Here is a 72,089-nt window from a genome sequence, read left to right as displayed (position 1 = left end):
ATTTGCAAAGCATTAGTACAAATCGATAGAAACAGGTGAGCAAGCAAATAGACTCATGAGCAGAGACATAAGCAGCTTATAGAAAAGAAAAAATAGTGACCGATAATCATATTAAAAAGATCGATCGCATTCATCATTAGAGAAATGCACATACAACCATTGACAATTTTGACTATTCAGATTGGCATTTTACGAAATTTGCTAATACCCTGTAGTGGTTCGATTGTGAGTAAAGGAGCGCTCCATGCAGAGCTGGGAGGCTGTGAATTTGTGCAACTTCTTGGAGGGAGATGTGGCCATATCTATCAATCGAGGTTTAAAATGCACACGCCCTTTGATCCAGAACCCTCCACTAGGAATGTTCCTTATGGATAAATATAAACAATCCAAGGTACTTTTTGCAAGGATTGTTTGTGAGAGCAATAAGAGACTAAATTTATTTCTTTTTTATAGTTCATGTTGAAGAAGCCAATGCGTTTCATAAAATTAAACAAAATTGTAAAAGCGTCTTGTGCTGGAAAATGTGGAACCTGACACACACATTGGTCACAAAATTAATACTTTGATACTAAGAAAATAACTATAGAGGCAAGGAAGTGGCATTTGAATTCCCAGAAAAATGAAAACTGTACTTAAAATTCTTAAGAATATCCCCTCATCACTGCCTTTATGAGTTAGAAACTCTCTACTTTGGGCACAGATCGCTTCCCACCCCTCCTGGAACACTCTGGCTCTTTCATTTCATAGACACACCCGCTTGTTTTTGCTGTTCCCTCCGCTTCAGTGCCCTTCCTGACTCTCCCTATCATCTTCCCATTTCTGTTCATTGAAATCTTGCTCTGTTCTTCAAAGAACAGCTCATATGCCACTGATCTCTCATGCCAATCTTCAAGCCTTCACAGAACTTGACAGGTAGTTCTCTCGTTGTGCTCATTAAATTCTGCCTCAGACTACAGTTAACTGATTGACAGTGGTTGACAAAACTGTCCATGTCCTTCCAGAATTCTCCATATTATCCAGCACAGCCATGCACATAGTGGGTGCTGAATTAATGAAAAATCATTCTTCTCCACCCTGAACTGAGGAAAGGAGGAAAAGCAATAGGAATGAGGAGATTGGTGCAGACAGTTTGGTGACAGAAGCAAGGCCAGATAGGTTACATGTACAGTGGTGATCTGGTAAATCACCCCCTCTCAGGGAGAGTGGAAGCCCTGACTTATAGCATTGGCCAATTTCTTGAGTGTAAATACACTCATGGCGGCTGATTTCACATTACCAGTGTGAAGTCACAGAACTCAGAGTTGGGAAGAGATGCACACAAGCTCTTGTAGGGTAGGAAGACAAATCCTCTACCCTCTGGGTCCTTCTGGCTGGGCTATGAATTAAGTTGACATGAGACAGAATAATAGGAGAACATCAAACAAAGCTTTATAACATGTATACATGGAAGACACTCAGGAAAACTGAGCAGCTCGCCAAAATGGCAGAGGCTCTTATCTTAAATACTGTCTTCAGCTAAAGACAAAGGAGGATGTTGCGGGTAGGAGGAGTCAGTTATGGGAGATTACCAGAAAAGGACAGTAAAAAAAGAGTAAGGTTATTATGCAGATTCAAGTCCTCTCCTTCCACATTGATAAGAGTTTCTACAGATAAGGTCATCGCCCCTTCTTCCTGGCACAGAGAGGGAGACACTTGTACAAATGGAGATTTCCTATACAAATGTAAATGTCTCTTACAAAGGGGAACTTCTACTTTTCAGAGCTTCTCCCCAGTCCACAGTTTCTAAGTAACCAGCCCAAAATAATCTTTATGCCAAAGAGACATGTTTTGGGGTGGCCAATTCTGATCTCCCACACTCTCTTGAGCCAAGCTGATCCAGAGCTTCAATGTTTTGGTCCCCCAATTAAAAGTTACATCATCATTTGTATAGCGAAACACATCCTACATAGCAATGAATTTTAACTTTCAAAGCAAATAATAAAGTAACTTTATTTTTATATATTTTACATCTTCCTATATAATTTAAATGATTGTAATTTTGTCAGTTCTGTTAAAAACAAGACAACAGGCCCCAAATGGAGTCAACAGTATGCTAAGCCCCACATCACCAAACTGAGACTTAATCGCAGTTTCAGCTCTCACAGAGATGGAATCTTAAACCAGTCAGTCAGGGATCGCCCGGTCAGCACTAGGCAGGTCATCTGCCTGAGAGACCCCTACCATCCCCTAAAGGAAGTGACCTTGCAATAACCAACCCGCTTTTTTCCTAGTATGACTTCCTTGTTCCTGCTACCTTCTGCCCATAAAAGTCTGTCATTTTGTACAGCTCCTCAGAGCTCCTTTCTATCTGCTAGATTGGATGCTTCCTGATTTTCATGAATTGTTGAATAAAGCCAGTAAGATCTTTAAAATTTACTCAGTTGAATTTTGTTTTTTAACATTCCCCTCCTCCTGGGTTTGAGGTGGCTGGGAAACAAGATGGGGAAGGGGATGGAGAGGAGGACATCCAGAGTGGGCTTGTAAGGTGATCATTTCTGTGTCATTTTCTGGCTGATGCTGAATTGTGTGTCTAATGTTAACAGAGATGAAACGGGAAAGAGACTGCACTGTAGCCATTTTTCTTATTATTATTTTTACTACAAACTGCTTTCTACCACCCTTCCAATAAGTAGATTTTCTTAATCCCACTCATGCTACCTACAATGGCCATTCTCTTATGGACAGATTCATGTTCTTACATATTGTTGTTCATAAAATCTTCAGGGTGGAATAATAGCAGGATGCCAGCTCATTCTGTTTGAGCATTGTATACTCAGAATCAATATTTGAATCTTTAAAGTTTGCTGTTTTCAGGGCTCCATGTTCAAGGCATCCACTAAGAATGACTGTAAAATACACAAAATTTCTGTAATAATTTCCTCGAGTGTGATCTCGGCATCCAGAAGTAATGCTGTGACAGATCCACAGTATTTGGTAAACCGATTGAAAACCAAGAGCTTATGGAAGTGCTTCTTAATCTAGCAGGGGCTCTGTCAGCTTGTGAGCGTATCCACATTTGGGTCTTTGAGGGAAAAAATACAGTCAGAAATGAGGTCAAGCTGGGATTTTCAAGCTAAGTTAGCAGCTCTAAATGAAGGCATGTGAATCTTCGCCTTTCAGTTGTGTGAAAAATCAGCCAGGGGCTGAACTTTGTTGTTAGATTGGCCTCAACAAGCAAGACAGGCCGGCTGGGGTAGGAGAGAGGGGCGGAGGAAAGGAAAGAAAACGTGGCTTCCTGAGGTTTTATGAGGGCTCATGAGCCCTAGGAAGCAGGGACACAGCAAGCAACTAAACAAATGCAAATGAAATGCAGCTTTTCAGAGGGAATTTGTTAAGTTACTTCGTTAGCTCTGAGGCCAAGGGCAGTCCAGAGCTCGTGCAAAGTAGATCTGAGGGTTTCCTTTTGTTTGCTTCGTGGTCTTCAGGGCGGTGGGACTAAAGGGGTGAAAAGGCGGACACCACAGCCGTGTCCTTGAAAGGGAGCAGAACCTGAGCTCTCTCAAGCCCTCTCGGCTTGAGTACCAGCTTTTGTCTCCTAAGGGCCATTGCTCGGCTCCCCGAGAGTCCAGTAATGCAGCACTTGATTAAGACCTCATTAAAAGTCCACCGACACTCATCACGACTGGGGCCGTCACCACCGCCCCGCGAGGTGGAGGGAGGATGGAACCAGCCCGGAAGCATAAAATCTGGCTTTGAATGCCCTTTCTGCCATTTCACAGCTTTGTTTTCTTGGGTAAATTTTTTAATCTCTTGGGACGCCACTTTTCTCATCTCTAAATAACTCCAGTGCTGCTGTGAGCAAGTACTTTGAAAGGTTTAGTCATTTTGTGCATCTTCATTCTTACCATCCACACCTTTCCTGTCTTCATCTGGTTGTGACAGGCCCTTTAGGACCAGGCAAGGGCATTTATTTCTTGCATCACAGCACTGTGAATCGTCCTAGACAGGAAAGGCCTCTGAGAAATACGGCCAGAGTATAGGGGAAAACAAGAGCCTCTGGCCTCTCAGGGGTGCCAATACAATCCACTTGGCCCCTAGAAAGGAGAAAGAGCAGGCAGCTTAAAGTGTCTCTAGACTGTGGATCAGACACTGCCCAAGGGGCATTCACGGACAACAGTGAGAGTCAAGGGCTCCCTTTTGCCCAAATTCAAGCTCCTGGCATCAGATTTAGGAACTAAGCACAGCACCAAATCCCAAAATGTGTTCCATAGAACACTCATTGTCCCAGGTGTTTGGCATTCTACCCTGGGGATGGGGTGGGGAATTCTGGGCTGTTTTCCCCGAAGGAGTCCAGGAATCTGCAAGACCACCTTCGTATCCATATGGCTCCGCATCAACCTCAGCCAGTGCCTTAACACCCACATGTTTTGTTCTGTCTGGACTTAGTCCTGTTAAAAAACAAAATTCAACTGAGTACATTTTAAACATCTTACTGGCTATATTCAACTATTCATGAATAGGAGAACATCCACTCTAGCATAGAAAGGAGCTCCGAGAAGCTGTACAAAATGACAGACTTTAATAGCCAGAAGGGAGCAGGAACAAGGAAGTGACACCAGGAAAAAAGCAGGTTGGTTATGGCAAGGTCGCTTCCTTTAGGGGATGGCAGGGGTCTATCAGGCAGGTGACCTGACCAGTGCTGACCAGGCGGTTCCCGGTTGACTAGGTTAAGATTTCATTTCTGCGAGACCCGAAACTGTAATTAAGTCTCTGTTTGGTGACTTGGGGCTTAGGATGAGTGCCTCCATTTTGGGCTTGTTGTCTTGTTTTTAATTCTCAAAGACCTTCTCTTTGAGGCTTGCAGTTTCCTAGGTCACACCTTGAGAAGTCAGAAAGTGGCCTCTTCTGCTCTGGGACTCTCCTTCAGCTCTGAAGATTCGGTAAGAATCTCCATTCCCAGACATCACCTCTAACCTCCAGGAGCCTCTCATTCTTCCTTTCTCACCTGTGGTTGAGATCTTTCCTTGTTGTGGGCAGGGGAAAGAGTTTTCCTTCATCTCCAGTTCTTCCCATGCTCTGCTCGATGGTATAAACTTCACGTCTGATTCCTCCACTCAAAGCCAAGTTTCTGAAAAATCAAAGCTTTTTTCTCTCTTCCAGAAGAGCCATGGCTTTTAATTCTGGGTTTTGGCTATAGATTTATAAAGATCTGCTTCAGAGCTCAAAAGCAAATCAATGGGTCCTTTGTTCTCTCTGATTCTTCCCTACCCAGAGAACAGTACTTATAGAGAGTCCCCCTGACTGTTTGGTGGTGATGATAGGATAGTGTCTGCAGAAAGAGGACTAGAGGTAAATGGTGTTGGCATTCCTTTTTTATAGGGGGGAGTTTTTTTAATTGAGATATAATTGGCATTGTATAAGTTTGAGATGTACAACATGTTGGTTTGATATATTTATACATTACAACATGATTACTACAGTAGCATTAGCTAACACCTTTATCATGCCACGTAATTGTCATTTCTTTTTTGTGTTGAGAACAGTTAAGATCTAGTCTCTTAGCAACTTTGAAGTTTATAATACAGTATTGTTGTCTATGATCACTATGTTGTGCATTAGATCTCCAGAACTTATTTATCTATTAGTTGCAAATTTATACCCTTAAGCAACATCTCCTCAATTCCCCCACTCCCCCAGCCCTGGGTAACCACCATTCCACTCTATTTTTTCAAGTTCAGTTCTTTTTAGATTCCACATTATAAGAGACATCATACAGTATTTGTCGTTCTCTGTCTGATTTATCTCACTTAGCGTAATGCACTCAAGGTCCATCCATGATGTCACAAGTGGCAGGATATCCTTCTTTCTCATGGCTGAATCATATTGCATTATGTATGTGTATATATACATCTTCTATATCCATTCATCTGTTGACAGACACTTAGGTTGTTTCCATATCTTGGCTATTGTGAATAAGGCTGCAGTGAATATGGGTGTGCAGACATCCCTTCAAGATAGCGATTCTATTTCTTTCAGATATATACCCTGGAGTGGAACTGCTGGATCATATAGTAGTTCAATTTTTTATATTTTGAGTAACTACCATACTGTTTTCCATAGTGGCTGCACCAATTTACATTTCCCACCACCAGTGTATAAGGGTTCCCTTTTCTCCGTACCCTTGATGTTGGCATTCTTAAAGGCCAATAAATCAACCCTATTCATTCTTCTCCTCCCAAGTGCAGAATTAATAATAAAGATATGGAAATCATATGGAGATAAATATTAGCTTGACTAATAAAAATTGGATTGGATGACACGGCCTAGATACACAGACAAATGGGCTTGCTAATTCTTTGCCTCTGAATTCAATAAGTTGCCCCCCCGGGTCACTGGCCCAGCTTGAAGCCCAGAGGCCTTCCCTGTAATGTTACTTCATGGAGAAGCAAAGGAGCTTGCATTCTGTGGAGAGGCTAGTTCCAAAAGAGATTCAGCAGCCCTGGTGTCTTCTCAACACTCATCAATTAAGTCAGTCATTCTTCCTCCCTTGGGAAAAAGAGAATGAGAGAGGGAAGAAAGAGTGGGAATTTTCATTGAAACGCGAAGAATCAAAAGCAAGAGCTCTAAATATATAGGATTCTTATGTAGGACTCTAGATACATAGATAGATAGAAAGAGAGAGAGAGAGGGAGAGTTGGAAAACTACCCAGTTTAATACCAAAGCATTGTTTGCAAATATCATCATAGCAAAGTTCTGAATTCAATTTGCTAATAATTTATTTCAATATTTTTGCATCTATCTTCATAGATGAAATTGTTCTCCACTTGTGTTCTTTGTACAATCCTTTTTAGGTTGTACTCAAGGCATTGTGGTATGGTGGTGTGTGGTATGACTTCCATTTGCCCCTCCAGAGCCACCTCCACCTTTCTCCACCTGCTCTCTGCCCTAGGAGGCTGACTCGCATGGGCCATATCAATGGATTCCATTGACCTATGGCTTCAATTGCGTTTGGCCATTGAGGAACCCAGGAAGGAAACCGGAGATAGAAGGAGAATGAGGTGAGGGTGTCTATTCTCCCAGTCCCTTCCCTGCAAGGTTAAGGGAAGCTGTCTGGGTCCCAGGAGCAAAGATCACAGCTCCTGTCAGGCCCTCCTACTGGTTCTGATAATCATCCTTTCCCCATCCCTTCGAGCCAAGGGTTGGTAATGGGACTGCACTACCCATCTGGCTTTTCTACACCCTTCGCACACCTTTATTGAACTCTCTTCAAATTACCTAACATGAGTGTGACATCTGTTTCCTGCTGGGAAGCTGACTGACACATGTGGTTAGGCTAACTTAGTAAAATGAACTGGAAAACCTTCTATTTTTATCTCTGCTCTGGAACACATTAAATATTGTAAGAATTTTCTAGTCTTTGAAGGTCAAAGAACTAATCTTTAGTGCCCTCTTGGCCTAGTAATTTAGGGATGGGATAGTTCTTTGACAAATGTTTAAAATTTTTCTCACGGTTATTGCTTTTTTTAGGTTTCTTCTTATGTCAGTTTGGTAACTGATATTTTCTAGAAGATCATCCATTTCCCTTAAAATTTTAAATGTACTAGCATGGAATTGTTTACAGAATCCTCTTTTGCTGTTTTAATCCACTCAAAATCTATGGTCACCTTCCCTGTGTCACTTCTAATGTTGTGTAATTGTTTTTCCCTATTGTTTTAGTTAAGTTTACTCCAGTTGTGTAGTGTGTGAGATTAATTTTCTAAAAAGAGTTAATTAGTTTATTTATTTAAAAAATACTCAAATGGGCTGCAACCCACAAGATTGATGTAGTGATGTACCAATGAGTTGGGCTCTAGAGTCTGAAACACACGTCTACAGAGAAACTTGTGCATATGAGCACCAGCTGGCATGAGAAAGAATATTCAGAGAAGCACTGATAATAATTGGAAAAAAAAAATAAACCCAATAACTGGAAACAAAACTAACTACTGACAGAAGAATGGCTAATAAGCTGTGGCACATTCACACAATGGAATATTATTCAGAATGCCGACGAGTGAGGCGCAGCTATTCAAATCCACCTCAGTGAGCCTCAACGACACGATGTTGAGCAAACTGCAGAAGACTCCTTGCAGTCTGACTCCATGTTCACAGTTATGAAGGGATTATACGTATTTGGAAAAACTGTTAAGATAAGCAAGAGAATAATAAGCAGAATTCAGGAAAATGGTTATTTGGAGGACAGAAATGAGGGAAATCAGAGGAGACAGCAGGGAGCTTCAAGAAATTTGGCAATGTTCTATTTCTTAGCAAAGCATTCACAGGTCTCCATTTTATTATTTTGCACCATAACTCAAATATGCTCTTCATGTATTTTGGGATGTTCACATAGTTCATTTAAAAAGTATGATAAGTTTTTACAACTGTTCCACGGATATTTGATGAATAGTCTCCTTCTGAAGGAGAGAAAGTTTTCTCTTTCAAATTTCTCTCTTTTAACTTTTGGCTATCTAATTTGTGTGTAGCATTTTTTAAAGGCTTTACCTTATGATGATGAATTTCTCATTGTGGTTTTAACTATTCCTGCTTTATGTATTTGATTGCAATGTTATTTGGCGCATAAAATTTTATGATGTCATATCTTTATTGTACAGCGATCCTTTTATCAATTAAAAAAAAAAGCACTCCTTTCTCCATTATTGCTCTTTGACCTGAATTCAGCTTTGTCTGCTATTAATATTCTACCTCAGCTTTACCCCATTTACGTTGCCTCATCTCTTATTTTAACCTTCATGTGTCACTGTTTCCTTTGCAATTTCTTTTTTCCTGTCTCTTATCATATAATGTTTTCCGTTTTCTTTACTTACAAATTTTTCAGATGTTACACAAACTTTTATTATTCTACTGGTGGTAACGTCTGAATAAAAATAATTTTCTACATATTATTTAACATTATTCAAATTTTAAAAAGAACTTATTTTTCCCTATTTACTAACATTGGAAATGACTCCTTCTTTAGGAAGATGAGAAATGCAATTTGCTTCTACTTCTGCTCCTTCCCTCCAGATCCACACATCTCAGTGTGTGTTGATTATAAACCCATGTTTTAGATAATCATTTTTCTATTAAACATGATTTTTGAATTGTGTAGCCTCTCATTAAAAAATTATTTTTTACACTTTTGCAGTCTTATAACAATATCAATGAGAATTGTTTATATTTTACTGGTATCCTTCATTTATAACACTTCTTCCCTCTTCCAAAATTCCTTATTTTTATTCAACCTCCTGTTGAATTATAGAAATAGTTGTTTGACAGTATTTTTAGAAAATGTATAGGGAAGGTATTCTTGGTGAGTATGTGACCTCACATTCATTGGAATTTTTGGTTCATGAGCATTTTCCTTTAAAATTTTCTGGACAATCTTCTGTGGTCATCTGACACAATGTTTCTGAGACGGCTGATGACAAACACATTTTTTTTTTCATTCATAAGTAAAGAGAACATTTTTTCTTTAATTAATATAGACTATTTTTCTCAACTTTAAAATTTAAAGTTTTCAATAAAATATGTCTGGGTATTGTTCTCTTTTTGATAATTCTGTCTGCTACTCAATGAACACTTCCCCATCTGAACACACTAGTCTTTCCTCCTTCACTGAAGCAAATTTCTTTCTCTCATTTCTTTGGCCATTGCTTGTCATCTATTTGCTCTGTTCCTTTCCTATGGATTTTCTCTTTATATACATAGAGAAGCAGTGCAGCATAGTGGTATAAGCATGAGGTCTGGAATCAGAACAATTTGAATTAGAATCCTAGATTTGCCACTTATTAGCCACATGGCCTTAGGCCAGTTTATTGATTTATCTAAACCTCAGTTTCTTCATCTAAAAATAGGGGCAATGATACTACTTACTTAATGGGTTATTGGGAGAATTAAATGAGATAACACATGTAACAAGGTTAGCAGAATGCCTAACCTTTGCTGAAGTGCTTAAGAAATGTTGGTCATCATTGTTATTATTGTGCTTTCTGGATTACGGATTTTTGTCAAATTTATTTTGTTCTTATGCAATTGTTCCATGAGGCACAATAATTTTTGTTCTACTTGGCCACTCAGAAACTCTATTCTACTTTCTCATGTTTGAGAACATCCACATCGTTTTAGTCTGTGCTCCCCTGGGGATAAGTCAGAAATTCACTTTCCCAGACTCCCTGGTAGCTAGGACACAGACACGTGACCCAAGCTTCACCAATAATATTTGTTTATAAGAGACTTTGGGATTCCATGATGCAAAGGCTCAGGCACCATTGAAAGCCATTTCTGGTGTAGATAGTAGATGCAGAGGCTACGTTGGTTTTGGAGGTTGTATCCAATGTCTGGCTTTAAGAAACAAGTTGAGGTCTCTATGCTCAGTAGGGGCAGTAATAGTGTCTCCACAGACACTGCGCTTGTGAGTTTAAATTGGTAGGTGTTACTTACTCTGTAGCCTTATTCTCTGACCCTCTTGGAGAATGGGGGAGATAGCTGATTGTTATGGGCTGATTCGTGTAGCCCCCAAAATTCATATGTTGAAGCCCTAACCCTCAGAATGTGACTGCATTTGGAGACAGGGCCTCTAGAGGGGTAATTCAGTTAAAATAAGGCCATTAGGTTAGGCCTAATCTAATATGACTGGTAGCCTTGTAAAAGGGGAGATTAGGTCTTTCCTCACAGAGGAAAGACCATGTGAGGACACAATGAGAAGGCAGCCATCTGCAAGCCAAAGAGACAAGCCTCGGAAGAAACCAACCCTGCTGACATCCTGATCTTGGACTTCCAGCCTCCAGAACTGTGAGAAAATAAACCTCTATTGTTTAATCTCGCCAGTCTGTGGTATTTTATTATGGTAGCCCGAGCAAATTAACACACTGATATTGTTCAATATTTTTATTTCCTGCTTGGATTTGTTAAAATGGGCTTGGTTGTTTGAAACTAAGAACACTAATCCAGCACATTATGTAATTGTAGAAATGGTTTCCACTTCTGATATGGCTGAGTAAGTTCCTATTGGACCAATCCTCCTGCAGATTACAACTATAAACTTTAGACACAATTAAACAAACAAAAATTTAAAAATTAAAAGCCAAATTTCCAACTACTTAAAGGTACTGGAGAGAGACCAAAAGCAGGCATATTCTGGAAGGGAATTGACAGATGGGAACAGCACTGGATGTTTCCCACTTTCACAACTTCTAGCCTGAAGGCAGTCCCCAGTCTTCACCATGTGGGATGGCTAATGCTTTAATGGAAAAATTGCCGTATTTTTGGCTCAAAGAACTGGAAGAAAGGGTTTGAGGAAACCACAAGCACTGGAAAGTGAGGAGGGAAACTTAGTAAGGACAGAGCCAGAGAAGGAAGCCCCAAATTTTGTATATGTGCTTGGATCATATTTCTGGCTAATTCCCAAGCTTCACATGAATGGGACAGACTCCAAGCAGCTTTGCTAAGCATAAAATAACAAGTAAAGTTTGAGCTGCTGCCCAAGAGACATAATTTGCAGTTTTAGTCCTACCAAATTAATTGCCTGCTAAAACAAACAAACAAACAAAAATCAATCCTCTTCAGAGGAATATATTGAAAAAAAATCTAGAGTCCCTACAACACAGCATTTAAAATGTCCAGGATACATTTCAAAATAATGTAACACACACAAAAAAGCAAGAAAATGTGATCCATTCTCAAGAGACAAAACAATCAATAGATTTTCCTCCAAGATGACCCAGATGTTTGAGTTAGGATTTTAAACCATCATTATAACTATATTTTAGGAAATAAATGAAAATATACTCACAATGAATGAAGAGGTGGTAGTTTTCAGTAGAAAAATGACAAAAATAATAACAGATCCCGATGGAAATTTTAAAACTAAAAAATATATTTGAAGTAATTATATAAATACGTATATAAGGGTACAGAGACATACACGGGAAATAAGAAATAAAATAAGAAAGGAAAGTGAGCAGTAGCTTCCACAAGGAAAAGGTTCTCTTTCAGTCTAGATTGTCTGTTACCCAGAACCTAGGAGAGAGCACGTTAGCCCATGACCCTTTAAAGGCTGCCAGATATTTCATGAGGGTGAACAGAAGATATGGGATAGGTCTACCGAATCTATTGGCGAGAATTGTCACCACAGTTGCCTTATTTAGCCAAATAGAACTTTTTTTTAAGTTGACCTTCTACTATCACTGTCATTTCATTTAAAAAGAGAAACTTACATATAAAAAGTATATAATTTCAGAATATATGACAATCCTTCCCAAAAAAGGGACAATTGGCAATCTTACATTGACATATCAAAAAGGGAGGAGTGGTAGAGAGGAGGACATATTTGAAAATACTGATGCAATAAAACTACAAAACTCAAAATGTTATTTAATGGTACTGCATCATATGTAATTGTTTTCTTGATACAATCTTTCAATTTGAGATCTATATTTTACATTATCACTATCATCGTCCTGTGTTTTGATACTTCATTTTTATTTTAATCTAGTTAAAATATGAAAATCCAGTTTCACACGGATTTGTTTAAATGAGACAAAATTCCTAATGTCGTTTCACTTAATTTAGAATATTCTGAGTTAACTGAGAATTGTCAGGAAGAAAAACTCAACTTCTTCTTGGTCCTTTTTACCTATGAGCTGGGAAGGAAGCAGGTGACAGCAGGAATAATTCAGATGGTAAGGGCTGCAAGAATCAGGCTAAAGATGCTCCCCATTCAGTGGCTTCACATCTATGGTCCAGTGTAGCTCAGAGCCCTGGACGCCAATATGAAGCCAAAGGAGTTGATTGCATGGGTGAGAATTTTGATATGGGTCAGCTGTGGGAAAATATTTAGTCCCCACTGATCTAGTGTCCTGAGGAAAGACGACACACAGGTTCTCACTTAGTCAGTGAGATATCTGAAACCCAAGCTGCCTGCATCCTGGAATTCAGTCGGGCCATCAGGCCCGACTGATGAACTAGAGGCCAAGAGCTCCCTGCCCAATAGTGCTTCAACGTTTCCTCAGGGTCATCCACGTGATCCTTCAATCTTGCCTGTCTCCCAGGCCTGAAACTGAGGTCACAATTTTCCAGCATGACCTAGGCCCACTTGTCTGCTCAAGGAGCCTACATGTAAAATTTGTATTGCACTAAACCTTCTGAAATGGGTGATTATTTAATTTGGGAAAAATATATGCAAACTCTCCTGGACCTGCCCTGTAGCATTTATCTATTATCTTATCATTTTCATGTCTTCTAAGACTGATGATTTCCAGCACAAATCAAAGTGTTTACTGCCATCATGTTTTAAATTTGACAGTGGTTTCATCCTCATGCAATCTCACATTGCTCCCATTACTCACATTTTATAGATACAATATCATCATGAATCTTATTAAAACACCAATTGGATGATTTTTTTTCCTAAGGTTCTTTTCATTTCATGGGGTGATTTTGTTGCAAAAAAGAACACTGCTTTATACCATATTGCTTCTTTTCTTGAACAGCTATATCTTTTCAAATGACTGTGATTTATGTGTTTTTTTCCCCAACCTTTCAAAGGGTGTTGATCTAGTATTTGGAGTAGAGGTGGATTTTTTTCAGGAATTTCCTTTTTAATATTTTGCTCTTCTGGGAGGAAGCAACTATTTAAATTTACTCTGGTGTCACTTTGTCAGATCAGACACCCAGCAGCATGAAGAAATAAGAGAGTTTTATCCCTTAGTTGTAGAATTCCTTTCTCATATTTGTTGTGGTAATTGGCAGTCATCTGGCCAACAATCCTGAACTCCTGCTAACCTATCTGTTTTTCAGGACCCATTTGTGGTAGCACCCTTGCTGTTTGCTGGCCGGGACTGTCTGCACAAAGTGCAGGCCAGGAGTGAGCACCACAGAGCATTTCCCAGTATGTGATCTCCAACACCAGATGCTTTTCCGTGACCACAGGGCCCTTTCCCAGCCCTCTCTGATTTAAATGAGAAGGTATTAAAGGATGTTCGCACTCATTTCTGAAATGACCTATTCTTTTTCACAAGTAAACATATATTTGTTTAACATTCTCTTAGACAACTGGATACTGAGCAAACGTGCTTTGAGGTTCCTAGTATGTGGTTGCATACTACGCAGATACAAATTTTTCTTTATTTTTAAGTAAATTTGATAATCCAAAAAAAATGAGACTTAAGAATGCATATGAAGAATTAAATATGTGTGATCAAGCCACCATCTTTACTCAATTATAATCTCTAGCACACATACGATTTTGTCTGACCAGCACCCTTTCCTTAGGAAACCACTTCTTTATTCTTTATTCATGTGGTTTAATGGGCTAACCCCATTCCCACTCCTGCAGAAGTGAACACATGACCCAGGCCTGGCCAATCAGTTTTCCAGTCTCCACCCACATTGGTCCAGAGGTGAGCACTTGAACCAGGCTTGGCCAATCGGAGTCTCCGCAGAACGTGGCTTTGTAGGAGCTATCAGAAAGAGTGTTCCCCTTTCCGGTTGTAAGGACCATATGAGCTGGTAGCTGCTGGAGGCCATCTTGCAGCCATGTGGAAGGAACGATCTGAGAAAGTTGCCAAGCAGAGGCCTGAATTTCCAGGAGATGAGGAGAGACAGAATCCTGATGATGCTGTTGAAGCTCTGTTATATATGTGCCTGTGTTGAAAAAACTTCAGTCTTTCCTCTGTGTCTCCTTTATTCTCACAGCACTACCACACTCACAACACTTCTGACAGCAGATGTGTGGGGGTTTCACCCACCAAGCAATTCTCTGCGACATCAGCTGGGTGTCCGACAATTGAACTCAATCTGACACTATCTACCTGGGGATAGGTCAGATCCCACAGGTTAAGGACTTGGCCCCATGAGACCACCCCCACTTCAGATGCCGTTCGCAAGTAGTAGGTTCCCAGATCCCCCACAACTTCTGTCCAACTTGGCTGTAAATCAGAGGTTCCCGTGACCCCATCCTTGGATTCAATTAATTTGCTAGAGTGGTTCACAGAACTCAGGGAAACATTTACTTATGTTTACCAGTTTATTAAAGGAGATGATAAAGGATTCAGATGAGCAGCCAGATGGAGAGACACATAGGACAAAGTCTGGGAGGGTCCCGAGCGCAGGAGCTTCTGTCCCTGTGGAGTTGGGGTGTGTCACCCTCCCAATACGTGGATGTGTTCACCAACCTGGAAGCTCTCCAAACCCCATACTCTTGGGATTTTATGGAGTCTTCCTCATGTAAGCATGATCAATTGTTATCTCCATTTCCGGCCCCTTCCCTTCTCTGGAGAATAGGGGGTCGAGCTGAAAACTCCAAGCTTCTAATCACGGCGTGGTCTTTCTGGTGACCAGCCCCCATCCAGGAGCCATCCAGGAGTCCCCCCAGAGTCACCTCAATAGAACAAAAGATGCTCTTATCACTTAGTAATTTACAAGAGTTTTAGAAGTTCTGTGCTAGGAACCTGGGGCAAAGACCAATATATATTTTCTATTATCTCGCAGTGTCTGATGCCAGATCTGCTTTCTTGGACTTTCCAGACACAAATGCTAATAGATTCCCTATCTCATTTAAGCTACTTTGAGCTAGATGTCTGACACTCGTAGCCAAAGTAGTTCTGACCGTTATATAATCTAACCTACCTACGTCTGATTTCTCTTATCATCACTAACAATTTTAAAGAAATAACCTTTTCTTATCTCACCTGATTTATGTGAACTATATGCCCTACTCCCTATCCCCTACTCTAGCTGTCAATCACTCACTATGAATAGATCACAAGATGATGAGATGCGGGGGGCTGAATGAAATTAATATTTACTGAGCACACGTTATGTGTCATGCCCCCATCACTTGTCCTCCCTCTCTCCCTCCTCCGCCACTGAATTTACCTCGTTGGAATGAGGATGCAGTGAAGTCACATTAACACCGCAGGGTGTGGGACACTACATGGTCACCTTTAGGCTTCCTGAAAATCCCTACTTTTTATAGCGTTTTTTTCTTTATTTTAATACCCATTTTTTAATTTTTTTGCATTTTAAAACTTTCAAAATTGGGATATGTCTACAATCGAGTATACATTTAATGCACAGATTTTTTTCTTTTGAGTAGTTTTTATTAAATCAGTGACACTTCACACATTAGAGGCATGTGAGAATTAAGTAAGCAAAGTAATAAATCTCCTTCTACTTAAGCCAGACCATGCCATTTATTTATTCCTTAAAGAGAGTTAGTCCGTTGGATGGGTTTCTCAGCTTGCAGTCAACTCAGGCTGGACACAGGAGCCTTTGGATAGAATGGGGAGTGACGGTAGCAGATTTGCCACCCTAAAGTACATCGCTTTGGCATAGTGATTATTTTGAGCGGGAGGCACTTGCAAAACAGCAAATGCAGGGAGAAGCTTTCTGAGAACTTCCCTTATCTGCCTCAAGACAGAGCCTCTGAAAAGAGCTCGATTGTCCTGAAGCCCCTCCCCAGCAGTGTCATCACCAGGGGGACTGCTCCATCTCAAGAGAGGAGGCTAGAAGTCAACCTGCACCCAGACACACTTTGTCATAAACCATCACACCTCCCATCTATTCTCCTAACGGCCCATTCATGTTCCTAAAAGTCATTTACTGTCCCCTAAGAAGCCTGCAGCCAGCCTGGGTGGCCTAGTGGTTAAGATTCAGCGCTCTCACCACCGTGGCCCGGGTTCGTGTGCCAATCAGGGAACCACACCGCACCCATTTGTCGGTTGTCATACTGTGGCGGCTACATGTTGCATGAAAGCTATGCCACCGGTATTTTAAATACCAGTGGAGTCACGCATGGTAGATAGGTATCAACAGAGCTTCCAGACTAAGACAGACTAGAAAGAAGGACCTGGCCACCCACTTCCGAAAAAATCAGCTATGAAAACTCTATGAACAGCAGTGGAGCACTGTCTGATAGAGCACTGGAAGGGGAGAGGATGGCGCAGAAAACCCAGGCAGGGTTCCGCTCTGCTGTCCACAGGGGTGCTAGGAACTACTTGTCGGCACTAACAACCACAAGAGGCCTAGATCCTCCTCCCCTTCCCTTTCCCTATTAAGATGGTATTTAAGTCTGAATTCCAAGCCACTTTGGGGAGTTACCCATTTCTCCCTGGGTATCTCCCATGCATACACGAGGAATACATGTTAATAAACTTCCGTTTGCTTTTCTTTTGTTAATCTGGCTTTTATTTCAGGAGTCTCAGCTAAGAATTCTGAAGGATAGAAAGAAAATTATTTTTCCTCCCCTACAAGAGTGATACATCCTCTAGCCAGGGCATTGCCAAAAGAAGTCTTCAGTCACCACTATTGCACAAAGTTCTCCTGGAAGCGCCAGGATACTGAGAACTCAGAACAGGGAGGAGGCAGAGGGGTCCAAGAGGCAGAGAAACACTCTAGAATGGCAGAGAAAAACAGAAGACGATGTATCTACTAGATGAGCATGACTCAAGGCCAGCCCTGCACCCTGTTTCCTTTGTGCTCTCTGCCTGATATTCCCATAGAAAAAGGGGGAAGAACTTGACGTACAGCACCGGAAACTTCTTTCATATAAAATGTTGGCTATCATTCACAGATTCAGGCTTTTAAAAAGGGATAAAACACTAAATCCAATCAATTACTGTACAGTGATCATTTTTGTTGCTCTCTAGTTTTATTCTGTAACATGTCAATGACTGAGAGGTGCTCTTGTTTGTCGAGCATAGTCCACACATAACATCTTGGCCTTGTATCACTACTCAATCTGAAATAACATACAATATTACTTTAAAATAATGTCCTTGCATTTATCTCGTTTGAACCTCACTGTTCTGTTGAGCGATAAGGAGGGAAAATTTGATTATCTCCTTTCTCAGCTGACTTGCCCAGAGTAGACCCTAAATAACTATTTATCGAACAGGTAAAAATGAGGAACCTATGACTCAGAGATTGTGTGTGCGTGTGCGTGTGCGTGTGCGTGTGTGTGTGTGACTTGCCCTGGGCCACATTGAGCATCAAAAGCAGAATCCAAGTTTTCTGGTATCCAGCCAGAACATTTTGCCGGCAAATAATAGTCTTTCCTGAGCCTCCGGCTGCCAGTCCCCCCGGCAAAGGATGAAAGTGAGCTCCAGATCCGACCAGGGTCGATTCCAAAGTGCAAGTTTCAGGAATCAAATGGAGGAGCAAGTAAGTTCTTTCAAAGCTCTGGGTCCTTGAGGCCAAGTGACATCTTGAGTAGAGTCTGTGCCATAGATGATGGCTCTCAGTCAGATCTCCAGGCAGATAAGAGGGAGGGCAGGAGAAGTCTCCACTCCGGAGAGCTGGATCTCTTGATCTCCTGGGAGAAAATACTTTTAATTTTCATCAGCGTAAGATGATGTCCCAAACCAGAAGGGGTTTGCCTAATGCATCATGCTCCCTGGCCACACAATGGGACCCCTGACAAGCAGAACATTGGGGAGTGAGAGAAATGGACACTGTAGATGCTCATGAATTGCAAATTCTTCTTCGTTAAAAGATGCTGTCTTACTTGGGACCATCTGCTTGATATAACAGGGCCCAGGTCCTCCGGCTAGAAACATCTGCTGCTTTAATAACTTTACCTCTTAATTAAAGCACAAGCAAAAGGAGGCCAAACATAGCGATGACCCTGGATACGTCAGACGTTAGCCATACGGACTAGAGAACACATCTGCCTTGCTTTGGCATGAATGGGAACACATAGGTGTGCAGTTCACCCAATGTGTGTGTTCCCTACTGAGATCAAACAAATTTGGGCAAATGAATCCCCTTTCCTCATTGACTTTGTGTATCATTTCAAAGACACTTTGTCTTCAAATTTAATTGATCTTGCGCTGGTAGGATCTCTTGACCAGTTGTCTTTAAGCTGCTCTGCCCTGCAGCATCTTGGTCAAGTAGTTAATGATCTATAAATAAACACTATAATACACTAGGGAAGATGCTATTTAAAGGAACCCTGTGCTAATCCTTTTGTACTACAAAGAATTCTTTTGTAATGCAAATAGTCACCCTTTAATTGATCTGTTTTGTAAGTTCAGATTTTCATATCAATTTCACATGCCTCATCAAAGAAACAATGTGTGGAAACACTCCAGTGTTACACAGGAAAGAGCGAAATAAATGGTAGGTGACACTATTATCTCTCACTGTGTGATGAACCTACATTATTTTGAGCTTAGGTCCAATTGTAAGCAGGCCACAGAGATTCTGGGTATGTCTGTCTACCCCACCCCATTAGTCTGCAATCTCTCTAAGAGCCTAGACACTTACATTTCTTTTATTTTGTTTCTCATATGGTTGTCTTGTACTGAGTTCTATACCTGAGTAGTGGATGCTGCCAATGTGATTAGGTGAGAAACAGGACCCTTCATTTGTTCATCATTCATTCACTCAATAAATACTTATTCAGCATCATTTTGTGCACTGGGAATGCAGCCATAAGCAAGACAAGGTAATGTCTTTATGGAGCTTTGTTCAAGCGGAGTAGAGAGACGTTAATATATAAATAAATACAGAGCACTCAATAAAATAGTAATAAACGATGTCTATGAAGAAGAATAAAGCAGATGGAGAAACTATTTTAAATAGGCTTGGTCACAGAATACCTCTCTTAGGAAATGACACTTAGGATGATGCTGAGAAGAATGCCAGAGCATGCCATGGAATATTCTGTAGAAGGAACAGCAAGTGGGGTGGCCCTGAGGTAGAGCAGTGTTCAGTAGGGGAAAGGAAGATGGCCATTAGGGACGGAACAGAAAGACTAAAAGGAGTGGCGGTGGGGAGTGAGGCTTAAGGGGCATGTAGGGGCCAGATCACGGAGAGTCTTGCCTATGTGGTAAAGACTTAGTCCCAAGAGGTGTTTGTACAAGGGAAAGGATGAACGTCATGTTCCAATGGACTGTAAAAGGGAGGACTCATTATATTCTGTTCAGCTCTTTCTTCTCTGAGGAAAAGAATGAAGTAGAATGATTATGAACCCACCAGAGCATTATGAGCCTCTAAAAATTCACTAAAGCTTCTAAAGTGTCAGTGAGGACCCTGAGGGTCCAACATCCACATTTGATAGTTGAACCTGAATAAATTCTGGTATTCTATTCTCAAGGAAATGTCTAGCAACCAAAAGTAATTAAAAAGTCATTCAGGGGGCCGGCCCGGTGGCGCAAGCGGTTAAGTGCGCGCGCTCCGCTGCGGCGGCCCGGGGTTCGCTGGTTCGGATCCCGGGCGCGCACCGACGCACTGCTTGGTAAGCCATGCTGTGGCGGCATCCCATATAAAGTGGAGGAAGATGGGCACAGATGTTAGCCCAGGGCCGTCTTCCCCAGCAAAAAAAGAGGAGGATTGGCGGATGTTAGCTCAGGGCTGATCTCCTCACAAAAAAAAAAAAAAAAAAAAAAAAAAAAAAAAAAAAAGTCATTCAAATATTTATTTGAAGATCTGTAAGAGGGACTAAATGTACGATTGACAAAAGACTGCTTAAAATCCCTCTCTTCTCCGATTTGCTCACACTCCACCACTGCCTTATTATAGTTTTTCCTCTCCTGGTTCTCTCAGCTTTCTCCCCACAATCTCACAGACACCCTGAATTTGCAGGCTCAACTCTCTCCTCCTTCACCCAACACCCCACACTGCCTCCCAACTAGGAGTCACTCTTGCCCCCTAGAAGGTACTTCCACCCCCACCTGCCAGCTGTGTCATGGCTGTGATGGCCAGAGACCCTGAAGCTCCACACCCCCCATCCTCCTTTTGCAGCACTCCCTGGAGAGTTTAGCTCTTCTCCCATGTCAACTGCCTTCTCATGAGACTACCTTGTAGAGAGTTTCTGGAACAGAAAATTATTTGTTTTGTTACACAAGTGAGAAAAGAGCTGGCTCAGCATGGGGAAGCGGCCTGTCTGAGGAGTAAAACTAAGATGCCTGTGTGCTTTGAAAGCAGCACTTTTTCCTGGATGGAAGAAAAACACCATACATGCAAGATTCTATGCTAGGCACTTACATGTGCACCGTCTCATTCTGTCTCCACAGAGGACACAGCTCAGGCTCAGAAAGGATGACTTTAACCACCCAGTGACACCTGGCTACCATGTTCAGAGCCTGGATTTGAAGCCATGTCTACTGAAGTCTAATCAAGTTCTCTCTCATCCATGCTTCTGATTTCAAACCCAGTTCTCCCTCAACTAAGACAAAAGAATGGGACTTACCTTCCTCAGTCTATAAACAGAAGAATAGTGAAAAACTAGTCACTATTTTTTTCCCTTGAGGGCAGAATTTGAGCAGATAGAGTTGATTTCTATTATCTGCTTTGTGAATCATCTATGTCTCGTTGTTTATCTGTTAGTTTAGGGTTTATTTGTTTCTTTGAATAGGCAATTCAGGCACTGTACAATATTCACAAGGTGTGAAAGGGCTAAAGTGAAAAGTAGGCATCCCTCTTCACTCCACAGTTATAGAGTATCAAAGAGATATTTGTGCACCATGTTCACAGCAGCATTATTCACAATAGCTAAAATGTGGAAGAAACCCAAGTGTCCATCAATGGATGAACTGATCAGCAAAATGTGGTATATACATATAATGGAATATTATTCAGCCTTCAAAAGGAAAGAAATTCTGACACATGCTACAACACAGATGAACCCTGAGGACACAATGGTAAGTGAAATAAGCCAGTCACAAAAAGACAAATACTGTATGATTCCACTTATATAAGGTACTTAGAGTAATGAAATTTATAGAGACAGAAAGTAGAATGGTGGTTTCCAGGGGTTGGGGGAAGGGAAAAATTGGGAGTTATTGATTACTAAACATGGAGTTTCAGTTTTACAAGATCAAAAGAGTTATGGAGATGGATGGTAGTGATGGTTGCCCATTATGAACCTATTTAATACTGAACTGTACAATTAAAAATGGTTAAGATGGTAAATATTATGTTATGTGTATTTTACCACAATAAAAAATTGGGAAAAGAACACTATAAAAGATCATTGTTTAGACAAATGCAATAACAATGTAATGTAAGGTTGATAATATATGTAAAAATAAAATGTATAACAACAATAGCACAAAAGTCGGGAGGGAAGACATTGGGAGAAACTACAAGGACAGAAGGAAGAGTAGCAGTCATTTTGTGGCATTCTCATACTTTCTCCCAGTATTCAATCAAACACTAATCAGGTGCAGCAGTGAAGGAATTTTGCAGATGTAATTAATGTCCTTAATCAGTTGGCTTTAAGTAAAAGCGATTATCCTGGTGAGCCTGAATTAATCAGTGGAAGCCCTTTAAAAGAAGGCTTAGGTTGTCCCTGAACCAGACACCAAACAACTGTTGAATCTACAAATTGCTCTCCCTTTGTTGGATTTTCCCTTCTTGATGGTCTATAGACAACAGCTTCGGCCCATGTCTGTGGGGTTCTAGGATGCTCATGATCTTCTCCTCTTGACTGTCTAACTCATGGATTTCAGACTTGCTTAGCCAGCCCCCACAATCATCTAAGCCAATTCCTTGTGATATGTCTATCTATCTATCATCTATCTGTCCAGCTATCTATCTAAATCTATCCATATGTATATGTATCTCCTACTGGTTCTGCTTCTCTGGTTGAACTCTGAATGATACAAATGGAACCCTAAAAAATACTCAATTAATCCAAAAAACTTTTTCTTAAAAGACCAGATGGTAAATATTTTAGGCTTACGGACCATACAGTTTCTGTACCAATTACTCACCTCTGACATTGTAGTGAGAAAGGAGCCATATATAACACATAAACAAATAAATGAACTTGTGTCCCAATAAGAATTTATTTGCAAAACACATGACTGGCCCACAGGCTATAGTTTGTCAACCTCTGCTCTACATAGACTGATCTGGAAAAGAAGAGAGAAGACACAAATAACCAGTATCAGGAATGAGAAGGGTAAGACCTTGCATTATATTCTGCAGATAATAAAAGAAAAATGAGGGAATTTATAAACAAATTTATAAATTTGATAAATTATATAATTTAGATGAAATGGGCAAATTCCTTGAAAGACACTCACTACCAAAACTCATTCAAGAAGAAATAGAAAATCTTGATAGCCCTATAAATATTTTAAGAAATTGAATTCGTAGTTAAAAACTTTCTCACAAAGACATAGCATTACTCTGATACCAAAACCAGCAAAGACATTACAAGAAATTAAAACTATACACCAGTATTACTCATGAACATAGATCTAAAAAATCTAAATAATACTTTAGCAAATTGAATCCAACAATATAAATCATGACCAAGTTGGGTTTATCCCAAGAATTCAGGGTTGGTTTAATATTTGAAAATTACTCAAAATCTTTCATATTAACAGACTAAAAATGAAAAACCATATGATCATCTTGATAGTCGCCAAAAGAGCATTTGATAAAATCCAACATTGATTCTTGCTTTACAAACAAAACAAACAGATAAAACTGTTAGCAAAGTGGGAAGAGAAGGAAGTTTCATCGACATTGAAGCATACTATTGTAAGGCTCTTATACTATACATGAAGGGTATAATATCCATTGAAGTTGCAATATTATAAGTTGAAGATGTATATTACGAACTCTAAAGCACTAAAATAAAAAACAAAGAGCTATGGCTTACGAGCCAACAAAGGAAATGAAATCTTATGATGGTTTTTGACGTGTCAACTTGGCTATTTTGGCAATCTCAAGTTCCCCCAGCTCAGTCTGAAGCCTGTCGCCTGTGCTTCATGAGGGGCACCTTGCAATCACAGCGTGGCCTTCCCGCCTCTCATTCCAGGCGAATTGTCAGCAAAAATATCCCATAACTCAACAATTCTTCCTCTCGCAAACCCTGTTTTATTCTCTCCACTACAGACATCTGGAACTTTCTCCCACCCAAAGGGCAGAGTATGTAAGAGACTATGGGAGAAAAGAGCAATGTCAATAAAAAAAAATGAGGTTTTATAGCAGCAAACTTTTCTTTCATAGAGTCAGAAGTGACAGTGACTCTCTGGAGAAGTCCAGCAAATAGAGGTCAATTTAAGGTAGTTAATTTAGTCCAGAACACATGGATTAAAATCAGAGACTTGATACCGAGATTTACACTAATTTATTTAGTTTGTATTAGACAAGTATTTATAAGATTATGTTGTTGCATGCACACTTATAGGGAATCTTTCCTTCTCCTTTTTCCCTAATTAAAAAAAAAGTTTCCAGTGCTTTTAAATGAGAAAAATCATCACTGGAGCTGCTCCATTTCCTTGGTCATGGGGCCGTCTTTGTGGGATTTGTATTCTAAGACATTTTCTTCAACAAGTAGAATGAGATTTTGCGTCCACCATCCATCATTCCTCTCCCAACCATGTCCCTTCCCACTCCACCACCCCACCCTCCAGAATTTTGGCAGGAGAATGGTATTGGTACTCCTCAATTCGCATTGATACCAGATGATAGAAATATGCACAGGATATGGAATGGACAAAACATTTTCTATAGTGAATTAAGTATAAAAGTTATGCCTAATTATGTGTCCTGCAGGTGTCAGCTAGCTGCAAGGGTGAGGCAGAGCTGGTAGGAATGAGGAAGAGAATTAGAGGACTTAAATGAAAGAATTTAGGACAAAGACAAATTGGGCCTAATAAAAACGATAATAACAATAAAACCAAACAGATATTAGGCACTTATTATTTGCCAGCATTATGTCACTTGGTACTCAACTCTGTGAGGTAAATACTGTTATCATCTTGGAAAGGTTGGACAACGCGTCTAAGTTACACAGTTAGTAAGTGAGAGAGCTGGGATTTGAACGCAGGATGCCTGATTCTGAACCCCAGTTTCTTACCTCCGCCTCACATAGGCCTGCCTTCTGAGTCTACATGGCTTTTAATGGCAAGTTAAATCAGTGCCTAAAATTGGTCAATTCAAGAATGAAAAAAACAAGTCCACCCCATTGTTTGACATCCTGGAGACAACCACGGGATGGAATTTATGAAGATTAGGTATTCTTTTTCCCCTAACTCAGAGAAATCACTAAAAGCCACTTTCATTTCATTCCCCAGACAGATCTCAGAATGCTCCACTTCTGAGGGGACGAGATGAGCCCCAGGGCGAGGCTTTAGCGCCAAACCTTGCCAAGGATCGATGCTCTTTACTTTGCTCATCCGAGACCTCATCTGAAACAGCACGATGGTTAAGAAGGCTTGGGTAGGAGTGATTCCAAGGTGCACAGCAGACACCCATTCAAAGCCTCTTGGCCTGTTGATAAGCATGTCTCTTTTAACTGCAAAGTAAGTGCAGTGGGACCAACAAGCCCCAGGACAGATGGAAGAGGTTCCAAACACTCTCAGATGCTTCATGGTCAGTTACAAGTCACCAAAGCCAGGATCCTGAACTCTGGGAGACTCCTGCCCTGGGGTCGAGATATAGAAACTGTAATTTGGTTCATTGCAGCCAAAAAACAACTTTGTGGTTAGTGTACAAATATAGCTAGAGATAGAAAAAACATGAAAATGAATTCTACTCAAAATCTTTAGTTTGTAAGCTTTAACTAAGGTAAGACAAACAAGGAAGAAAAGGGTCCCTCCATTCTATTACCCCAGCAGGGGCTCCCTCTGCTGGAAATCTATTTTGAAACCCATAAATTGTAATCGACTCCTTCTTGAATTACCTATCTGGTAGTGGAACAAGAAAAGTACCCATAATTTGAACTTTCGAGACTGACATCATTTGTCTACACAGGTAATGAAAGCGTTTTCCAATACTTTTGGAGCTAAGACACTGATTCGGCAAAGTAAAAGACTCCTCATCTGCTCTAGTATGAATAGAATGAACGTAGAAAGATGTTAGAAATCTTAGGAAAATGCTCCTAGAGAATGCTTTTATTGCTGTTGTTGTTATTCGTAATTTGGCAGAGCAATAAAATTATCCTGGGAAATACCCACTGGAACCCAAAGGAGAAAAAAGAGTGAAGGGAATGATTCTTTACTCAACAGCCTGATGGGCAATTAGGAAATGTTTCTTGGCTGCAATCCAACTGAGATGTGGACTCATCATATATTTCTCAGAGATTTAGGTCCTAACTAATGGTGTAGGTGCTTCAGTGTGATTGCCATACCTCTCCAGCTCCTAAACCTACATGCTTGGCCAATACAAATCAGCATGTCGATGATTTCATATTCTAAACCTGTGATGCAGTAATAAAGCTTTGGTATTTTAAAATCTTATATTGCCTTCTTTTTAGCTCCATTTGGAAATAAAAAAAAAAAAAGAACCAATATAAATTCCAAACAACATCCATTTGAAATTCTAAACATGCAGTGTTAAATTTTGGAATGCACAGATTTGATTGTGAATAATAGAAACTAAAAGGCATTATCAATCTGTCAAATCAATCCGTCAATCAATGGAGAATTGTTTTGCAATTCCCAGCAGTCACTTGTACAGAAGTGCATAGGACATGAAAACTGCCAGATGTATAGAAAATGGTCTTCCCACATAATAGCCAACAAAGGAAACTGACATGTTCTCTGTATCAATAGAGACTGAGTTCATACCACATTTCCCCCCACACGCACATGCACACACATCCTAACAACACTTACACAATCTAACCAGCAGAGCGAGCGTGAACATCAAAGTGAGGAATCACGATTCAATCTAACATTCACGAGTACCTTCCGTGAACTCCGTGGGAAAGTTGTAAGCAGGAGCAATGTCTAAAAGGGAAGAGGGTAAGATGCTGAAGGCATGGTATAAAAATACTGGGTGAGCTTTGAATGCTGAGAGAACGGTAATAGTAAAATAATTTATGATACAGTTACAAGATTACAAAAATGATTATTAGTGTTAAAACTTATTTCCAAAGTATACATATGGTCAAAAAAGTAACAATTTGAATTATAAAAACCCAGTTCACATTAATAAAAAATGAGAAATGGTCCATAGTGGAATTCCATGGTCTGAATATTTGTGTCCCCTCAAAAATTCATATGTTGAAATCTTAACCCCCAAGGTGATGATGTTAGGAGGTGAGGCCTTTGGGAGCTGCTTAGGTCATGAGGGTGGAGCCCTCATGAATGGGATTAGTGCCCTTATAAAAGAGACCCCACAGGGCTGGCCCCGTGGCTTAGCAGTTAAGTGTGCGTGCTCCACTACTGGCGGCCCAGGTTCGGATCCCGGGCACACACGGACACACCACTTCTCCGGCCATGCTGAGGCCGTGTCCCACATACAACAACTAGAAGGGTGTGCAACTATGACATACAACTATCTACTGGGGCTTTGGGGAAAAAAAAAGGAGAAAGATTGGCAATAGATGTTAGCTCAGAGCCGGTCTTCCTCAGCAAAAGGAGGAGAATTAGCACGGATGTTAGCTCAGGGCTGATCTTCCTCACACACACACACACACACACACACACACACACACACACACAATAAAGTGTACTATTCAATAGATTAAAAAAAAAAGAGAGAGACCCCCACAGAGCTCCCTTGCCCCTTCTGCCATGAGGGGACACAGCTAGAAGGTGTGTTCATGAACCAGAAAGCAAGTTCTCACCAGACACCCCAACTGCTGGCACCTTGATCTTGAATTTGCTGGCCTCCGGGACTGTGAGAAATAAGTTTCTGTTGTTTATATGCCACTCAGTTTATGGCAACTTTTTATAGCAGCCAGAACAAAGGCAGGGGGAAAAAAGAGAAGAAGCAAGGAAAGAATAAAAGTATATACGACACATTTTTATTTCACTGAAGTCTGAAAATTAAATTAATATAGGTTCAAGAATTTTTTAAAAATCTCCAAATCCAATAAGTGATAAAAATATAAGATATAAGTATTCCAAAACACTGCAGGAGAGGTCATAGTAAAGGATACACAATCCTTGCCAAAAGAGGGCATTAAAAAGATGCTTAATGTTCAAAGTAAATGAAAGGCATATTGAAGATATGTAAAAAATAAAGAAAAATGAAGTGGTATGCTATATTCATACAAAATAAAATCCACTACAAAAAACACTGATTAGGCCAAATAGTGCCATACAGTGCCAATAGTTAGATTCTAAAGGGTATAATTCAGGCAGAGATATAATCATAATAATTCTTTATGCAACAAATATCATAGTGTCAATATTAATAACTGAAGAAATTATTAGAGATCAAAGGCCAAACTGTCAAAAAAAAATAATAAACTGAATGAAAGCAGGAAAGGGAAAGCAAGAAAAATGATAGTCCTGGTGAACTAGAAAAAATATGTGAAGTTGATAAATGTAATATTTTTTAAGAAAATAAGAGAGATAAATCATGACCAAGGCTAATTAAGAAAAAGAAAACACAAATACGCAAAATTAGGAACAAAAAAGTTGAGATGGAGGATTTAAAATAATTTTTAGAAAAGCCTGTATAACTTTATGAAAATAAATTTTAAAATCTGAAGAAAATGCACCATTTCCTAGAAAATATATAAATTATCAAAATAAATTAAGAGTTCCGATTCTTAAATAGGAAACAAATCATGGAACAGAAATTTGAGAAAGGTACCAGAGTGCTCTTCTGTAGTTGACAGATGACGATGCAGGAGCCAGAGGTTTCACTGCTGAGTTCTGTCACGTCTTCAAAAAAGCCGTAATACCCATACTACTCGAGTCCCTTAAACACATACATAAAAGACAGAGTAGTCTCCATTCACGTGACAGCATAACCCGAAGATTAAAATCTATCAAAGGAGCACACAAAAAAACTTAAAACTTAATCTAATTTCTAGATATAAACAGCAAATAAGCCTTAATAAAATGCTAGCAAAAATAATCCAACAATATGTCAAAAGAATAGTGCCCCATAAAAAGGTGGCTTTTATTCCATTAACAAATGGATGATTCAATATTAAGAAAACTATTGATAGGATTCACCATAGCAAGCAGTTAAAAGTAGAAAAAATAAACAGTCTTCTAGATAAAGACTGAAAAACATTTGGTAACATTTAATATAAATTCTTGTTAAAATTCCTGTTGAGAATCATGAAATATGTACTTATTGAAATAAATCATTTTTAAATAACTTAATTATAAGCACTAGCATTTCCATTAAATTCAGAAAAAAACAATGAATATCACGACTATTATTTGGCATGCTCTGGAAGTTCTAGATAATCAATAAAGCAATAAAAAATTGACAAGGATAAATATGGGAAAGGAAGAAGAGGCACATTATCTCTTTTTTCTGGTTTCCCCTATGCAGTGATTATCTATGTGAAAAGCCAAGATAATCAATTGGAGAAATACTGAAAATAATAAGGCGATTCAGTAAGGGAACCAAGTATAAAACTGATTTAGAAAAATCAGTAGGTTTCCAACATGCCCACAATAACCAACAATAAAATGCAATGGAATAAAAGCAATTCACAAACGCCATAAAGCACATAAGTGCCTAGAAACAAAGTTAATATAAAAGTGTAGGACCTATATAAAGAAAACAAAAAATGTTACTAAAGTATAAACAAAGAACTGAATAATTAGAGTTTATTCATGCTATGTGACTGCCTGGGAAGGTATCAATTCTCCAATTAAAATTTATAAATTTAACATAAATTATTTAAAAATAAATACTGCTTTTTTGTTTTCAAATGAAAGGGCCTAGAATAGCTATTAGCCGATAAATTCTTCTGGCTAGAAAATCTGGATAAAAATACAAAAACAATACAAAAAGAATCTGTTCGCAAGCATCAAGAGATGTCGAGGCCACCAGGACTTGAGGAGCCGGCAGATTGGAGACAAGGAAACCCACTGGGGTGAGCCCAACACTCTTCTCTGAATTTCCCGGTACAGAATTTGCCGATTAACAAGCAGCAGACCGAGAGGTTGAACAGCCGTCCTGAAAGCAGACGCTAAGGGCAGAAAGACTAAGCAGAGCTTCCAGCACCTCAGAGAGCTGGGGAGACAAAACTGGAGTGGAGTCACTAAGACCTGAAGGCACAAGATCCTGGAGGGAAGAGAAATACTAGGCAGCCAGCCGCACACCCTGAGGGGCTAGTCCCCTCCGTGCATTTGCCGTTTTGTCAACAGCACGTTCCCGGAGTCTGAACGCGGAGCACAAGGCAGCTGCTAAGAGGCTGGTTTCTAATCAAAACTCCATTTCTATAAATTCCTAAGACTGAAATATTTCTCAGAAGAGCTCAAGGACGGAAAATAAATGTCATCAAAACAACCCGCTGGGAAAACCCCAGATGCTCTTAGTGAAGAAATATGTTAACTGTTCATCTCCAATATCCTATTTTGCTTTATATTGCTCAGAAGGAATAAGAATCTTGTCCCTTAAAAAAAAAAAATAACCAAAACCTCAAAAGTAAGAGGTGTATTGCTTTTCAAACAGAAGGAACAGACTTGAGAGAATTAGGAACGGCTAGAGCAGACAGCTCTCTCTCTTCTTTTTTAAAAGCTTTATTGAGATATAATTCTCATACTATACAATTGACCCTTGTAAAGTATACGATTTATTGGTGTTTAGTATATTCACACCTGTGAAAAGATGTGCAGCCATCTCTGCAGTCAATTTTAGAAAATTTTCATCAATTCAAAAGGAAACATCATACTCGTGAACTATTACAACCCTACATTGCCATCCACTCTTCCCTGCTCTAAACAACCATTAACCTACTTTCTGTCTCTATAGATTTCCTGGGACTTTCTGGACTTTCGTAGAAATCAAATCATATAATATGCAGTCTTTGTGACTGGCTTCTTTCATTTAGCATAAAGTTTTCAAGGTTGTAACATGTGTTGTAACGTGTTGTAACATGTAGCAGTTCATTCCTTTTCATGGACAAATAATAACTAGCATGTGAAGATACTACGTTTTGTTTATCCATGTGTCAGTTGACGGACATTTAGGTTGTTTCCATCTTTTGACTATTATGAATAATGCTGCTACAAATATCACATCCACGTCTCTGTGTGGACATATTTGTTCATGTCTCCTGGGTATATACCTAGGAGAGGAATTGCTGGATCATATGGTAACTGAGTTTAATCCTTTGAGGAACTGACAGAACGTTTTCCAAAGCAGTTGCACCATTTACATTCCCACCAGCAGTGTATGGAGGTTCCAGTTTCCCCACATCCTCACCAACATGTGTTGTTATCAGACTTTCTGATTCTAGCTAACCTAGTGGGTGTGAACTAGTATCTCACTGTGGTTTTGACTTGCATTTCCCTGATGACTAATGATGTTGAGCATTTTTTCCAGGTGATTTTGCCCATTTGTATATATTCTTTGGACAAATGTCTATTCAAATCTTTTGCCCACATTTTAATTGGGTTATTTGTCTTTTTATTGTTGAGTATAAGATTTTTTTATATATATTCTGGATACAAGTCCCTTATCAGATATACGATTTGCAAATATTTCTTCTATTTAGTGGGTTGTCATTTCACTTTCTCGATGGTGTCCTTTGAAGCACAATAGTTTAATTAAAAACTATTTTTAGTGTGCTCTATTGGTAATTTTGATGAAGTCCAATTTACTGATTTCTTCTTTTGTTGCGAGTATTTTTGGTGTTAGATCTAATGATCCTTTGCCAAATTCAAGGTGATGTAGACTTACTCTGAAGTTTTCTTCCAAGAGTTTTATAGTTCTTGCTCTTACATTTAGGTCTGTGATCTATTTTGAGTTAATTTTTGTATGTGCTGTTGGATGAGTCCAACTTAATTCTTTGGCATATGGATATTCAGTTGTTTGGCACCATTTGTTGAAAAGACTGTTCTTTCCCCCATTAGATGGTCTTAGCACCCTTGTCAAAAATCAGTTGGCCATAAATCTATGGGTTTATTTCTGGACTTTCAGTCCTATTTCATTGATCCACATGTCTATTGTTGTGCCAGCACCACATTGTCTTCATTACCATTGCTTTGTGGTAAGTTTTGAAATCAGGAAGTGTGAATCCTCTCTTGTTCTTTTTCAAGATTGTCTTCATTATTTTGGGTCCCTTGCAATTTTAGAGTTGCTTGTCAGTTTCTGTAAAGAAGTTGGCTGGTATTCTGATGGAGATTGCGTTGAATCTGGAGAGCAGTTTGGGAGCATTGCCCTCCTAACAATATTAATTCTTCTGATCTATGAACATGAGATGATGCTTTTCCAATTATTTAGAACTACTTCAATGTTTTTCAATGTTTTATAATTTTCTCACTATAAGTTTTGCACTTCTTTTGTTAAATTTATTCCCAAATATTTTATCCTTTTTAATGCTATTGTAAGTGGAGTTGTTTTCTTAATTTCATTTTGAACTTGAATGTTCATTGCAAGTATAGAAATACAATTGATTTTTGTGTATTGATACTGTATCCTGCTGCTCTGCTGAATTCGTTTACTAGTTCTAACAGTTTTTTAGTAGCTTCCTAAGGATTTTCTATATACAAGATCATGTTATCTGTGAATAGAGATAGTTTTACTCTTTCTTTTCAATCTTGATGCCTTCTATTTCTTTTACTTGCCTAATTGCCCTAGCTAGAATTTCCAGAATAATGTTAAATAGAATTGGTAAGAGCAGAGGGGAAGCATTCCGTTTTTCACCAATAAGTATGATGCTAGCTGTGGGTTTTCCATAGATGCCCTTTATTAGGTTGTGGGCATTCTCTTTTATTCCTGGTTTGTGAAGTGTTTTTATAATGAAACAGTGTTGGATTTTATCAAATGCTTTTTCTGAGTCTATTGAGATGTTCATGAGATTTTTGTTTTCTATTCTGTTGATATGATGTATGACATTAATTGATTTTCAGATGTTGAACCAACCTTGTGTTCCTACGGTAATTCCCACCTGTTGATGGAGTATAACGTTTTTTATATGTAGCTGGAATTGGTTTGCTAGTATCTCGCTGAGGATGTTTTTAGTCCATCTTCATAAGACATATTGGTCTGTAGTTTTCATTTCTTGTGATGTCTTTGTTCGGTTTTAGTATGAGGGTAACATTGGCCTCATATAAAGAATTGGGTATTCCTTCCTTTTCTATTTTTTAGAAGAGTTTGTGAGGAATTGGTATTAATTCTTCTTTAAATATTTGGTAGAATTCAGTGGTGAAGCCATCTGGGCCTGGGCTTTTCTTTGTGGGTATTTTTTTGCTAACTACTTCAATCTCTTCACTTGTTATAGGTTTACTCAGATTATCGATTTCTTCTTGAGTCAGTTTCAGTAATTGTGCCTTTCCAGGAATTTGTCATTTCATCTAAGTTATCTAATTCATTGGCATACAATTGTTCATAGCATTCCTTTATAATCCTTTTTTTATTTCTATGGGGTCAGTATACTGTTCCTCTATCACTTTTGATTCGAGTCGCCTCTTTTTTTCTTGGTCAATAAGGGAAAACTGTTTCTCTACTCACAGCACTTCTGACACCAAAGGTGTGGGATTTTCCACACCAAGAAATTCTCCAGTTCTCTGCAGATACTAAGTGGGTGTCCTACAACTTAAGTCAATTCTGATACTAACAACCCAGAGTTAATACAAACCTCAGAGATTAAGGGATCAGTCCCACAAGACTGCCTCCCACTTCAGATGACAACCACAAGTAGTGGGTCCCCAGGTTACATACGTTCTGTCCAACTTGGCTCCAAATCAGGGGTTCCTGTGACTCCCTCCTCAAGTTCAATAATTTGCTTTAACAGTTCATAGAACTCAGGAAAACAGTTTACTTACATTTACTGGTTTATTATAAAGGATACATATGAACAGCCAGATGAAGAAGTGCATAGGGCAAGGTCTGGAAGGATCCCAAGGACAGGAGCTTCTGTCTCCATAGAGTTTGGGGTATACTACCCTCCCCACACATGGATGTATTCCCCAACCTGGAAGCTAGTAGTAATTTCCTTAGTCCAACACAGCTTTGCTCTCACCCACCTCCTCTGTGCTGTATTGGTAATTATAGTATACCTATACCACTCTATATGTTATGCCCAACAATACGTTATATAGATATTATTTTATATATTTGATTTTTAAACAGGTAAGAAAAGGGAGAAAAATATGCATTTTGACTGTGTTTTATAATTACATAACTACCTCTACCAGTGTTCTTTGCTTTTCATGTAGATTTGAATAACCATCTGGGATCATTTGCTTTCAGCCTGAAGAACTTCTTCAGTATTTTTTATAAGGCAGGTCTGCCAGCAGAAATTCTCTCAGTTTTTGTTCATCTGGAAAAGTCTTTATTTTACTTTCATTTTTTAAGATAGCTTAGCTGGATAGAGGATTCTTGGCTGACAGGGTTTTTTTTCCTTTGAACACTTTGTATATGTTATCTCACTGCCTCTGTCCACTATTGTCTCTGCCAAGAAGTCACCTTATTGGGTTCCCTTGCGAGTAAGGAGTCATTTTTTTTCCTGTTGTCAACATTTCCCCCTTGTCTTTGACTTTTCAGCGTGATGTCTCTGTAGATCTCTGTGTTTATCCTATTTGGAATTCATTGAGCTTTCTGGATGTGTAGATTATTGTTTTTAATAAATTCGAGAAGTTTTCAGCCATTATTTCTTTGCATATTTTTTGTTGTTCCTTTCTCTTTCTCATCTCCTTCTGGCACTCCCATTACATGCACCTAATGGTGCCCCATGTTTCTCTGAGGCTCTCTTGATTTTTGCTCGCTCTTTTTTTTCTCTGTTCTTCAGCTTGTATAATCTCTATTCATCTATTTTCAAGTTCACTTATCTTTCTTCTGCCAACTTAAATCTACTGTTGAGCACCTGTAGTGGATTTTTAAATTTCCATTATTGTACCTCTCAACAACACAATTTCGATTTGGCTCTTTTACACAATTTCTGTCTGTTTATTGATATTCTTTATTTGACACAACACTGTCATCATATCTTCATTTACTTTAATCATGGTTTTTTTAGATCTGTAAACATGTTTACAATGGCTGCTTTAAAGTCATTTTTCTGATAAATCCAACATCTTATCTGTCACATAGACAGTTTTTGTTGCCTGCTTTTTTCCTGATGTATAGGTCATACTTTCCTGTTTCTTTTGCATGCTTCATAATTTGTTTGTTGGAAACTGGACATTTTGGATAATATATTGTAGCACATCTGGGTACGGGTTTGCCTACTGTTGGGCTTGTTATTGTTATTTGCTTGTTTATTTGTTTAGTGACTGACTGGATTATTTTAGTGAAGTCCCTTTCCTCCTTATAGTGCTCAGTCTCTGATGTTCCTCAGGGAGGTGCAGCTCTGGGTCTGCCCACAGTCATCAGGGCATGACAGGGGATTTGGTAAGGGTCTCCCTCTCTTTCCCTAACCACATCCAGTGGTTAGATTCTACTAAATTTCTGCTAATTTCTCTACTGTTTCCAATAATGACCTGGGTCATAAATTGCTCTGTAAATTAATCCAGTCAAATTCTGACTCCTTTGAAGGAATAGTTTCTGAAGTCAGTGTTTGATTTCTGTTCTGACCCCAGGAGGGTTTCTCCTAGTCTCATTATCCCCTGTTCTCTCCTGCAAACTAGTCAGCCTACGGTTTAGCCTGTATCTGGAACCTCCTCCCAATTGCCTTTCTCCAGAACCTCCACTATTCTTGAGAGCACCTTTAGGCTTGAATTTCTTCACTCTCTGTTGCAAATTAAGTCAGTATCTTGGGAAGAGATTAGGAACTAATTGCTTTATGGCCTGTTTCTCCACCAAGACAAAAATCTCTGAGCCAGAATTCTGGAGCTGGAGGCAGGACAATGGCAAGCTTCTCTCTGAGTAATATCCCCACTCTAGGAGCTGAGCACTGGTGGGGAAGAGGGGAGGCAGCAGCCTGAGGTCCTCTCAGCTTGCTTCTTCTGGTGTGGAACCACCACCTCATGAGCCAGGCCAGGGGTGATCAGGGCCCCAGGATTCTCAGCATCCTGCACCCAAGGTACAGCCTCTGTTCTATGAGTGGGGGCTGGGCAGAAAGAAGGGAGCCTCCACCTCTCGACCACACTCACCCAGACTTAGCCTCAGCAACAGGTAGTTGGGGCAGCATGGGAAATGCTGACATCTTGCTCCTCCCAGGAAGAAAGCCCTTGTACTTAGAGCTGGGGGAGAGGGGCCCTGTGTTCTTGGTCTGGGGGAGAGGGGCCCTGTGTTCTTGGTCTGGTGGGAGAGGGGCCCTGTGTTCTTGGTCTGGTGGGAGAGGGGCCCTGTGCTCTTGGTCTGGTGGGAGAGGGGCCCTGTGTTCTTGGTCTGGGGGAGAGGGGCCCTGTGTTCTTGGTCTGGGGGAGAGGGGCCCTGTGTTCTTGGTCTCGGGGAGAGGGGCCCTGTGTTCTTGATCTGGGGGAGAGAGGCCTTATATTCTTGGTCTGGGAGAGGGTCCTTGTGTTCTTTGTCTGGGGGGAGGGGCCCTGTTTCTTGGTCTGTGGGAGGGGCTCTGTGTTCTTGGTCTGGGGGAGGGGCTCCGTGTTCTTGGTCTGGGAGAGGGGCTTTGTCTTCTTGGTCTTGGGGAGAGGGGCCCTGTGTTCTTGGTCTGGGGGAGAGGGGTCCTGTGTTCTTTGTCTGGGGGGAGAGGGGTCCTGTATTTCTTGGTCTGTGGGAGGGGCTCTGTGTTCTTGGTCTTGGGGAGGAGCCCTGTGTTCTTGGTCTGGGGCAAGGGCCCTGTGTTCTCGGTCTGAGGGAGGGGCTCTGTCTTCTCGGTCTGGGGGAAGAGCCCTGTGTTCTTGGTCTGGGGGAAAGGGCCCTGTGTTCTTGGTCTGGGGGAGGGGCTCTGTGTTCTTGGTCTGGGGGAGGGGCACTGTGTTCTTAGTCTAGGGGAGAGGGGCCCTGTGTTCTTGGTCTAGGGGAGAGGAGCCTTGTGTTCTGGGTCTGGAGGAGAGGGGCCACGTGTTCTTGGTCTGGGGAAGGGGTCCTGTATTCTTGGCTGCAGCTGTCTGGAGTGGAGTCTCTGCCTCACTGAGCTGAGATGTGTGAGAACTCTTGGTTCAAATACCACAGATTTTTTATGTTTCTTACCAAAATTGCATAGATGTTTATTCATTTGCTGTTTTCCTTAGGACCATTTCCAGAAGATTTAAATGGCCTTTTTTTTTTTTCCTTCAGTTTCTCCACCCTGAAAGTTGGTTTCCTATCTCTTTCCTTTTCACACTTAATTCTATACCACTGGTGAAGGAGAGCACAGCCCTGGATAACCAAGCAGGGGCCAGACTCTGAGCAGGGCAAACACTGAGCTTGTGCCATCTGGTTTGTTTAGTGGCTGAAAAAACTTGAGAGCCACCTAAGACGTAATGGCATCTGGTGCTCAGAAGATGGTTTTAAGTATCTGAGCATCCAGTCTCTCGGTGGGATTTTCCCTCACAGCTGCCTGGCAGAGTGTCTGCCACGTTATCAGATACTCGATCACACGTAGAATAACCTGTGGCAGACAGGTTGCGAGGCAGTGAGACTGGCCCATGGATGCGAGACCAATAACTGTCGTGTCCAAACGAGGTGGTAGCAGATAAGCTGTTTCGACTCAAGTGTTTTTATTTTAACACTCCTCTGTTTTTGGTTATGTGTAGTTATGTGTAGAGAATAAGGCTTGGTGCAATTTTTCTGGAGACTAGGCTGGAAATGTTTAAAAATGTCCATGCCCTTTTTCTTGGCAATATCCTCACCAGGAATTTAGCACTTGGACATACTTTAAAAATGTACCAATATCAAGTATAAGGATGTCCACTGAAATATTTTGGATAATAATAAAAACCAGGACACAACCAAAGTGCCTATTAATGAAGGACTCATAAATAAAGGTTTGTGCAGCTACACAGTAAAATACTATGCAGAATTTTGAAGGAATAAAAGAGTTCATTAAAGAGAATGAGGTATATGTTGATACAGAAAGATATCCAATTTATATAATTAAGTGAAAAAAACAACAAAGTGCAGAACAGTATCAGTAGTCTGATTCCTTTTGTGTAAATTTTAAAAATACATAAATGGATGTGTATATGTGGGCATTGCCTTTTTTTCCTGGAAGAAATCACAGGCTATGTCTTAATGTTTACCTTTGACAAGAGACTCTGGGTAGATGGAAAAGAGGTTTTCACATCTTATTTTTCCCTCTGGATACATTTAGGATGTTTTGATCCTATTAGATATAGGTTACTTTCTTTCTTTTTTTTTTTGATGCTGAAAGGATTACCTGGGTAGGGAGATTTGGGGCCATTTTTTATTTTCTTCTTTGTTCTTGTCTGTATTGACTTTTAGTTAAATGTTACAAAAGAAAGTTTATGAAATAAAAGTATACATTTTCAAAGTACAAGCTTGTGAAGTGAAATTCCTGGTTTTCTCAGCCACCTGTGTCTCATGTGCATCTCATGGCCGTCTGTGCCCCCTCAGCCAATCTATCCAAGTCAGAGGCAGAGTCAGAAGCTGGTCATTACTGAAAACCTCAGAACAGAGAAGCCCTCCCATCACAGATGTTCAAAGACACAGGAGCGCGCGGTGCCTGAAGGCGGCTTCATTCTGGGCAGTCACACCCAAGGTGTGGTCTTGCGGAGCAGCATCAGCATCACTCAGGCGCTGTTGGAAATGCAGAACCTCAATCTCCACCCAGCCCGCCTGAGCCCGAACCTGCACGTCACAAGTGAACGTCAGCACGTTGATACCTGAGAAGCACTGGACTAGCTCTCAGTCGCACACTGAAATCACCAGCAGGGTCCTTTAAACCGCGCGAGGCAGGGTGGGTTCCACCACTGACACAAGGAATCCAAACCTCTGGGGAAGGCATGGGAGGTTTCAGTGCCTATACCAGGTGCAGCCTGGTATTGAGAATTCCCTAGAACAACCAATATCTCCTTCTTACACACCTCTATCGAAACATTTGTGATAAACCCTAGTTTATAGAGTGCTTTCTATCTACTAGTCACTATGCCAAGTGTTTTACACATATCATCTCCTTTTACTCTCTACAATCCTGTAACTGGGCATTGGCATCTTCATCTTACAGATGAGGAAACGGAGTTTAAGTAACCTGTCCAGCCTCACACAGCTGGTAAGGGCCAGAGGGCAGATTCAAATCCAGGCTGCCTAATTCATATGCTCTTCATTATAATGTAGTCACTTGTTGGCTTGTGCCTCTCACTAAAATGTGACCTTTTGAGATTGAGAATTATGTCATTCTTTCTGGATCTCTAGTGCCTGGTTCAACACAGGTGCTCAGTACATACTGAAGAATATTGAGTGCACCATTAGCTTGATGTATCGCACATGCACAATAAAAGGTCAATGGGTAAAAAGACGCATGAGTGAGACACAGCCCAGAAACCTGGAGCTGGATGTCACGGTCGGCCCTTTCTCTCCCTCCGGACAGTGTTAGGAGCTCAGTTGATGCCAACTAATGTTTTATCCGAAAGTCTGGCCTCAAGTCACCATCTCGTAGACTTTCCACCATATCATACCTCCCCTCCTTCTAAAGGGTAGGGATCTGTGCTGCTCATGCTAACATTCCCTGTTTATTAGTGCATGACGTGCCTCCGTGGTCCCCACGTGGGTCATCAGAGAACAGAGCATGAGAGGGAGGGTTGAGCTGAATGAACACTCAAGTCTGTTCCAGTACACCTACAGCTTCCGTTTCCAATTCTCTGCCCTATCCAATTAGTAGATGTTTGCACAGGCTTCTGGAAGGCATCACGTGCTCCCTGTAGCCTGTACAAAAGCTATGATTTTAGTCCTTAGCACCAAACTGCAACCCAGACCATCAGCTCATCCTTGCTTTCCACTGAAGCGCTTCCCTCCACCCTGATGTGCCCCTTGCGCTCACACCCAGGTCCCCACAAAAACCAAGAGAGATCAGTGAGTTACTCTGATGTTTATTTTAATGCAACTTAGTCCACACGGTTGGTATAAAATCAGAAAAAGCAAAGCAAAAACAAATAAGGTCCGGAGTCTTAGCATCAGAAGGGCACCGTATATACATCTACAGTTGGTGGCCAGTACGAGTCATTGCCAGACAGTCCTTGGAGGCAGAGAACAGTCTAGACCAGCTGAGCCCTGGGAACTCAGTCCCGGAGGTCTAGAGGCTTGTCCTGATGCTCCGACCGTTAAGAAAAATGTGGGGGTGATAACGGCTGTGTTTATTATTTATTTATTATAGTAATAATAGCAGCCTAGCTAGGTACAAAAGCGGTTATAAACCATTTATATTACACAGAATTATTCAGGTCTCCATTCTACTTTATGTTGTAAAATTGTTAACTGAATTTCCAGTGAGTCATTTAGATGATTAGTGATAATAAGGAATGGCAGATACATAGCACCATTTCATAGGTTTGTTGTCACCGATTTCTCATCCAGACGTGTGACCAGGACACCCACCCTCGAGGGCAAGTATTCCAAAGCCACGGTCCTGTTTTTGCCGAGGGCTCCAGTTTGGGGGTTCTGTCCGAGCATGGGTGAGGCTTCACATGGAGGTGTGGGCAGTGGCTCTCTGTGTGATGCTCTGGGTCACCCACGGGAAGAGGCTTTGGGCCGTTCTGGGTCTCTACCCATACTTGGGTTTTCTACATGAGGTGGAGGGGCAGGGAGGTATCTCCTTTCAGATGAAAGGGAAGGGGCAAGATGGAGTTATTTTATTTCTGGGCAAAACCAAAAAAACGAGAAACAAAACAAAAATACTGAGCTTAATTATGCGTTAGGATGTAAAGTTCCTTAGCTACTTCTTTAAGGTTCAACACAAGGCTGATGGTCAACACATAAAGCAAACAATACTATGTACATATATGTAAAAAGTGTTATAAATAGGTTTTATAAACCATAGATATTATATACATCTTCAATCAACACTAACCCCCCCGTCAACTGCTTTCGGTTTGGTTTGGTTTGAGTTTGGGTTTTTTGACTAGCTCTTTTTTTTTTTTCTGTTTTCTGGTTTCCTTCCTCCCTTCCCTGTGATGCTCAGAGCCTCAGACAGACTGTCTGGGCGCCTCATTCGCGTTTCCGCAAGATCACATAGATGACGCCGCTGAGCAGGGCCAGGGGGAAGGCCACCCAGGCCAGGATGTAGGCGAAGCCATAAGAGTACGCAGAGTCGAGATGCCATTCTGAGTGCCTCACCGTGTAGATGGACGTTGCGCTCATCACACACAGACCTGGGCAAGGAGAGGGGCAAGTTGGGTGAGGGAGAAGTCATGGTTGGGAGTCCCCTCTGCACCACCCCCAACTCATATTCCACAGGACCCCAGGCACCTGCCTACACCACTCCCTGCTCTTGCCCCCTCTCTCTCACACACAGACACACACACACAGGCACACACACACACACACCAGGTCACTGATCTTTCTGCCTTACGGAGAAGGAAGTGGGCTGCAGGGCGGGCAGGCAACACTGTACAAGAAGAGATTGTCTAACTCTGACAGGAATCTGCTGCCAAATCCAGAACTGAGGAGAAAGGGCTCGAAGATAATAGGAACATGAGAAACAATCTGCCCTCCACTTCTAATCTACGTGAGCCAGGCCATCATCTCTGAAGTCCCTCATCATCACCTCTGTCCCATTTCTCTTCCTTTAACTGTCACCAATTCCCAGTCAACACGAGGTGGCCAGTGAGAATTCGGGTTGCAAGATAAACCCGTCTACCTCCTTCCAAGGACGGCTGGGTGTGGGAGCCCCTGGAAACCTGTGAACCACTCTACAGATGGGTGGTGGTGTTATCTGAAACCAATGAAAGTGAAGTGACATTTGACCATTATTGGAGTAGTGCCCTGGCAAAAGTGCTGGGCTCTACACAGAACACAGGGGCAGAACTCCATGCCAGTGCCCCTGGCAGGATTGCTACGCAAGAGACGGAGCAAGCAGTGCCTGTGGGCACTGCTGGGCAGCACAGGAATGAATGCAGAGGGTAAAGAAGGAGAGGAGGAGACAGGAGAAGGACAGGATATGAGTGGGAGGCAAAGCTTCAGAGGGAGGTGACTATGGGGGGCAAGCTCCATTGCACCTGGGCCCTCCCAACAGTTCCTGGTGCCCCCAAGGCTGGGTCTGAAACCCAAAGAGGGGTGAAAGGGTATCGAATACACAGGTGGGTCAGGCCACCCCTCCCTTGGCCACCACTGCAGCCCTCTGGTTGGGAAGGAGAAAGAAACCTCCACCTTGGGCCTCATGCAGCAGGCAAGTTGAAGCATGACGGTCCACGCCCACGAGGACAGTCAGCATCCCCCTGCAGGGAGGGGTCCAGTGACGTCAGCACCCCAGCCTGGGGCTGCACAAAGCCTGCTCTGTTCCCTCCTTAAAACAGGGTCTTTGAGAGGCTCTGAGTGACTCTATTATAAATCCAGCAGGCCGTGTGGGTTTCCTACGGTTCCAAAGCTCCCAGTGCCCCTGGACCACCTACATCTAACCTCACTGCTATTTGGGCTGCTATTTTAGTGGACACTGCAACTTTGTTTGAACAAAGTGCAGAAGTAGGAATATGTCGCATTCACCACCCTGATAAGATTGTCCTTCTGCAAATCAGAGGACAGAACTCCCACTCGCCCGGCCCCTGTTGAGAAAGCCACACAATAATCTTGGAACTATAGGAGATTGGATCCAGGACCTGCTACCTACAGAAAGTTGAGGCCAGTGAAGACCTCTGTGTCAGAGGGGAAACTGTAGCTGGCAAACTGTCATTTGAGGAATACAGCAGTTTTGATCTGCTGGGAACAGACAGTATTTGCTTTGAGATCCGTGATCCTCCATTATCTTCCCCCACAGCTCCATGGCTCACCTCTCCAGAGTGCTAATTCGTGTCTTTAAGAAATACTAAAGTTGTCTCTTGGGCTATATCTGACCTACCTAACGAGGACAGGACGGTAAAAAAAAAAGAAGCACATACAAGGGAGAGAGTGGGGTGTTAACAGAGTAGTAAAGGCTAGGACAAGGGCTTCCAAACGGGCTGGTGTCCCACCAGCACCAGCATGAAAGGTGCCATGTATACGGCCACGGTCGCTGTGTAGACCAGCTGTGCCGGATTTCACTGGCAAAGAGAAAACATTCTGTCTATGACCAAGAGGGATGGAGAGAGGCAGGATACACAAGTGAGGTGACTGACTAGAATGGCTTCATTTCTATCACATTCGCCCTAGTAGAATCTCAGAAGTAAATGAATTTAAGCTTCACTTCAATAAGCAATAAGCTTAGATACTTACAAAGCCAAAGAGAGGATACACACTTTATAATTATTGTTGTCAGGAGACTGATGTTTTTGGGAATATATTATTACAAGGCTGTCTGTATGGAACAGTAGATGTGCCCTGGAATACAGAGCAGGTAATGCCATACAATAGCCCCCAAAAGGCAAACACTCCTCTCCATAAGTGGACTGTGGCTCGCTTCTCAGCAGCCAGTGGGTGGAGATGCATATATGAAGGCCCCCCATGGTGAAGGTAAGGGAGGCTACTGACACACAGGCAGGCCTTCCGCTCCCCCACAGATGAGCAGTCTGTGCTTCGGCAATGGGGAACCCCTGGGAGGGGACTGAGTCTGGGAGTGGAGGCCAGCTTTAAGTGGAAGAACACTGACCCTTTCCAGACAACACGAAGGTGCTGGCCATTCAAGCGTTCACAAGTTTCCACCTGCCTCCGGATGGCTGGGTCTACAACAATGCCCTGAACACTCTCCCTCAGGCCCTCTTGAAGAGGAGCCCTCAAGCCCTCTTTAGTAGTGACAGTAACTGCAGGTGAGCAACTGGAGCCCAGACTCTTTGGAAGGGAGCAACCAAGAGAACAAAGGCAAAGGAAGAAATGGAGGGAGTTCTCGATACTTCCTTATCTCTGTTCTGTTTGGTTCAGTAAACATGTAATGAGCGCCTGCTGTGTGCAGGCACTGTTCTGGATGCTGAGTGCACCAAGACAAATGAGACATGGCCCCTGCCTTCAAGGGTGAGTGTCATCCAGAAACAGACATGTAAGGAGAGACTTCAATATAGTACGATGTGATTTCAAGAAGGAGAGAGTGAAATGCACCCAATGCCCTGAGAGCACAGATGGAGAAGCCTGACGGGGGAGATGGTGCTTGACCTGGGTCTAAAGGAAGTGTGAAAGGTAGCCAGGTGAAGAAAGGTGGGGATGGAATCCCAGGTAGAAGGAAGAACATGAGAGAGGCAAGGGAGACTGAGAGAGCTTGGTGGAAATCACCAGCAAGTCATGATAAGGGTCTCCCGTGATAGGGGAAGGGCAGTGTAGGATGAGGCTGGAGAGCTCACTGAGGCTAGGAGAGAGAGGGCCTTACGTGGCATGTTGAGGAAGTATGGTGAGAAGCACATCTTCAGCAGAGGAGAAACACGATCAGACGTGTGTTTTAGAAAGATCACTCCAGCAGCAGTGCAGGACATGGATTTAGGGGTGAGGACAAGACGGGGGCAGGAAGGTCCATGAGTTGGCTTTTGCACAGCTGCAATGGTGTTAGTGAGTAAAAGAAAAGAAATGGGCACAATATCTATGGAGGTTGCTACCCCATGTCAGGACACGGTAGTGGACTGGATATGGGGTGAGGAGAGCGGATGCTGGCGTGACTGCCCTAGTGGGTTAAATTTAACTGGGAAAACGGTGATGTCTTGGAAGCCAAGGGAATAAACATCTTCATGGAGTGAACAGTCAACAGTACTGAAAGGAGCGGAGGGATTCAGCAAATGACTTGAAAGTGTACATCAGCTACCTTTGCAAAAGCAGTTCATTTGAAGCCTGGAGTAGAAGCCAGAGTGAACTTGCTAGAAAGTGAACATCAGGTGAGACCACCGACACAGCCAGTGGAAGGTGCCTCCGTTGTGCCAGTTTGATGAATGAGAGCCTGCATCTCACCCCACCTCATCCTTCAGGCAATGAGCTGGGGGAGGAAGAGGCTGGAAGGTCCGGTACCCTCAGAGTGTTGGGCTCTATGTCTGACCTACACAGAGCCTTCTCGGTCATACTAGCCCAGTTTCCATTTTCAGCATCCACGTGACCCATGCTGCCTAGAAAGTCACCACAGCGCCATTGGATTCTGATCTGGGCGTGGCCAGTGTACCATCTGCAACGACTCACTCATAGCGAGGGTTTCTAAATGTAGGATCCGACTGAAGCTATCTTTGAACCACTCAGAACAGATAGGGCACTGGGTTTTTATTCATCCTCCTGATTCCTTTATTCTAAATGCCCTAAATCCGTATCGATCTGTGTAAAACAAAACAAACACAACAAACAGAAAAAGTAAAAGTCACTCAGGAGTCTCCTCCTACCATCCTTGCTGTTCTTAATCACAATAAATAGTAGCTACGCATGTGACCCGAGTTTGATTCTGCCAAGTGAACACAATTATCCAGTCATCCAACAAGTAGGTGACTCAGGGCCTTCTGCGTGGCATGCACAGAGCTCACCACCGGCTGTAAATAGTGAAATAAATCAAAACACGTGAATCTTTCTTTCAGCTCTGTATCTATACGAATTTCTTGATGTTTTCCCATCCAGTGCAACCCAACGCAACAGAGCTAGAACGAGGGTATCTACTCTCTGGGGACAGATGGCTACAGGTTCTGAAAGTAAGAATGACTCCAAAATCCAGACACAGGATCAAGACCTTCTCTAAGAAGGGAGTTTAGAAGAATCTATCGCTCATGAGTGGGATGAGCTGTTGGTGGGGAAACATCCTAGAAGAGCTTACATGGGATTAGGGGCAGTTTAATGGCTAGCCCAGCGGTTCCCAACCCTAGATGAACATCAGAGTCACCCAGGGAGTGGCCTCTCCCAAGAGCTCTTCAGTGGGACTCTCCAGGGATGAAGCCTGAGCACTGGCATTTTTTAAAAAGCACCTCCTTTTTAAAATGGTGATTCTGATGTGCAGTTAACATTGAAAAGCACTGAACTAGATGTAGGCGCCTCTCAATACGTCTTCAGGAAGCAGCCAACCTAAGAAGTATGTAATCAAGGAAAGATAGTTCTTAAATGTGAGACCTGTGGCTTATTATGAAATGGAGAAGGGATGATGCAGCAAACCAGGTAGACCTGTAACCACGTGCAGAGCTGTAATCTAGAGCAAGGCAGAGACAGCCCCTAAATCTACAGTCAGCCCTAGGAGCCTGCCTTTCCTGCCTGCTTATGTGTGTGATCCATAAAGATCACAGCTGGGTCCTCCAAAGGGAAGCTGTGCAGAGATAATCCAGCTTGCAGCAGCCTCTTGGGAGACTCAGCAAATTCTGGTGGCTTCCATTTAAAATGCCTCAGTGTTCGAAGACGCATTTGCGCTGCGTGGAACCTAGCTACTGTGGCAGGCACACTCTTAAATTTTACATCCCATGATTGTGGGGCTACTTTCTTCTTCCTCCCTTCCTCCCTCCTTTCCTTTCTTCTGTTTTTTGTTTGATTGTTTTAGCTTTTCTGATTTGTTCCTTCATGTCAGGCTGTAACGTCTCATGCTGTCACCAGCCCTCATCTCCAACAACCCTCCCCTAATTGTCTCTCTACTTACTGGCTGCTTAATAGGCTGTGTGTTGGGAAACACACATGACAGAGATGGTTTAGAATTGTCAGACTTTAAGTCGGGAAAACTCTGAGTGAAGTCCCTAACTCTTAGTTCTTAACTTTAGCAGAAAAACCTACAGCAAGTTCAAACGCACCATTCTAGAGACCTGAGGATCCTAGAAGACTAACTTTCAGATCATTCTGACTGGAGTTACCAAGCACAGAACATTCCTAGGACTTATAAATGACATCTGCTATTTTGGCTCAACATTTCTAACTAAAGAGAACTTCCTATTCAAACATGAACCGCTAAAATGACAAACCGACAACTTAAAATTAGGTCTCATGAGAGATAAGAAGCTAGATTTGAAAGGGATAAAGGAAGAACAAGTCATGTGCTTTTAAATTCAGAGGTTGTCATAACAGAGTTCTTTTTCTAAAAGGCTCATAGTGAGTTCGGAGGAGAATCAAACCAGCGAAGCAAGTATGGATTAGTAAATAAGGTGTGGAAGATTAGAAAATCTCAATACCTAAGAGTTTTTGGCTGAACTGAAATACTTGCACACACACAGTGCAGAGACCACATGCATGATTTAATGGCTCTTATCTCTGGACTTTGGGTTTTGATCGAAAATGACATTGCTAAAAAGACATTTAGAGCTATTTAGAGAATTTAAAGCTGAAATATCTCATGGGAAGAACGAAGATGAAGGTGGTGTCTGCTCTGAGAAGCCCCTCAACAGTCACTTAGCTCTTCTTAGTCCAATATTTTTCGTCTGACTAGTTCTGATGGTGTAGACTCTTATTCATCACAGACGTTTGAGAACATGGGAATAATAAATGGTGCAAATTTGCATTGATCTTCCACTGCAAATCACGTTCAATGAAAGATCATATAGAAAGCAGAGTTTATGCCTTGGATTTTGTGTTCCTTAAAAATTTTGGTGGATTCTGTACATCTAACGAGAAGGAAGTACCTGTCTGTATTCAATCCACACGGAATGAGAGAGAATGTAGGCACCCAATTGTGCTTGCATGAGCTGGGTGGTCCTTTATTCTCTCTCGGTCTCAGTTAATTTATCAGTAAAATAACAAGTTTGTCTAGATCAAATATAAATATTTTATGAAACTTCTGGTTCCTAAGTCTATATTACTTTATCTTGAGGATACATTCATTGATACAATGGATTTGATTATCACTGATATCAAACTGTAAACAGTAAGCCAAAAAAAGAAATCCCAGAATACATTCTAGTTTTCTGTATTACTACTGGAGATGGAGTGAATAATGATAACTCTGCTTCTAATGTACCTAAAAACCGCACCACATAATTAGTAATTTAACAAAGCTGGCATATTATCCCGAGCTTGGCTTGGGATAATAAAACCTGTGCAACAGCAAAGCACTATTTGGTTTTGAAATCTCAAAACTATGCATATTGAAATATTGTATTTGAATATTTAATAAGAAGTTGCTCTCTAGTTTACTTCCTTTTTCCAGGAAAAGGTAACTCTCTGGCTTCTACAAAAGGTCATCAACATTCAACCTCGGGCTGTGTCTTGCCATATAGCCCTGTGTAAGCCATTATTTCTGCGCATCCATCCATCCATCCATCAAGGACATATGGGCTGTTTTCAACCCTCTAATGACTGCTCCTGAGCACTGAGTGGTGATTCAGCACCACGGATGTTCTGACAACCAACTGAAACATGAGTTGCCACTCCCTTTGCCTACTCCAAGGGCCAGAATCGAAAACATTTCACAGTACCCAGATGTTCTCTAGTACACACAGAGTTTTTGATTTATTAACTTGGACTGTAGAATCCACCACCACATCTGCCTCTTATTTCTCTCCAATGCCCTGTCGCCTCAATCAACTGGAAGTCAATGGGCAGAAGGATAAGAGTCAACATGTGAGACAATGGCCGGAATCTAGAGACAAAAGTTGGAAGATGTCACCTTCTGTAGTAGAAGCTTCTAGGACTCTGCACATTGTGCATACAGGTAATCTGTCCAATTGGGGAACTTGAAGTCAGTTTAGGGAGGAGATGAAGGAGACCACTCACATGTTGTCATGGTCCCATGTTTGGAAATCATGGCATGTTACGCACGGGTGCCAAAATGAAGACACCTGCAGATGACAACAGTAAATCAAAGCCCAGGGGACTCTAGGAGCTGGAGTAAAGGAGAGCAAGAATTTGTCAGTGTGGCTTTACCACTGCTTAGAGGTAGGAGACACACACCTGAGAACAACCTTGGCAGCTCCCAGTAGCACATCAGGGCCATTTTCCATGTTCAAGCAGGCATGGTTCCTTGGGGCATAACGTAATCTACAGAAATCCGCCCTCAAGACTGACCTTTGCTCTACCGATATCCTCAGCATTTACCTCTGATTACGTGCCCAGATTGTAGCTTAATTCCTGGTGATAGGTCTGGCTTGGTTAGGGACCTTCCTTCCAGAGCTCCTAAGTCCTATTTCCTATGCACCTCATTCCATGGAGAAGTGCAAAGTTCCCAAATTCTAAGGTATATGTACACACACACACACACACACACACACACACACACCTGTACTTCATGAAAACCATCTAATGAGCAGACTCACGAACATTAGTCATTCTGGGGCCACATCTTTCTACTTACTGATCATTCCACAGCCTCGGATAGGCCCAGCTTCTACTTTATTATACCCAACTTACCCGCAAGGATCTGGAAGATTCCAGTGATGTAAAACCGGCCCCCCTTGGTGAGGGTGAAGAGCTGGCAGAAGAACAGGAACAGGGACAGAACGCTGAAGATGATGGACAGGATCATGGTGGCCTGGACAGACTGCAGCCATTCTAGGCAGAGGAGACACTAGGTTAGGAAAACCCAGCCATGGCTGGGGAGGGCTCTGCCATTAGGAGTGTGGGGCCTGGTGAACCGTGACCCCTGAAAGCCACAGTCCTCCCGGGCAGCAGGAGCCCTCTTTTATGAGCAGAACTCAGACAATTCACTTCTGCACTCTTAAAAGTCATTCCTTATTGCATGGTTTCTCTTGGAGAAAAAAATATATAACACGTGTTTAACTGTGGACATTTTAAGAAAACCTGTAAGAAAATATCTGGTGCCAACACTAGGAGTTAAACTCAAGTTAAAATATATGGAATTCCCTTCCAGTCCTTTTGCCAAATGTGTTGCTTACATATATGTGTTGTGTTAAAGACGGTCCGAGCCCCTCCCACTGGCTCCTCTCTTCCTGCCTTCGGGGGCTCCTGAAGGCATTACTGGAACCCCTATATTCCAAGAATAGTTTAAAATCACTGTCCAAAATACCTGCATCCCCCAAGGAGATATAGAGACCGTGGGGATGGCCGGGAGGAAGAAAAGGGTGTCGGAGCCAAAACTAATTGTGTAGAAAATTAGAAGAAAATGCTGATGGAGAAGAGCATACTTTATCTAGCTATGAAAATCCATTTGCTCGGCCAAGCTGTATCTTTTCTTGGTCAACCTTGATCCTCGTCTTGGGCCTCAGCACAAGGCAGTTCACGATCAGTCAAATCACCAGACAGGACCACGGATTACACCTCCGCATCTTTGTTGAACCCCTAGCCTTAGATCAAATCTCCAAACTTCCAACTGAAATTCAGGCAAGGAAGAGAATTCTGTAGTTCACCATCAACTGCAAAATAATGTCATTTCAGGAAGGAAGGAGAAGAGGAAACAACCTGGGTTCAGCACTACAGAGGGAAACCTACGGTGTCTGCTGGAGAGCTGCACTGGGCCTTGCCCACCTGTCACCTGAGTCATTTCTTCCAAGTGCCAAAGAATCACTGGGGTGGGCCCTGCTCTAAACAAGGAAAAACAGCAAGAAGCCACAGGGTTTCCCCTCTCAGCTCAGTAACTGACTGATGCGTAATGGCTTAGAAAAACAGACATCAATGCTGCTTAACACGGTATTCAAAGGTATGAAATCTGGATGGTTTGTAATCAATAACTGAATAAGATGAACATGGCTCGAGTTACAGGTAGCTTACGGCAGAATTTTAAGGGTGCTAGATAGATTAACTGTTACCAGAGTTTCACATAAGACTCTTCCAGACACAGACTGGAAGCATTTTAGAATTGGAAGAAACATGAGATCAACTAATCCAGCTCCTTTGTACTGAAAAAGATTTCTGGGGATGTTTTGACGGCCTACTTGGCACAGCCAAATCTGGGAGGCCCTTGATTCCAGTCTAGTATTCTTTCCACTCTGACAGAACACGTGCTTCCTTTATTTCTTCAATTTCTTTTTCAAGTAAGGTAAGAAAATGATGTCTAATGGCTTGTGAGCCATCTTGACTTCATTTTATATATCCCTAATTAAATCTGTTTGGCTTTATCCAACATGTTGTTTCTTCTGGAGGAGCAGTCTGCAAGCTAATGTTGTCATAATATTATTTTTTTAAAAATAAACCAATTATCCAGAACTCTGGTAGATGAAGGTGAATAATTGGAAAGAAATCTGAGACCCAAATCCAGAACTAAAATAAACAGTGACTCAGTTTGGCTGGGGCATGTCCTTCAATGTGCCCCCTCATATAGCATATGGCTGGTGCCGAGGACATCCTGGATTTCCTGCTCCAATTCCGAGAGCTTGCCCTTCGTCTTTACCTGCACTATCATTAACAACAGGAACTTCCATCAGTCCTCATATCCAGAGGAAACTCAAAATCTTATATGTCAAATCTACATGAATAGGAAAAGTCTCTTAGATTTAATAATGTAACTAAATCCTTCTTGAAACTTCTTTTACCAATAATTTGAACTTTAGTCCCAACCCCTTTACAACTGAGTAATTTTGCCATAAGTTGTTTCTCAAATCAGATCAGAATTAGGGGATCAAGGAAGTTTTTGTTCAGTGAGCATTTGTTGAACGCCTGCTGTTTTGAGCCAGTTCCTCTCGTTGGCTCTGGAGATACAAACCTGAAGAAGAAATTTTTCAACCACGAGCACAATAAATAAAACATGTACATGAAGATAGTAAGTCCAACTATATCATCAATCATAATATATGTGAATGGGTTCAATTCACTCATTATAAGATGTAGAATTTCATCTTGAATTACATAATTCTTATCTAAATATGATATAAGAGATACACCCAAAACAAAACAAAGTACGTTGAAAATCAAAAGATTTTTACAAAGAGGCACCACGCAAATATTAATAGAAAGAAAGCAAGCATAGTAATAATAGCATCAGACAGAACAGAATTTAAGTTGAAAAGGATGAAAGTGGTCCAAGAGGGGTATTTCATAGTGAAGAAAGATCCAGTTCACCATGAAGAAAGAACAGTCATAAACCTTTATGCATATAATAACATGGCCTGGAAAAAGTATAAAGCAAAAAATAATTGAAATATGAGAAGAAATTGATAAGGCCACAATCCTAGTGAAAGATGTTAGCATACCTCTCTCAGAATAGATAAATCAAGTAGATCAAAAATACGGTAGGATCTAGATTATTTATATAACAGAATTAACCAATTCAATTAATAGATATATAAAAAATTTGTATCCATAGAAGAAAGACTATAAATTAGTTTCAAACACACATGAGACAGTCTTACAAACTATGTATTAGGCAGCGAGAAAATCTCAATAAATCTCAAAGAAAGCAGACATGATGTAGGCACAACTAAAGGCAAACAGAAAGTAGAAATGAAAAGCAAAGTAGCCAAAATAAATTTGGAAATTTAAAAATAGTATTCCAGACAATCCCTTGGATAAAGAAATCAAGATGAGAAGTAAAAATTTCATCAGCAAGAATGACATCGAGAGTACTACATGTCAAACCCGCGGGCTGTGTCCCAAGCAGTACTCAGAGGAAAATGTACGCCCTTAGAGTATTTATTAGAAAAACTGAAAAACAACGAACTAGGGGCCGGCCTGGTGGCAAAAGCGGTTAAGTGCGCGTGCTCCGCTGCGGCGGCCCGGGGTTTGCCGGTTTGGATCCCGGGCGCGCACCGACGCACCACTTGTCAAGCCATGCTGTGGCGGCGTCCCATATAAAGTGGAGGAAGATGGGCATGGATGTTAGCCCAGGGCCAGTCTTCCTCAGCAAAAAAAGAGGAGGATTGGCAGATGTTAGCTCAGGGCCGATCTTCCTCACCAAAAAAAAAAAAAGAAAGAAAAAAAGAAAAACAATGAACTAAAGTTTCAACTCAAGAAGTTAGAAGAGAAAGAATTAAATAAATCCAAAATTAATTGACTTAATACTGATAAAAGCAGAGATTAACGAAATAGAAAAAATTCGACAAAAATACAGTTAATTAAAGAATCTGGTTCTTTGGTAGGGGGGGATCAACAAAGTAGACAAATTTTATTAAAGTACACAAAAGAAATGCTAAAGAAACAGAAACATACTATGTTCCTGGATAGAAACACTCAAAGTTGATGCCACTTTTCTCCAAAGTAATATACAAATTCAATGCTATTCTAATTAACATCCCTAATAATTAATATCCCAACTGAAACTGGACAAAATGCTTCAAAAATTTATCTGAAAGACAATGAGCAATAATAGCCAAGAAAACTTTTGAACCAAACTCAACAACATAAACAAAACCAGTGAGGCAGGGCATCACCTAGCAGATGTCAAACAGATAGATACACAAAGCTTATATTATACTTATATTATAAAGTTTTAGCAACTCAAACAATGTGGTATTAGTCATGAAAGAAAAATAAAACAATAGGACAGAATTAAGACTTTAGAAATATACATGTGAATTTAGTATATAATAAACATAGCATATAAACCAGTAGGGAAAGAGGACAACAGATAATGAGTGGTGTTGGCTATCCATTTGTCAAAAAATAAAATGAGATCTCTAGCTCACATCGTTCACAAAATTCAATTCCAGATGCATCAAAGAGCTACATGTAGAATTAGAAAGCCATATAGACATGTGATTCACAAATGAGAAATATGCATAGCCAATAAACATATTTAAAGGTGATCAACCTCACTAGTAACCAGGAAAATGCAAGTGAAATCCATGAAGAATGTGATAATTCTTATGCATCAAATTGGCAAAAATCAAAAAGATTTGATAATATCAACAGAGTACATATGTGATAGATACCTCTATACACTGTTCATAGGAATAACAATGTAATAATTCTCTTGTGACCAGCAATTTGGCAGAATATATTTATATTAAATATATATTTAAATAACATAATGACTCCACAATTCAAACACTATACTCTGGATAAATACTTAAACATATACTCAAAGAGAAATAAATAAGGCTGTTCATTGTAGCATCATTCCCATGAGTGAAAATAAATTAGGGTATATCCCTACAACGGAATATTTTGCAACAGTTAAAAAATCATGAGTTAGACAATGAACAACCTTTGAAAGATGTCCAAGACAATGAAAAGAGTAAGGTGTACAGACAATATGATGTCATTATGTAAATACACACCAAAAAACTCTATCTGTATACATATACACAAGCATGCACGGATGCTTGTGTGTGTTCATTGAAAAAAGAGCCAAAGATGCGCCAAACTGAGATCGATGGTTACCTCAGGAACCAGAGCTGGAATAAAGGAGAGTTTGCTCAAGAAGGCCTTCCACTTGATCTATATCATTTGATTTATTTTTAATAAGGAGAATATTTTCATGTAATATTTGAACAATTAAAACCAAGTTAAAAGATTACAATGGAAAGAAGACATGGCAGTCAATAATAAGTTAGGATTCCAAAAATCAAAGAGCTGCTGGGATCCTAGGGAGGACCGAGGCTCCACATGCAGAGAGTAAAGGGACTTTTCCTTTCCTCAAATGCCATCGAGTCAGAAGCTACATATGGGCAGCCAGGGAAAAACAGAGCCGAGCCAGGAGGAAGCTGCCTCCATTCCAGCCCCAGAAGGCTGGCTGAAGATTCGAAAGGCCTGTCGGTGTTGTTCAAAGGGGAGCCCACAGTGCCCTGAGGAGATTCCGAAGTTCAAAGGACATTGCTCCAGAGCCAGAATCATTCACTGAACTGGACTAGACCAATGGCGGGCAGTCATGGAGAGCACTAGCACATGCTCTGGGCATGGCAGGCGTTTGATCCCATACGAGGATATGCAAAGCCCGTCAGGCAGTCATGTGCATTGGTTAGAACAGCCCAGGCATGACTCTGTCACCTAGTTCTGCTGACTACCTGCTTAACTTGCCACTTAACATATTTTTGGCCTTGAAATCCTCTTCTCTAACATGAGGTCCTGACTATCTCACAGGATTGTTGTAATGCTCAAACAAAAGAGTGGATATAAAAGCTCTGTTAAAGGATGATACAAATAATCCCATTTCAAAGGCTGATGTTGAGGGGCAGGGAAAATAAGCATTGACAGACTGTTCCAGGGGATGGTTACTGGAGCATCTCCATCTGGGTCGCTCCAAGTAACGGGATAAGGGGACCACAGTGTTCACATAAGCCATATTATTAGGGCACCAACTGGAACTCCAGCAAGTATTTTGATACAACTTTGGTATCAGTTCATATCTAATCTTCAGTATAGAGGTTGGAAAATTATCTGGGAAGTCAGATTGTAAATATTTTAGGCTTTGCAGGTCATATGGTCTCCGCGGCAACTACTCAACTTTGTCCTCTTAGTACAAAATCAGTCTTAGTCACGATGCAAATGAATGGGTGTGGCCCTTTCATCCAGTCAAACCTTATTTACAAATCAGGCAACGGGCCAGATTTGGCTGGCAGGCTATAGTTCGCCAACGTTTGCTAAAGCCAAACAAATCAGATGTAGAGAAAACAATTATTAGAGTTGAAAGACCTACGATGCAAGGGACAAAGCTGTCCATTACAAACCTGTTTTATACAGATGGGACCTAATGTGAGGCCAACATTCCAGGGGGCAAATCTGAACTTCTCCCCAAGCCCCAGTGCAATGATGCTCTTCCTTATAAACTACAAGTTCGCCATCCAGAGCAGAGCCCCTGAGGAGAGCCCGCTGTCATTCTCCGGGCCTCGCTCAGTGTCTGGTAAACATTTGTGCAATTCCCAGTGGCAGCGTTTTAATCTCCAACCGTGGTGCTGAGCACAGGAACTAAAGGCCCTAAAACTCTTTGCAGACCTCCTGTTCTACTGAGAGTGTCAGGTAAAAGGGTTGCTGACAGCTTTCTGACGTGGGCTGCCACTGCCAGCAGACCCAGCTCCCCCAACCGCTAAGGGGAAGCTTGAGTTGCACAACGATCAAAGCTCCCTCCAAGGTCAGATTCCCGCTGCCGCAGCAGCTAAGCAATGAAGGAAATACATCTGCCCCCTCAGCTGTATTCTTAGCCCAGGGCCTACAATCTCGTGAGTTAAGAGCTCAGAAAGGATGAAGCACTTGTAAATGTACCAGTTCATCTGTGTCCTTCTGCATCCTTCACTACAGCACGGAGCCAGCCGTCTCTCATGCCCTGTCCACCTCGAGTCCCACTCTGGGCAGTTCATAAAAGCTTTCTGACTCAATTAAGAAAACAAATTTTCTTGGAAATGAAAGGAAGGATGGTTGGAGGAGAGTCAGAGCAGAAACTGGGGAGGCTGTGAGAGAAAACAGCCAGAAGGAAAGAGGCCATCAGAGGGGATGAATCACAACTGGAGGAGACAGTACCACACATTTGCATAAATGCTGGACTGTTTTCAAAAGCACATGACCAACAAGGCCTCCTCCCCACCCTCCAACCTCCAGCCCACCGCCATCACACAAACTGCCATTTTCCTTCCGTCTCAGTGTAAATGTCATTCCAGAAATAGCTGACTTGCCAAGAGGCCTCCATCCTAAACAATGAGGTCTTTGCACTTATGTTCTGCCCACCAGCTGGAGCATGTGCAGGGCCCAGCGTGGGGCCTCCCCCGGGGGCCTCACCTTCTTCCCCATCCAGACCAGCTGGTAGCTTTGAAATGGGGCTCAGGTCTCAGGCTGACTTTGCCTGTGACCAGATGAGAATGCAAGCCAGACGGGAAAGCTACATGCGGGCTATCTGCCCACAGACCTTGGCCCAGAACTCCCAAAGATGAGGAGGCAACATGGGAGGCTCTTTCAACACATACTCATGGGGGGCATTTTAACTAGAGCAAAACCTACGGTTGGCAACTAGTGAACACAAACGGCTCCATAGGTGGGAACAACCTTCGTGTCAAGGTGTGCCAGCTAAACCTGACATAATCACTCAATGAACTATACCCCTAATTATGAGGCTCTGTGGTAGGCACAGGAACCAGTTTCTCAGAGTCTCATTTATATTTGTGGTTTGACACCAATAGTCTTATTCTGCTAACTAGTTCTTGGACTTGAAAAGGGAATATAATACAGCCACTGAGGTACCTGAGGTTACCCGAAAATACTAAGCTGTTGGAGGCTTTCTATATTCCCTACTTGGAAGACTCTAGTAACCAGAGAATTGGGTTAGGCTGCGCTTCCCAAAGAATTGTTGTTGGAAGACTTATCCCACCAGTTGATTAACGAAAAAACAGATGGACTGGGTACCATAGTCAAGTATATTGACCTCTGTCCTTGGACATTACCACGTACCAGAAAACATTAACGGCTATGAGAACTCTTGCCATTAAAAAAAAATACTGCTTAACTTTTAAATTTTAGTGTTTTTCAAATTGATTTATCAGAGAACCTTTTTTTTTTTTTTTAATAGACAACTTGGAAATGCTGGGTTTGGCCACAGAGAGGCATTTTTAATTGCCCGATCATGAGCTGTACTAGTGGAGAATGTACAGGGGATGAGGGGATGACTGGGTTGTTTTCAAGACCTTTGGGTTTAAAAGGCATTATCCATATAAAAAGAATCAGGGCCCTTCTCTCCTTTTTATTCCTAAAGTATTTAGAAAAGGCCAAGCATCATGGAAATTAAGAGCTAGAATCAATACAGCCACCCCACCAGCCACATTAAACCACCCGCCCTTCCCTAAGCACAGTGCCCTTCTCTCCTCCCCACGCCTACTGGAGTCCTACCCAGTTTCCAAGGCCCAGCTCAAAGGCCTCCTCCATTCAGGATGCCCCCATGTCACAATTATATCCTGAATGTAAAGAGGCCCCACGACTCACGTACACGCGGTGGGCGCCGACGCCAGGTCCTACTCAACGCTCACTCCATTAGACAACCAGGGCACCTGCCCAGGTCCCCAGTTTGTCAGAGGCAGAACCAGTGCAGAAAGGCAAGGACTCCTGAGGCCCAGTCTACTGGGCTTTCCTCTACAGCACATTAGGGTGCTGAGACATTCAATAATATGTTTGAAATCCACTGAATTAAATTATCCTACTGCCTTTCTTTGAGTAAAGAATCCACCAAAGATAGAGAGGGAGGAGGGAGAATGGTATGGCAAAGGGCAAGAGCTTCCCCGTTCTCTGCTCAGCAACCTGCCAAGCCAAACCACCATCCCAGCTTCGGAGGAGCAAGAGGAGGCCCACGCCTGCTACCTGGAGGCAATACCTTACACAGCTGGGATTTCAGAGGAATCTCAGCAGCACCAGAGAAGCCACTGAAAGAAGGAAGCATCACCCAGAGGAGGGAAGACCCGGGAAGATAAAACTGTAGTCTCCAGATATTTGAAGAGTTGGTCCAGGGACACCACGGAGGCTTAAACTCCTTGAGGAAGAGTCTGCCACCTGGTAAAACCCAAGTCTAGAACACCAGGCATGAACGAAGACAACCAGAAATGACTGCACAAAAGAGGGGACAGACTTGGCCTTTACAAGGTAATTTCTTACGACAACATCTCACGGCATTCCTCCCACATTCCTGGCCACTCCTTCCAGTCTCTTCTGCAAACTCCTCCTGTCCCCCATTAACCACCCGAGGGTCCCAAGACTCGGCTCTGGACCCTGTTCCTTTCTTTCTGCCTTGCCCTCTCATCTACTCCCCAAGTAATTTTATTCAGCACCACGACATCAAATACCTTCCTGTACAGACTCATGATTCCCCTATTTGAAATTCCAGGGTAGACCTCTCCCCTGAGCTACAGATTTCTAAATCCAAGTGCTTTGCTGACATCTCTGATGGCCAAAACACAAATCCTAATTTCTGTCCCTCCCCCATAACAGCCTGTTCCTCCTCTGTCTCCCCTATCTCAGTCTAAGACCCCACTGCACACCTAGTTGCTCAAGCCCAAAAACCTAGAAGTTACCCTAATAATTCTTTCCTAACCCCCCACATCCAATCCATCAGCATCGTCTCCTTCTCCACCCCATCTCCCTATCCAAGCCACCTGACCTACCTCCTATAGTTCTTGTGCAGGTTAAATGCAGCACTCTTAGAAGAGTGCCAGGCAGTTACAGGAGCTGGTGGTATTCTTACCATCATCCTCCTCCTCATGCCCAGCCTGGACCACTACCATAGCCTCCTCACTGGTACCCAGACCTTCTCTTGCCCCTGCCTGAAATACACTCTACACCTAACAGCCAGAATGAGCTTCAAAACACAAATCAAATTATGCCACTCTTCTTCTTAGAACCCTTCAATGATGTCCCAGTTATCCTCCTCAGTACCACGGCCTGTGAGTCCTCAGCAATTCAGCCCCCAGTTCCCTCCCCTGCCTCACCCCACACCCCTTCCTCCAGCTGGCTCACTCAGCTGCACTGGCCCCTGTCACTGGGGAACACACCAAAGTCTTTCCTGCCTCAGGGCTTGGCCCCTTCCATCACCTCCTGGAATTTTCTTCCTGTGGTTCTTCACATGACTGGTCCCTCCCCGTCTTTTAAGTCTCAGTCCACATGACTATGGAAGGAAGAGGCCTTCCATGACCAGCTGCTTCCTCCCCAGTGGCGACTTTCTCTTTCATGACCCTATTTGTCTCCTGCAGGGCACTTTCGACAATTATTGATTTATTGTGTATTCTCTGTCGCCCCCAAGTAACTGTGAGCTCCACATGAGCAGGGACCCAGTCTTTCTTGTTCATCTCTGTGTGCTCAGTTTCTGAAACAGTGCCTAGTACATAGGATGTGATTTGAAGAATAAATGAATGGACCACATTGTTAGCTCTTCAAAAATGAAAGGGGCTCTCCTGAAAGGTAATGAGTTCCCCATCACTGGGAGGATGAGCACATGATGGACATATTGCAGAGGGGTCTGAAGCTAGGCGGGCTGGGGAGGAGGGACGGACTTGATGACCTCCCAGGTCCCTGCCAACACTGGAAGTCTACGTGTGTGTCCATGACTGCACACTCAGAAGGCTTTGTGCCCAGCATCCTTCTCTCAGGCACCGAAAACCAACATCCACAACCTCAGGTCGCGTCGTGGCCAGTCCCTGCTCCTGAGATACAAGGGATGCTTTCTTGACTCTGGTAAAATCCTGGGAGCGCAACTGCAAGTTTTTAAAAAGCAAAGACTGTGCGCTTCAAGGGCCATGTGGTTCAGACACAGGTTCAAAAAGCATTCCAAATCAACTGCTGGATGTTAGTATCTGACAAGAAACGTTAAGGGTTGAAACATCAGCATTATGACACCACATCCCACCCCCTGTCCCTCCCTCGCCTGCCAGGGCCTCGGCATCCCACAAGGGCCTGTCAAATCAAGAGCCAGTACTTGGGCAGATTTTGCGGGTTGGCCCAGGGAGCCGCAAAGATTTTAAATTGCAAAACATGAACCCATAAATGCAGAGGGCCTCCCGTGTTCTCTAAAATCTGACCAAAAGCTGAGCCACAGACGAGGAAGTGGTTTGATGCCCTCACCAAAGTGACAATGCCACCAAATGGATAAACAAGATAATCTGGAATCACAGAAGACACAGACAACAGGAGACCACTGAGGGTCGAGTCGGGGGCTCCTGAAACTGGCAAGATTTGTTTTTTTCTAATTTTTAATCTAAAGCATTGGTCTAATGCTGCCCACAACCTCCTGAGAGCCATGAGTTTGTTGTCGTTATTGTTTAGAAAGGAAAGAAAGGCAATGAGTGCTCATTTTCTTGGCTTCTGATTGTAGCTTGGATAATTTGAAGAATTCAAAACAAAAAGCATTAGTTACTCAATGCAAGGCCAATGTTTTGCTGAACCTTCTGGTCAGTAGATTTTAAATACCCCCATGGTGTGAGGGCCCCAGGGAGACAGGCGCCTTTAGGACTTGGGAAGGAAGGAGAGGTGCCCCGCCAACCCCAGGCCAGCTAGAGCTGCTCAGATCTTATGAGTCTGAAAGCCACGGCTCTGGGACTTGGCCTCATCTGTCTCTGGGTGGCTGTCTGCCGTGGGCCTGCTACTCCCCAGGCCCTGCCTGCAGGCCCTGAGACCCCACTTTCTTAATCAAGGCAGAGAGAACCTATTTGTTACTCAATACTAATTTCCCAACATAAAATAATGCTTATAGTTATTTTCTGATTGTGAAACTAAAAGATCTCAAGGAGGAAAATCAGTGGGGCAGCAGAGGAAAAGAAAACAACGAAAGTGATAAGAACCCCATGACCCAGGATAATCACTGGAAATATATTGGTGCATTTCTACTTTGTAAGATTTCTGATATGTTCTGTCTTATAAATGCTCTGGACTATTATTCCAACTTTCAAGAAAACAGAGAGTTGAGAAACACATATAAGACAGAGCAGGTCTAAATGAAATCGTAAAAATTAGAAATGCATCCGTATGCATCACACTCCGTACCAGGGTCTAGAAGGACTATGGCATGGCCTGCTACCCTACTCCTTGTTCTCTCTGTTCCCACTATTCTGGGCTGCCCTCTGCTCCTCAGCTCTGTCAGGCTCCTTCCCTCCACAGCAATCTTGCTCCCGACGGTCCCTCTGCCTGGAATCTGCCGAGATGTTCCTGGCTGCCTCCTGGTCATCCTCAAGGGGTCACTCCTCCAAGAGGCCTCTCCTGCCCACCCCAATCCCTCATTGCACATTACCTTGTTTTATTCTCTTCGTAGTTCCTATCACAGCCCCAAAGTATCCATGTTTATTGACTGTTTCACCCAGGAAAATGTAAGCTCTTGCTCACTCTTGTATCCTGGTGCCTACAGTGATATCTGGTACCTGGTAGGTTTTCAACGAACAGTTCTGAATGAAAGAACAGAGGAAGGGAGAACGGGGGGCGAGAGGTGGAAGTTCACGATCAAGGAACTAAGAAAAGGCTGAAATTCCAGAATGAAGGGGAGAGGAGACAGGAGATGAGACTTCACGGAAACAGAATAGATCATTCACGTAGATTCCTAGGGACCTTAGTAAAGATTTTTCGTCTGAAGATTGAGACCAGTGAGGGGCCTCTGAAAGGTTTTAAATTGGGATTAAAATGATTAGGTTTGCATTTTTTGAAAGGTCAGGAGGTAGAGGCTGCTGCAGTGGCTCTGACAGTGACTGCGGGCATGGCGACAGATGAGGGAACGACAGGGGCCTGTGGGACCTCCAAAGATTCTGAGAAGGGGGAGAAGGAACATGGCAGCTCACTGGCTGGGGGAGCAGCATTCCCTAAAATACTAGAAACTGTTGAAGGTGCAGACTGTGTGGAGGAGGATGAAGACTGACTGGCTTGGGGGTGCCTCTAAGACACCCCAGTGGAACTGTCTAGTAGGAACTGGGTACTTGGGTCTGGAGTTCTAAGAGAGGTCTGGACTGGAAGAAAACAAAGGTTCAAGGACATCATGAAACAGCAAGACTTTGTTAATGACTGGGGAGGTGGGAGAGAAAGAGAGAGAAGGCTAGGCCCCTACAGTGTCTGATATGGGTCACTGTAAGACAGTGGTGCTGCTGACGGAGCCCTGGGTACAGTAGAGACGGAATATTTGAAGAAGCATAAAATACTTGGGCCTTGCTCTGAAACTGCCTAGGACCCAGCAGAGCTATTGTAAAAGAGCACAATTAGGGCATGGTCAAAGCCCAGGAGAGAAAGGTTTCAAGCCAGGCTTACTGGGAGGTGCTTGCTACTAAATTTCTGTGAATTGAGAATCCATGCTTCCCACGAGGCCAAATGACTACATTCTCAGCCTCCCTTGTAACTAGGTGTGGCTGTGTGACTCAGTTCCAATAAAACGAAGTGTGTGGTCTATCTGGAGATGTTTCATTAAAAGGGAGAGGAACACATTCTTCTCCTTCTCCCTTCTCCATCCTATTGCTTGAAGCATGGATGAGAGGGCTGGAGCTCTAGCAGCCCTTGGGTCCATGAGGATGAGGGCCAAACCCAACAGATGGCAAAGGAATGAGCTAGAAAGTGCCTGGGTCTCTGACAATTTCATAGAACTGCCATACCTATCTTGGGCTGCCTACTTCCAGACTTCTTTTAAAAGAGAGAGAAGTAAACTATCTTATTTAAGCCACTGCCATTTGAAGATGTGGCAGAGTTGAGGATAATTTGGAGAATTCGAAACAAGAAGCATTAGTTCATGCAGTGCAAGGTTCTGTTATATGCAGTCAATCCTAATCCTAACTGGAACACTAGCCGACTGGTCTACACGGCCTCTGCATTGCTTTCCCCTTGCTTTAGGTCACGTCATTGCCTTAACAGGGAATATCCTCCTCCTTGCCTGTATTTATTTAAATCCTGCCCATCCTTTAGAGGATGGATCACATTCCACCTCCCACGTGAGACTTCCCTTCCACTTCCTCCCCTGAATTCTGGCACTGCCTGCCTGCCCCCACTCCTTGGACCTCGGCCTACACTCCTTCACAGTGATCCATCCCTCCACGCTTATCTCCTGACTCCTCAAAGAGACTCGGGACCATCAAGGGCAAGGTCCACAGTGTCCAGGTCTTTCTTTGTATGCCCCGGGCCGAGAGGCATTCAAGACAAGGTCATGATGAATATGCCCCCACCACGCTATGCCTCCTCCCCCTCTACCTGCAGCCGGGATCAGGATGTCCCCAGAAAGTATGCAAATAAATTCAGAAAATGGGAAGGTAGGCAGAGTTGAGGGCAGTTAGCAGGAAATCTCAAACTACTTCTAACATCAAGAGGCAGCTTGGGGGTAAGATCTGATCTGCCTCCTTCCAACTATATAACATGGATGTTTGACCGCCATGCGGGTAACATGGCAGGGGCACCCTTCGTATAGAAAACAGAGTGAGCGGGCGCCTGGAGAGGGGCTGTGCCCTGGCCCCACATGTACAAAAATGAGCTCCTTCAGAAAACTGGCAAGTCATGTAAACCAACATATCTTCACATAGCACACTTGCAGTATATTCTTCACAAATGGATATCAACGAGGAATTACTTTTGATTAGTATATTTCAACCATTCTAAGAGCAAATTCGGACCAAGGTAAATGGTTTGCAACTGATATTGTTCATCTGTAAAGGCAGTCTAATTTTTAAAAATTATGTATTTTTTCAACTTATTGTTCGTCACAGAAATCGTTAAACCCAATAGAAAAGGTAATGGGGGCGCTGAGGATTGACCCCCGTCCGAGCTGCAGTGGTGACGCAAGCCGACCCATCAGAAGATCTCTGCAGCGATAAGGTCTCCTGGGGAAGCTTACATGGAAACTTCTTAGAATAAGCCCACACCCAAACAAACCCAGCTTATTGAAGAGCATGTCCAGATGGCCTCAAAATGCCCTCAGTGTGGGAGCCAAGAAGGCAGACGTGGAGGGAAGCACCTCGGGGACACATCCCCACGCAAAGCCAGCACGTGGATCTGGAAGCCTCGCTCAAGATCCCATAATCGTCGTAAATGAACCCAAGAAGATGAGCTTGGCACACAGAGCCAGCTGAGAAACAAGAAGTTTCCTGATTTAAATAACACACGTGCCTTTTTGAGACCTGCTGCTAGCGCGGAATAAATGCTGTTCACACCCGCGTAAGAGGCAGGACGCAGGTCAACAACAGGCCACGAGGCAAAGACAGCTTTCCTGCCTGCGGACGGTCTGAGCACAGTTTAGATAGCTGCTCCTCTGTCGCCCTGTTTCTGTTGAGACCCAGCTGGGCTTCAACATGCCTGCCAAAACTGCACCCTTCCCGGCCTAAGAGTCCACGACCCCATGCCAGCCTCGCAACGCCAAATGCCGCTTGGGACGGGCGCCTGCGCACACTGCCTGGCCTCAGGGACAGCCTGTCCTTTAGGCTGAGTCACCACTTGTGACCACCAGGTGTCAGTGGCGAGCGAGGAGACTCCCATCCTGCGTCTTCAGGGAACCTCAGCCAGACCCTGAAGGGGGAGACAGCGGATGCTGCGGCTCTGGGGACGAGCAGTGCTATCGCCACATTCAGAGGCACTCATGAGTTATTTCATTTACTTGGTTGCCAACTCGCCAGGCAAACTCACCACGCAACTTATAGGATGGTTTTAATTCAGTATCCTTCACACACGCAGAGAAAAGATTAAGGACTGCTCACTTCAGTAAGGACTGGGGCCTTTCTTCTTTGCCCTCCAGGAAGATGGAAACATAAAGCAGGCTTTTCTACTCCTTGCCTATCCTCCCCATCTATACTACCAAATGACTATTCTAGCAGTTTCTCTTTATACTGAGGTTCAAGATGTTTGGTTTGTAGTGCTTCAGTGATAGCTTCTGTGCTATTGGGTGCAGAGCCCACAAGAGGCCAAGTCCTGCAGAGAAACGGGACTGAGCAAAGCCAGAACTAAGGGCCACTTCACCACCTGCTCTGTTGAGCCGGATCTAAATTGGTTTCTCTCATCAGGTGTAGCATCTTCAACAGAAATACTGGATCTCTGACTAGCTGCAGCAACAGAGAAAGCTGTACTTGATTGGTCTTGTAACCCCAGAACACATCCTTTGGAACACGAGACCGTGCTGAGCCAGACCCACTATGTCCTTGACACCAAGCTCTGTGGCCCCATCCAGGGTCCATGCTGCCACTACATACCACCCAGCCACCAAAAAGGATGCATCCTGTCTACCTCTGCCTCTCCACATCCAAAGACACAAGCCCCTGCTGAGCATTCCTCCCCTCTGGGGGCTGGAGGTATCTAGTGGGTTCCTCCACCCAATTAATCCCTTGACTTGAATCCAGGTAAGCCTGGTTTCCACTATCTCATAAGTGAAGATGCTGAGGACAGAGGAGAAATACAATCTTCTGCATGAAGGACCCTCCCAGGCTCAGTTTAGGGTTTTGCAAATAGCTTCAAGTCCCCATCTTGCACAAAGAAACACTCAAAGGTTTCTTTAACGCTAAGTGGCACCACTAAGGCCCAAGATCTGGAAAGGCAGTCTTGTACCTGGGTACCAAAAACTGGCCCAACTATCCTTGGGACAGCCCCACTGTCACTGCAACAGGAAGAGGCAGGACATTTCTGGAGAGAGACAGCTGCCAAGCAAAGACGCCAGTTGGATAAAAAGTCCCAATGCAGTCTGCCTAAGATTTTGCCATCACGCCCCCTTTACTGCTTATCTGTGTTCACATGTCTTCACTCATGAGAAGCATTCCACCAAGTGATAAGGAGGGAGCCCAGGGCATTTCTAGACAGAGAGAATGTACAATGATCCCCAGGATCTAGGCTTAGCCAGGGAAACTACCTTTTGTCTTGGATTCATGCCTCCTGTCACATTCCACCCCACCCCAGCAACAACCTTCAAGCTTGTGTCTTCCAAGAACAAGTGCTTCCAGGTCTGGATTGAGAAACGTGTCACAGACAGATAAGGACGAGCTTGTGGAGCAAAAAGCCAGTCTCACCGTTTGCTGATGATGAGAAACAGTGCTGGATGTTGCCTGGGGTAGTGCTACAGTTCTGCCAGAGGTCGGTCGCATGTCCATTGCCCACGATCCATTGCTAGAAAGAACCAGGGAAGGTAGTGAGGAGCGAAGGAAGGGGCAGGGAGAAGACCAAGGGAAGGCAAAGAGCAGCCTCACCAACTCATCTACCTGGCCTGCCCCCCCGCCCCCACCTGATGTTGCACAGCCAGAGACCCAGTCATGCCAGAGAAAGGAGAGAGGTGGTGGTGTGGCTCAGACACCGTGCAGTGCGTGTGGAGGGGAGGGTCAGTGTTTTGCAAGTGAAAAGCACTTTGTAAATGGAAAAGTTCCACACACAACATAAGCAATTCCATGCAGAGGTGTGTACTACAGCAGAAGAAGCCATGGGCTCAACCAGGCCACCCGCACGCAAGCCGTTCTCCTGCCCAGATCTCTTGCCGTGGCATTCCCCACCCCACAGCCTCTCTGAGCCTGTGTCCTTACTTACAATTCCTATCAACCTGACAACATTATTGGGTAGAATTAAGATGTGATCAAGATGCTTGTAAATCATAAACTAATTCACAAATCCCCAACATCGTTATTTCTCACTTTAACATAATTATTTCTCGACCTCTGAAACAGACAAGAACAGTAAGCCCAGGACTTGACATATTAAGAGGTGAAAGCCACAGTCACCCACACGCCTGAGCCTGTGCTCATCTTCAAGAAAAGAGTTTCAAATCTAACGTGCTTGATGTTTGATGGCTCTGTAACACGAGTTATCCCGATGACCTGCTCACAGAGTGGAAGCTCTACTAAAAAGGTGTGCTATCCACATCACAAAGCAGACCTGGGACTGTGCACTCCTTTCTGGAAAAGCCAATTTTAACTTTCCAATTGCAAGTCCTAAAGGGTGTTTTATGAACTAAGCTGCCCATCTGAACTATGACATTTGGAGAAAAACAAACCATAAATACTCCACTTCCTTCCTCGACGAACCTGCATCAAGAAAAAATGCTCAACAATCCTACCAAATGAAGGTGGGGGACCCTGGATCTGCACTGAAATTATTTGGCTTAAAGAGAGGCCTGCACAGCTATCCTAGTCCAGCGCTTGCTTCCTTCCTACCCCTGAATCTGCTTTGCCTTTCTCAAAACAACCGAAAAGGGGCAGATGGCCAGAAACTGCGAACGCCCTGGGATGCCTGAGACTTCTCGTCTGCAACTAACCACACAGTCCTGAACCAGAAGGAGCACGGCTGGAAGTGCCGCCCCGGAGGTCCAGCACTGGGTGAGCACTGGGTGCCCCGACCGCCCCCGCTGCCCTTTGGGCACTCACGCTGACGATCGTGGCCACGAACAGCAGCACCAGCACTGCGACGTGGAGGACAATGATACTCAGTAACAGGACGATCATTCTGGCGGCGAGTTCTGCTCAGCGGAGTTTCTGCCTGCCGGAGAGAGAGCCGAAGCTGGACGTGAGGCCAATGGAACTGGCGAGGGAGGGAGGAGCGCGCAGAGGGTTCCCGCGCTAGCGGAATGCCCGGGCCTGGCTCCGCGCCCGCCCGCCCGCCTCCCCGGGTGGGGGCGCCTCCACGCCGCCCGGCGGCCGGCCGAGAGAGGGCAGCAGCCGACCGTAGGATCCCCGCCCAGCAATCAGCTGGGCCCGCCTGCGACAGAACATCTTTTGCTTTTGGAACAAAACAAGTGGTATGCACGTCTAAGTCACCCCAGGAGGAGAGGTTTTTCCAGAATAACGAGCAGAGGCCACAGCAGCCTCCACCCACCCCAGACGCCTCCCGGGGACAGCCCAACTTGGGGAAGGGGGCAGAAAGGGGAGAGCGCACGTTCCCCTACGGAGTGGAGGCAGGGGAGAGGGGCTAGGCGCCCAGATTTCTGCGAGAGGCCTGGGGACACCAGCGACATGCTGTGAGGGAGCGCGCGGCTGTGAGCTGGTTTCCCAGATCCCAGTGCGCTCTGCATTCCGTTAGTCTCCAAGTTTCCACCCAGTTCTGCCAGCGCAGGGGAGCCGTCCTGGCCCCAGCTCGGCCTGGCATAGACACTGGCGGCTGCGGAGAGACGGCGCAGAGCCGGCCGGGTAGTGTGGAGAGGAAAGAACGGCCGGAGACAGTTACCCGAACCCGGCGCTTCCCCACGGCGCGCGCTGCCCCAGGCAGCCCCCGCGGGCGGGGCCGGGCCACTCCCGGGCTGGCCCCACGCATGGTCGCTGGGGGGCGACCCAGTCCAGCCTCGGCGCTGCGGGACACGGGCCCAGGAGCCTGGATGGAGAGGAGCAGATGTCCGGTGGGAAGGAGAGGCGGAGGGTAAAGGGTGAGTCCCAGGAGAATTGTAGCCGATCAGAGCCGGCAGGACATCTTCTATCCAAAGTTGCGCGGTCCTAGCCTCTCGTTTGATAGACCTTGGGGAGCTGAAGACAGGGGTGACCTGTCAGAGGATATGTAGGGCTGTGAAGGACAAACTGAGTCTTTGGGGACCATTTCAGGACAGTCTTGAGCCGGAGAGACAACGCTTCAGTAACTAGGTTTTAAAGTACCCAATCCCAGGCTCTTCCGTTCCTCTCCATAAGCAACACATTCAAAGAAACTCTGGAATGTTCAGGAAGAAATAAGCACGGTTTTCTGATGTCTCCCAGAAGGTTTAAATTAAATCCAGGGGCTCCTAGTGCCGGGTAGGGGCAAGACAAGGAAGATCGAGTCTATGGCTAGCAATGGGGAAACCACAGGGGTCCAGTACCCCCGGATGTCCACCTCAGGGCCCGCTTTGCCAATGAGTCTCCGAGTAGGCACCTCTCCAGCGAGACGAAAACTGCTCCGCCCTTGCCCCTTATCCCGACCACACCACCCGCGCCCCTTACGGTTTACAGACCATAAGGCACTCCACACTGTATCCCCACGAGCCCGATAGCAACGATACGAGACAGACCGTCTGCCCGCGCTCTGGACAGAAAGCTCGGAGACCTGGCCAGCCCAAAGCCCGCGCCTGCTGTGCGCTTGTGGCACCGTCGACGGAAGATGCCCACGTTTCTCCTCCATCTCCTCCACTTCGCTACCAAAGCACTTACAGCCCAAAGGGATTGCTGTCCCCGATCCTCAGAGTGGCCTCAGGCACAAACTCGGTGCGTGCGCTCGGCTGCTGGCGTCCCCAAACACAGCTGCGCTGCGGGGCTGCGCGCGCGAAGCTAGCGGCCAGAGGGAGGCTCCCGGCGTTCCCTTTAACGGGAACAACGCCCTGTCTGCGTCGCTGCAATAGGGTGTGTCCCTGGGTCGGCGTGTGCTGGAGGGCGGGACTCAGGGAGGAGAGAGGGCAGGAGGGAGGGAGGGCACGGACAGGCAGGCGGCCTTAAATGCGCCTCGGGAGAAAGCTGGTCATAGCAAAACCCCTGCGACTTTTACTCGAAACTGGGAGGCAGCTGAGCTTTCTCACCTCCGCTTCCCCTGGCTCCGCCGAGTTCGTGGAAACCAAGTGTTGACCAATAAACTAGCCCCTCCGCCCCCTCAGCCTACGCGGGCAAAGGCCGCCAGAGGTCGCCCCCGCCGGTGCCCAGCGCGGGCTTCGGGCACCCGCACGCGGACCGAGGCTGGATTCCTCTCCTCCGCGGAGGGAGCAGCTGGCACTTAAGCGCTGGAAGACGTCCCTCTCCTGTCGGGTCCTGGCGCACCTGCCCTGCCCTGGCGTCCTAGCTGGGCACACCCGCACCACTCCCGCTCGCCCTATCGGTGTCTGCTCATCGGCCTTGTACCGGGTTCCTAGGATCCCAGGGGAACGATCTAGCGGGCTTTGTTCGGGTGAGAGTCACGGGGAGGAGGGCGAGTCTGCCAACCATGAGACAGCGGGCCCTGGGGACGGGCTCCTCTAGGGTGGGTAAAACCAGACCACAACCGGGGGTGCTCCAGACCAACTTTCCCTGGCCTGGCTCCCAGCCTCGGCTGGCGTCCCCGGCCACAGGGTGGGGAATTAGCCATTTGAGGCGGAGGAAGAGCAGCCAGGGAAATCGGCTGATTCACAGCCGCCTGAACCTGGCGGGCCCAGCATTACAGAGAGAGGGGCTGACCCTTCCGGGCGCGGCGCAGGTGCGCCCAAACGAGACGCTCGCGCAAGCCAGCCTGGAGGCAAGAACAGCGAGCCTGACTGTGGATGTTGGCCCTCTTTGCCTACTAATGACTAACGCAGCAGGTCACACACACACACCCCTACCTCTATCTGCTAGTGTACTGACATAAAACCTCATCACTATAAACGATTCAAATAATTCCATACTATTTTCCTACATATTTGAAATAGCTGCTTATTGTATATGCTTTAAATAAAAATAATTTGAAAAATTCTTCAATGATCTTTTCAGAATTCTTATATTATCAAATTGAGAAGAGGACTAATTGTAAAAAATTTTATTTAATGCCCGTTACATGGCGGTCACTTCAGCAGGACTTTACACGGGTCTGTGAGGGGTAGTGTAGTCCAATGGTTAGGCACCCGGGCTCTGGGCTCAGACAAACATGATTACCTGCTTGCTCAGGGTTGTGAATTTGAATTTGCTGGAGTTCACTGAGCTTGGGTTTTCTCATCTGCAAACAGGACTAATAACGCCTATTTTAAAGGGTTACGGTGATCATTAAAGGAGACAAACGGTGTGAAGCAATTAGCAAGGTGTCTGGAACATAGTAAGGGACCAGTGCCCAGTAAGTGGTTGTCTTTATTATTATCCTGTCACATTTACCCCTCACAACAGCCCTTCCAGGCAAGCCTGACCATCCGGAACTAGAATAGCTTGTAACTCCCATAGATTGGGAGCGCATATGTGAGTAGAATGACAAACTAAAAATATAGAAGTATTTTCTCTCCTCCAAGGGTCATTTTATAGGTCAAGTTTGCCCTAGGAATTATTGCCCTGCTTTATGCCATTCAGACTTTTATTATGTTTGTTTAACCAACATTTATGTGGTCAGTGTGTACCCGGTGCTCTTCTAAGCACTTTACAAATATTAGCATATTTATCTCAGGATTGTTTTTCTCTTCCTTTTTTTCCCCAAGTTAACTTTTTAATGAAGTATATACCTCTAGAAAAGTGCACATATTGTAAGACACAGCTCGTTTCTTCCTTTCTTTTGAACCCAATGTTGTAGTCAATAACCAAGGTACACCACACCATGAGCTGTGGAATGTGTGAACCTGTCCATCTTTCACTGCCCAGCTGGGCTCCCAGTGGTGGAAGACGAAATGCTGCCCAGGGCAGTGCCAACCAGGCTTGGCCACACCCAGGGCCAGCCAGGGCTCTGCTACAGGTGGAAGCTTCTCCCTAATCTGCTTCCCAATCCGAGGTCACCTGCCAGCTGTGTGCGCAGAGCTATTTCCCATCAAGGACAGAGCATCTGGACCCCTTTCTCCCTTGTACTGTATGTACTGGAGTTTCTAGATGCTTTCAGATGGTTCTTCTTGCCACCCCAGCCAGAGTACATATCCAGCTCTTAACCAAGGACTTTAAAAACCCTCTGACTCTCCAGTCACAGTCTCCACTGCAATCCTTTCCATTTGCAGTCTGCAGGGACTGGGGGATCAGGCAGCTCTCGGTACAGCATAAGCACACACCACCCAGAGGCCAAGAAAACTCACCGGGCCAAACAGTGCAACCCCTTCCTCCACGCAGCTTTCTTTGCAGTCAAATGCAAGGGATGTGAAGGCAAGGCCCTCCCCACGGGGCAGCAGAGGGACCAACAGCAGGCAGACTCAGCCCCGCTGCTTCCAGCCAGGCTCCCGAGATGCTCCCTGGTGGTGCTCCCCGTAACTGAAGGCAGACCAGGCGTCTTTCCAGTTTATTCAGGGGCTGGTCCAATGCTGGGATATGTCATGGTGGCCTGAGAGCTTCTCAGCCTCTACTATTTAAAGAGACAGCACCCAGCTTTGTGTACATTCCAGAACACACCCCAAGAGACCCTGCAGGGCATGGAGAACCCAAAACCAACAGGGAGAGGAGTTTGGGGTATGCCTGAAACCTGTGATGCCACAGCTGTTCTCACTGCAAGTGCTTCCTATGTAATAGCAAAGAGGTCCCCGGGTTCTCAGTTCCTGCCTCCTCAGGTCCCAGTGAATTCCACAAAGATGAAATAT

General features: G+C 43.5%; 1 protein-coding gene across 1 annotated transcript; it reads right to left on the bottom strand.

The window, feature by feature from the left end:
* Window positions 1-39,762: 39,762 nt before the first annotated feature.
* Window positions 39,763-69,135, bottom strand: PMP22 (peripheral myelin protein 22). Its single transcript, XM_058559678.1, has 5 exons — window positions 69,046-69,135; window positions 67,303-67,414; window positions 65,962-66,058; window positions 49,079-49,219; window positions 39,763-41,058 (listed from the first exon to the last, which is right to left on the bottom strand). Exons 2-5 carry the CDS (start codon window positions 67,378-67,380, stop codon window positions 40,895-40,897), a joined length of 480 nt encoding a protein of 159 aa, XP_058415661.1. The 5' UTR covers window positions 67,381-67,414; window positions 69,046-69,135; the 3' UTR covers window positions 39,763-40,894.
* Between the last annotated feature and the right edge of the window lie 2,954 nt (window positions 69,136-72,089).

This window comes from Diceros bicornis, chromosome 18 (assembly GCF_020826845.1).
Source record: "Diceros bicornis minor isolate mBicDic1 chromosome 18, mDicBic1.mat.cur, whole genome shotgun sequence".
Classification (NCBI taxonomy): Eukaryota; Metazoa; Chordata; class Mammalia; order Perissodactyla; family Rhinocerotidae; genus Diceros; species Diceros bicornis.
Note: the sequence above shows the minus strand (reverse complement) of the source record. Positions and strands in the feature narration are given on the sequence as shown.

Bases quoted from the DNA above. Each gene is read 5' to 3' on its own strand.
- PMP22 (XM_058559678.1), bottom strand. From the start codon at position 67,380: ATGATCGTCCTGTTACTGAGTATCATTGTCCTCCACGTCGCAGTGCTG. The intron at 49,220-65,961 runs GTGAGACTGGCT...TCCTCTGCCTAG, and splicing joins TTTCTCATCATCAGCAAACG to AATGGCTGCAGTCTGTCCAG. The intron at 41,059-49,078 runs GTAAGTTGGGTA...CTCCTTGCCCAG, and splicing joins AATCTTCCAGATCCTTGCGG to GTCTGTGTGTGATGAGCGCA.